Source organism: Thamnophis elegans, chromosome 6 (assembly GCF_009769535.1).
Source record: "Thamnophis elegans isolate rThaEle1 chromosome 6, rThaEle1.pri, whole genome shotgun sequence".
Lineage (NCBI taxonomy): Eukaryota > Metazoa > Chordata > Lepidosauria > Squamata > Colubridae > Thamnophis > Thamnophis elegans.
This window is the reverse complement of record NC_045546.1, coordinates 56,998,627-57,064,606: the sequence shown is the minus strand read 5'-3', so window position 1 is coordinate 57,064,606 and position 65,980 is coordinate 56,998,627. Positions and strand designations below refer to the sequence as shown.

General features: G+C 41.7%; 1 protein-coding gene across 1 annotated transcript; it reads left to right on the top strand.

Moving 5' to 3' along the window:
- The first annotated feature begins 5,541 nt into the window (after window positions 1–5,541).
- On the top strand, window positions 5,542–54,255 carry HSF2BP (heat shock transcription factor 2 binding protein). Its single transcript, XM_032220329.1, has 7 exons — window positions 5,542–5,668; window positions 7,729–7,832; window positions 14,510–14,659; window positions 33,073–33,211; window positions 34,023–34,140; window positions 49,976–50,079; window positions 54,047–54,255. The coding sequence occupies exons 1-7, from the start codon at window positions 5,587–5,589 to the stop codon at window positions 54,253–54,255; spliced, it is 906 nt and encodes a 301-aa protein (XP_032076220.1). The 5' UTR covers window positions 5,542–5,586.
- Window positions 54,256–65,980: the final 11,725 nt, after the last annotated feature.

Here is a 65,980-nt window from a genome sequence, read left to right as displayed (position 1 = left end):
AAACACCCCACTCCTGTTAATTTAATTATTGATTTACTTGTCAAATGCATTTGCCCACCCTTCTTGCGGTATAAAGCCTTGACTCAGAGCAGCTGACAAGTAATGTAAGGGAAAGAATCAGAGGCTAAACGACATGCTGGGGCATTTTTCTCAGGTAGAAACCAAGTGTAAAATCCTCAGTTCCTAGGAAAAAGAGGGGACTGAAAAAAAAGGAAAGGGGGAAAAATACTGAGCTCTCAGTCGTTGCACACTTGCTACTTTGCGCTGTACTGTTGGGAACATTTGAGAAAAAACCCAGATCTACCGACATCAGCTAAACAAATAGGTAACACAAGAATGGGGAAAGGAGGGATTGCTCAGCACCACTATAGGCATCTCTCTCTCTTTCTCTCTCTCTCTCTCCCCCCTGCCCCCCTTCTCTCCACAACTGAAGCAAGGGACACCTTGGGCTACAGAATTCAAGGAATGCACGAGGTCTCTAATTTGTGGTAGATGTGGATATTCATGGCCATCCAACTCCAAATCAGATGCCAGTGGGCTCCCTGATGATTAACTGGCAAGAAAAGGACGGGGTGGGGTGGTATGCAAAGGCGTCTCAGGACAGGCTTCGAGCAACACAGGGAATAATTAGATCATAATCCTGACAACATAAATGTCTGGTATGGAGCTAAACATAAAAACAATTGGAGGGAAGTTGGCTGAAATGTTTCGATTACTTATTTTCTTTTTAAAAGAGTTGCTGCAGGTGGTAGAAAGAGCCATGTACTATTTACTGGACCGATCTTTCAAGTCAGCCGGTAAAGTCTGTTAGCGAAACCGCTGGCGCATCTTCTCATAGAGAATGAATAACCCCAATTTAAAAACAATCGCTTCAGTCACTTTGTTGCCCTCTGCATTTATTCTCCAAAGGGTAACCTTCCTACCCACCCTGGTTTAACAAGTTACTAAGCAGGGCTGCGCACCCAACAGCAAACAAGTCGAAGAACTAAGGGAGCCCACTGTGTTCAAGTACGTCACATAGTTTAAAAAGCGTTTGCACAATGCAAATAAATGGCGCAGAATATATAGACCAAATTTTTAATCAAGAACACCCCCCCCCCCCCGTCAATGTTGTCCCGCTTTACCAATGTTAAAATCTGGCCACCTTAACCTATGCTGTATTGTATAATAGTAAAAATATGACAATTCTCCACACCTTAACATATTTTTCTCATACACATCCAAACAATTTATCAACACTTTATCTGGACTACAGAAATCTATAAAGAACACTTTATCTGGACTACAGAAATTAACTAAGAAGCTAAAGGTTAACTAATGATAGTCTAGATTTCTGTAGTCCAGATACAGTGTTGATAAATAATCTTTGGCCAAAAAAAATGCACAGAGCAGTTGATTTATACAAGCACTATATTCTTTTTGGTGACAGGTGACAACTTTTCCTGTAATTTATGATGTTGGATCAGATGGGAATTTCAACCAGGAAAACTGCCAAATATTTTACAGTGCCACACATGCAGCTGGGCAGAATAGCAGCACAACTGAGTTCCAGGCATATTGTGGGAATGCTATGATTGTGGTTAATATGATCCCCTCATCAAGGTGGTTACTTTATGCTTAAGGTGACCAGATGTCCCGATTTCAGCGTGACAATCATACTTTATAACAATTTGTCGCGTGTCCCTCCGCGTTTTAAAAAAGTCCCGATTTTTTTCTGTCTTCATGTTGAAAGCCCAGTGGATTTGCTTAAGAAATCCTAACCGGGGCAAGAAATCCTAACCGGGGCAAGACAAAAGACACCCTGTCTAACTAACCTCTCTCTCTGTCTCAGTACTTTCATTGAAGATATTAAAACTTTAAAGCAAGAAAACGGATCCCCCCCCCACCCTTACTCACTTTATAAGAAAAAATGACCCATTACCATAGAGCTGCAAGAAACACCTGGCTAGAGAGGGAAGCGACTGTTACTTCCTGGATTTTCTGGAGGGGAGGGGCATGGAATTTGGAGGTCTGCTCGTGTGGGAAAAATGGTACTCTTCTTTTTTCTTGGAAAAATATTTCCCTGGGACTATTTAACCATTTTAATTTGCTCAGTTCTTTGTATTAACATCTACATCATTCTGGATTGACTTGGAGTGTCTGCCTACTGGTAAGTGGGGTTTTTTCTTTTCTTTTTTAATGTATTTTAAAATAATATTTTATTTATTGTGCATAGGATTTATTAAAATAGTTATTCTGTGTGGATTTAAGTTAAGAACTCCTTGTTATTAAGCTTTCCTCAATTAATCTTTGGGTAGATTCCCACCAACTTCAAGATCCCACGGCACATCTTGGAAGCTATACCTTTGCTTAGTTTATAGATGATGCCTTTCCTTAAATATGAAAATAAATACATTTATTGTTCAAATGTGTACATCTCAATAGAAATGACTCTCAGGGGTGACAACAATCCACTAAAATAATAATATAAAACAGTAATTACAAAAACAGGAGCAACTGTTATGAAAATTATTATTGAAAAATAAAGACTAAAAATGGAGTTATTAAGTATATTAATTGCAGCAACCACAATACAATACCTCGGTCCTTCTTTTCATTAAACTAGTCATACCCAATTCCAAGGAATTAAAAGATGCTTGCTCCTGGGGAGGAAAGCTATGGCAAATCTAGACAGCATCCTAAAAAGCAAGGTGACCAGATTTTCAGTAAAGAGGGACAGCTTTGAGGGGGGGGGACTTGATTAACAATTTTATACGGAGCAACAAAAATTTTCATACAACGCAAAAATAGTATTGTAATATTTTTTTTTATTTCAACATAACTACAATTTACAAATATAAATTGTAACTGTTGCCAAACATCAAAATTTTGATCGTGTGACCATGAGGATGCTGCAACGGTCGCTAAGTGTGAAAATGGTCACTAAGTGTGAAAAATGGTCATCAGTCACTTTTTTCAATGCCATTGTAACTTTGGTCACTAAGCCCATTATATCACCTTTCTTGCCACAGTTCTTAAGTGAATAACTGCAGCTGATAAGTTAGTAACATCAGTGAATCTGGTTTCCCCATTTGACTTTGTCAAAAGATGATTATATGACCGCAGGACACTGAAACCATCATAAATACGAATCTGTTGCCAAACATCAAAATTTTGATCGTGTGACCATGAGGATGCTGCAACGGTCGCTAAGTGTGAAAATGGTCGCTAAGTGTGAAAAATGGTCATCAGTCACTTTTTTCAATGCCATTGTAACTTTGGTCACTAAGCCCATTATACCACCTTTCTTCCCACAGTTCTATTCCTTTCTATTCCACAGTGGAATAGATTGAAATGTTTTACTTCAATTTATTCTGTGTGGATTCTTTTTTTAAATTGTCTTAGACTATTTTAAAAAAGATTCTATCCAAAATACAAAATACCAGCTGCAGTTATTCACTTAAGAAATGTGGCAAGAAAGGTGGTATAGTGATCAAAGTTACAATGGCATTGAAAAAAGTGACTGATGACCATTTTTCACACTTAGCGACCATTTTCACACTTAGCAACCGTTGCAGCATCCTCATGGTCATGTGATCAAAATTTTGATGTTTGGCAACAGTTATAATTTATATTTGTAAATTGTAGTTATGCTGAAATAAAAAAAATATTACAATACTATTTTTGCGTTGTATGAAAATTTTTGTTGCTCCATGTAAAATTTTTAATCAAGCCCCCCCACCCCCCCTGGTCAAAGGTGTCCCTCTTTACCAATCGGAAAATCTGGTCACCTTATTTATGCTGTGTTATGCAAACTCAGTCTGTAAGCTAAGATGTAACATTGCAGAAGAGTGATGAAAGCCAATTGGTTAATTTTGGGTCAGTCATTCTCTCTCAGCCCAACCCACTTCACAGGGGTGGTGTTGTGGGAAAGTAGGAAAAGGAATATGTGTTGGATATGTTCGCCACCTTGAGTAATTTATAAAATTCATAAAAGCAGGACACTAAACAAAGTTCTTTTTTAGTAGGGGATTACTGTGTTGCCTTCAAAGCAAGCATTACTCTTTAGCTTCATTTGGGTGTGAGTGTGGGTGGAATTATGATTTATGATAAATTAAATATGCCGAATTAGAAAGGTCTATATTATCTTAAAGGATGGTAGTTTCAACAAACAAAAATCTTGTTATACAAATTTAACACGTTCTCAGAGTTATACCGAGATATCACCTCTCCAAAGTTAGAAAATCCCGGCCGAATCAAACAAGGAGACAACGAGCAAAGATTTATTAATAGGGTTGCCAATTCGAACGCAAGAGACTGACTTTTTAACCACCAAGATAACAATATAGAGCAGCAAGAGAGTTCTGAAGCCTGGAGATTTTGGAGAGTTGTCCCGCCACAAGATATGCGCACACGTGGTGCGCAGCGAGATTGAAGGGAGTGCGGGACGTCGTTCTTTTTTTATCGTGTGTTGAGATGAAGCGCGGGAGCTTAACCAGCCCGGCCTGCTCAGGAGGTGGACAACAGGTAGCGTAAGGTGCTGGCTTTACTCTCCCGCGAGATTCTCGATCCTAATTATCGTAGCTTTCTCCCCTCAGAAGGCGGCAGGTGACAAGCAATGTTTCTTAGTCTACACACACATACCACACATACCACGCCCTATCAGCCACAATTTGGTGGTGATAAAAATTGACTTCTAGCCTCCAGAAACCGATCGTGAGGCGCTCCCCCCCCTTTCAATTTCGGTGCATCTACAGGCGGCATCCTACAGGAATATGGATACAGGGTGGCTGAATTTTTACTACACTCAAGGGTGAACAAGGGTTCATAACACCGTGCGTTGTACAAACAGGTTAAGTTAATGAGCCGATGTAATCGTTGACTCCTGAGGTGCTTAAGGAGGATTTTGTATTAAGTGATGTGTATTTTAAGAATATAACTTAAGCGTGTTTGCTTAGAAATAAATTTTAAAGAGGAGCAAATATAAATATCTAGCCTGGTATGTAAAATAACTTATTGCAGCATTTTAATACTAATAGTATACAGTTTTCTGAAATATAACAGAAATGAACAAACACATTCTTGTATATCTCAATTGTTTCATAATTCTCTACATTCCTCACATGGAAGATGAGCACTTAATGTGATTCTCAATCTTCTTGAAGTAGAAGGGGGAACAAGCCTAGTATGAAAAACTGCTTTTTCAGCATTGTGTGTGGTATATGTCAATTTCTTATAAGATGAATGCTTTTTCCCAGCTAAAATAAACACTGCTATGGTTAACTTGTCTATACAGAATTTATGCAAAGATATGTTCATTTCTCAGTGTTCTTTTTCACTTAAATACTCACCTTCTACATGTTCTTTTATATAACATAATTTAATATTTCTAAAATATATAAATCCAAACAATATATGAAAACTATGGTTTAATATAGCCCAAAATGTAACAATAAAAAAGAGAAAGGTTTTTTCTTGTTAAAGACATTTGTTGAATAGCAGGTAGAAAAAAGGGGGAAATCGTTTGTTCTGTTGCAGAAAACTGAGGTAGAAGTTGAATTTGTTAAAGTCAAAAAGAGTGCTTTGGAGAGGTTGACAACTGAAGTAATGCAGTTGCATGACATTCTACCTAAGATATTGAATAGTGATATCTTAGAAAGCCTTCAGAAACTGGATGCCCTTGAAACAAGTAAGTTCTATATTAACCACAATTAATTCATAGAATAGTATGGAATCTGTGAAAACAAGACAATTGTTAATATTGTTTGGTTGTATCCTGCTTTCTGTTTTTTTAAAAATATTTTGTATGCAAGACAAGATATAGTAAAATATTTAAATATAATACAAAAGTTTGTAACTTACAAAAGGCCCTTCTTTTCTTAAAAGAAATTAAGATGCAAGAGTGAAGAATGTTAAGTAATATGAAATATTGGAACGACACTTTCCTTGCCTAATAATCTCCTACTTCATATCGAGTTGAAAAATGGAAAAAAAGGTTGATATGAAGAGTATTAAAACATTCCTCCTCCTGCTTTGTTCCCTACCAAATTATCGTTTTATGACAGAAACTAAAATTCTAACTTTACAACTTGTACTGCATTATGCTTTCCACTGGGAATTTGTGGAAGCAATATATGATACATAGTGGTAAGCAGTTAAAAGTTCAAATTAAAGAGGAACTGTACAGTTGCTTTTCCTTCCTTACTCTGGATCATAACTAGATCATGGTCTAGTTACTTCAGGCTCAGTACTACTGTTTTTCATATTCTTGCAGTTTCTGAGTGAAAGAGGAGAGACATAATTGCTTATTTGAGCCAAATATAATAGCAATAGCAATCACACTTAGACTTATAATTAAGAGTGCTTTACAGCACTCTCTAAGAGGTATATATTTATATTTATCAACCTTAGAAGGAAGAAAGACTTCCTTGAGTAAACCTTGAGCTGCTCCCGGCAATGGGCAGAATCAGCCTGCAATGCTGCATTCTAACCACTGTGCCACAATGGCTCTGAATCCATGACATTATGGATTGAGACTGATAAGAGTCTAGAACAGGATTGTCAAACTCAAGAGCCGGGGGCCAGATCTGGCCTGGGGGTTGCCCTGGAATTAGCAAAGGACTGGCTCGTAGTGCCTCTGCCAGCAAAAACGTAGCTCCATTTTTACTTGAAGAGGGTTGTAGGAGATCATCCTGGCCAAAAACAGAGCCTGGGGGAAGGGGGTTATGCATTCCTCCTCTCAAGCTCTATTTTCACTGGCAGAGGACTACCAAAACTAAAACTAAAAAGGAGAAATGTTTCCCCTTTTGGATTTGAGCATGTAAGAAGGGACAGGAAAGGAGAATGACAAAGAGGAAAGACAAAAAGAAGAAAAGATGGGAAGAGAGCAAAGAAGGAAAAATAAGGAAAGGGGAAAGAAGAAGGAAGGAGAATAAAGAGGGAAGGAAAAAGAAAAGGAAGGAGATTATAATGAGAGAGAGGGGGGGTCTGAGGGAAGTCCTGCCTTAGCACTTAGCCACCACAGGTGCTCCCGACACAAGTGATGTTGAGGTGCCTCCCCCCCCCCCCCAGCCATACCCACCTCATCCATCCACCCCAAGTCAAACACAAACCTGATGCGGTCCTCAATGAAATCAAGTTTGAAACCCTTGGTCTAGAACATGTGCTGGTCTATGATTATCCTGTTCTTGCAGGACCTGTCAACATTATTTTCCTGATGTTACTTGTTAATATTTGAGAGCATATTTTTTTTTAAAAACTTTTTGTTCTCCTCCTCCCCTTCCTCCAAATGATTTGAAGATAATGAAAGATTGTAAACCACAGAATCAGTGGTCTAACTTCTGTTTGTTTACCAAATATATATACTTAGGAGTCCTGCTAGGGCATACTGAATAGGTGACTTTATAGCCACTATTTGAACTTTTCTAAGAATGATCCATTAGAGAAAAAGATCTGTTTTTATAAGTTGAACCTATTAATTTAAGTAGTACACACAAGAAAATGAAACTGCATTGTCCTATATATGACTAATCTTCAAATATTTGAAGATGACTAATATATTATCTTTTGCCGCTAAAGGTTAAATAAACACAGTATTTCACTTGTCTTTGAAGGATTTGGTTTTCTAAGCTTTTCACCATATTTGTTACTTTCTTTATAATGTGATTTGCTGATAGTTGCAGTTTAGTGGTAGTATTTGAATGACTTGATTTGTTTTGCATTGTTTTGCTTGTTATCCTCCATTTTTAGTTGTAGAAAAGAAAGCTAATGAACTGGAACAATTGAGAATGGATTGTGAACATTATAAAGTTCGCTTGGAAGCAGCCCAGGCAGACTGTGTAAGAGAAAGAAAGGTAAAAACTCTTAAATTAGCTGGGACTTATTAAAAATCGTTATTATTTATTAAAATTACATCTTACCTCTCCTACAGAAGCTTAATGTGCTTTTCTTTTTATCCATAAAGGAAAAGGTTTGTGATTTGTTTGTTTGTTTGTTTATTGGATTTATATGCCACCCTTCTCCCAAAGGACTCAGGGCGGCGTACATTAAAAAAAACACATATTACAAAAGTTAAAAAGGAAATTAAATAAAGTATCCAAAAACAAACCCAATTAATATTAATAATACAATTTTAAAAATTAGATTAAAATTAACAATTAAATTAATCATTTATTTTATTCTGTTCAGGCCACGCTGGCTTGTTGGAAAAGCCAACGTTTTAGGGCGCGTCAGAAGGACCGGAGGTTGGGGATTATACAAAGCTCCGGGGCAGCTCATTCCAGAGGGAAGGCGCTCCCACAGAGAAGGCTCTCCCCCTGGGGGTCGCTAGCTGACACTGTCTGGCCGATGGCACCCTAAGGAGGCCATCTCTGTGGGATCACACTGGGCGGTGGGAGGCTACTGGTGACAGTAGGTGGTCTCGCAGGTACCCTGGGCCTAAGCCAAGGAGCGCTTTAAAGGTCATAATTAGTACCTTGAATCACACCCGGAAAACAACCGGCAACCAGTGCAGGCCACCTAAAAGGGGTGTAACATGGGAGCATCTAGGTACCCCCATGATAACCCGAGCGGCCGCATTCTGAACCAGCTGAAGCCTCTGGGTGCTCTTCAAGGGCAGCCCCATATAGAGAGCGTTGCAGTAGTCCAGGCGAGAAAGGATGAGGGCATGAATGACTGCACAGAGCATCCTGATCCAGAAAGGGGCGCAACTGATGTAAAAGGTGAACCTGGTAAAAGGCCCCCCCTGGTCACGGCTGTCAGATGTTTTTCTAAACTAAGCCACTTATCCAGGAGGACTCCCAGATTGCGGGCCCTCTCTGAGGGGGCTAAAATTTCTCCCCCTATCATCAATGATGGAACAAGATGCACAAATTGGGATGATGGAAACCACACCCACTCAGTCTTGGAGGGATTGAGCTTGAGCCTGTTCCTCCCCATCCAGATCCGCACAGCCTCCAGACATCGGGACATCACGTCGAGGGCATCGTTTGGGTGGCTTGGGGAAGAGATAAAAAGTTGGGTATCATCAGCATATTGATGATACCATACCCCAAAGTCACGGATGATTTCGCCCGGCGGTTTCATATATATGTTGAACAGGAGGGGTGAGAGAACCGACCCCTGAGGCACCCCACAAGTGACGCACCTTGAGGTCGATCCCTGTCCTCCAGTCAACACGAACTGTGACCGATCCGACATGTAGGAGGAGAACCACTGTAAAACGGTGCCCCCCACTCCCAACCCCCCGAGTCGTCGCAGTAGGATACCATGGTCGATGGTATCGAAAGCCGCCGATCGGTCTCATAGGACCAGGACAGAGGAGCAGCCCCTGTCCCGGGCCCACCACAGATCATCGACCAACACGACCAATGCCATCTTCGTGCTGTACCTGGGCCTGAAACCCGACTGAAATGGATCCAGGTAGGCAGCTTCATCCAGGTACTGGGGAAACTGACGTGCTACCACACTCTTGACAACCTTTGCTACAAAGCAAAGGTTGGAGACCGGACGATAGTTGGCTAAAGAAGCTGGGTCCAGGGAAGGGTTCTTAAGGAGGGGCCTCACCACCACCTTCTTCAAGGCAGTGGGAAAGAACCTCTCTCAATGAAGCATTGGTAATCGCCTGGAGCCAGCCTCGTATCACCTCCTAGGAAGCCAAAACTAACCGAGAGGGTCACGGGTCCAGCACACAAGTGGCAGCACTGAGTCTCCTCATAATCCTGTTCATGCCCTCGGGGGTCACAGGGTCAAACTGATCCCAGATAGTCTCCACAAGATTCATCCCTGTTGACTCGCCCAGATCTACCCAGTCAGAGTCCGAGCCTATCCGGATCTGAGCAATTTTATCCTGCAGATACTGAACGAATTCTTCAGCTCTACCCTGCAAGGGGTCTTTCCTTGGTTAAGTAAGGAACGGATCACCCTAAACAGGGTGGCTGGGCAGTTATCTGCGGACGCGATAAGAGCGTAAAAATGTTGCCGTTTCGCCGCTTTCATCGCCACTAAGTAGGATTTAATATGAATTCTTACTAGTGTTCGATCAGATTCGGACCGGCTGGCCCTCCAACCACTCTCTAGACGTCTTTTCCTGCGTTTCATCTCCCAGAGCTCCTCGGTGAACCAGGGAGCTACCTGGGATCAACACCGGATCAGAGGCTGCAAAGGCACAATACGATCCAAGGCCCCAGTGGCCACCCTATCCCAGGCTCCCACTAGGGCTTTGGTCAAGCTGTGAGCAAGCGATTCAGGAAAAGTCCCAAGTTCAATCGGGAACCTTTCAGGGTACATCAGGCACCTGGGGTGGAACCATCCAGTCAGCTCCACCTCCCTGCAGTGAGGGGTAGCAGTATGGAAGTCAAGCCTGATGAGGAAATGATCAGACCATGACAAGGGTTGGATAGAAATATCCCCTAAATCTAGATCATTCATCCACTGCCCAGAGACAAAAATAAGGTCGAGCGTGTGTCCCCTGTTATGGGTGGGGTCTTGAATTAACTGAGTTAGGTCCATAGCCGTCATGGAACCCATGAACTCCCAACTGACTCCAATGTCTCACCAATGGAAGGCAGATTGAAATCTCCCAGGATCATCAGCCTGGGGAAATCAACCACCAATCCGGCTAACACATTCAGCAGCTCCGGCAGGGCCGATGAAACGTAGCAGGGAGATAGGTATGTAACAAAAAGGCCCACCTGGACTCCCAAGGCCCCATTTCACAAAAAGGGACTCACACCCGCCTATCTGAGGCACAGTGACCTGAGGTCTGAGACTTTTCCTAATAACCACCGCCACTCCCCTGCCCCTGCCCCTGCCCTGGTGAAATGGCCGAAAGCCTGGTGGGCATAATTGACTAAAGGGAACACCCCCCTCATGGCCCAACCAGGTCTCCGTAATGCACGCCAGGTCCGCTGTACCCTCTTGTATGAGGTCATAAATGAGGGGAGCCTTATGTACCACGGACCTGGCGTTACGCGACACCAGCTGGAGACCAGGGTTCTGTAATCCCAAGCACCCGGGGTGCAAGAAGGGCGATGAGGGTCGGAACGCGTGATTGCTCTTAAATGGTGAACCCGTGTCCCGAACATAATTTGTTCCTCGGCCTCCACCATATCGGTCTCTCCCACAAACAGTAGAGATGGTAAACCCCCCAATGGAGTGGCTTAATGTCTCCCCCAGAATCCTAACCCTTCCCAGCATTCCAAGCCTGCGCCCATTAGTTAGCTCTGGCCTGTGGCCTGGCAGACTCCCCCCCCCAAGCCTGTCTGAGCAATCCGAATCAACTCCCCTGCCCCCTCCTTAAAATTTGATTTAAAAAACCCTATAAGAAACCCCTAAGAAGTCTCTTTTTCGCATGCCACCTCTCGGGATCCCAAGATCCATCATTAAGGAAGCATCTTGATAGGCAAGAAGGCCATCCCCGGGAAAGGGAGAGTTCCCGAAGGGAGTAAAGTTCTGTCGCAGTATAACATAGAGGAGAGTGTGGCATCAACCAAATGGGATGACATCATGGGGAGATGGAACGAGGAGATGACATGTCCACGGGGGGTCAGCTAACATTGTTCAAGGGGGTAGCAGGAAGCTTATGTCCATCATAGCAATGGTCGGTGTTAAGGAGAGTATGTAGGAATAACAGCCAGATTTCAAAATCGCAGCAGATGATAAATTGTGAGGTGGTGAAGTGGCCAGTGATGGCCGCGGTGAGGGCAGCGGCGGCTGCTCCAACAACTTCAACAACTCCAACAGCTAAGCTCCATCCACGCCAGCCGCATTGATATCTGTCACCAGCGCCGCACTCTGTTGACCCATTCCATAGAGTCACAAGAGAAGGGGCCAAATGACACAGTACGGTGGTCCAGGCAGTGGCAGTGATACCGGAGGGGGCGACAACAAAGGACGCGCCCACGCCAACTACCGAAGCCATCTTCTGCTGGCTTCAATATCCATGCCAGCTGCCTCAGCCACTCCCCGCTGATCCAGTCTATCCCGTCCATAAGTAAGTTGGAGGGGGGGAAGCAACAGGGATTACACCACGGTGTGGGGAGTGGCAACTGCAGACACCTCAGGCCAGGTGTTCCGCCGCCGCCACTGACCATACCCACCCGGCTGCATAGACCCCAGGCCAGGCGTCACGCCACCAACCACACCCTCGCCAGCAGCCGCCAACGCTCTTCATTCGCCTTTCACCGCCAACCACCCCGTTTCACTCATGACGTTCCGGCTACAAGGCAGGAAATCGCAGCTCAAGGGTATCCATGAGGTCCCAGGAAGTTCTCATAGCTGGACCTGGAACCGACGATGGGATAGGGTACCCCCTGCAAGCTCCTAGAAGGACAGTCATCTCCCCAAAGCTCTCCTGAAACGTGACGGGACACCATCTTGGACATGCGCAATGAGAGCCTCTCAGTCTTGAAAATGACTGGCCCAAACTCAGCCAGTGAATTTTCATGGCTGATGATGAACTGGATCTTAGATCTGCTTTGTCATAGACAATTGCTATACACTGGCTTTGGCAAATAAGGTTAAAAATTCAGTCTTAACTAGACTTTTACTTTGCAATTCTGTATTTGTTTTCCTGAGAATACTACCTTTTCGAAATCAGTGGAATATATATCTTAATATATATAAACAGGCTAAAGTTATGTGAGACAATATATGCTAATACTTTGTTCATAGGATTGTTCTTTTAATAAGGTGAAACATGGTTATTGTCAGATTATCATGACAATCAAATATTTTTTGTATGTAGGGACACTAGTATACAAAAGTAACTGTACTAAATAAGTTCTCGAACTAGATATTTTTTCTAGCATGATTGTTTTATTTTCTCCTAGAGAGTTTGTAGATTTAAGATCCAAATCCTATGTATATGTACTGTATATCTAACTAAGTGCAGCTGGACTCAAAGAGATGACATCTTCAGAATTTCACTGTTATGTTATTTCCACTTGCATTATCTCCATAAGATATTGCTGCCTATAGTTAAACAGTTTTCACCAATTGAATGTTTTTGCACATGTTGGTATACAACTTTCCTTAGTTCCAGGTTGCATGGCAATAAGAAAACTGTTTAAAATGTCAGATGTTCTCAGATGTTCTTTCATACTTACCCTTTGCATGTGAATCAAATAGAAAGTTTTTAACAATTCTTTAATGAATCAGCCAAAAATCCATTGTGATTATCAGATACAAGACTGCCCATTTCTCTAGGAAGATATGCACTGATGAGCAGAAAACATATCTTTGGTTTAAGTCACTTATGGAAGACTGCAAAAACTTGTTCTTTTTTCTGTTAACTCTTTGAAATAGAAATGTATAAAACTGTGGAAAGAATTGCTGATGGTCATATTGAAGTCTTCTCCATAAGTTAAGCAACATCAGACACAGTATAGGCATATACATTTGAAGTAATCACAAACAATATAATGAATTTCAGGTTTACATTGCTTTTCTCTAAAGTTCATAAAAGATCTGAATTATAAGTCTTATTTCAGTCTATTGCCTTTGTTTTATTATTTTGTATTCAAACTGAATATAATGGTTGATTTAGCCAAATGCCTCCTCTGTTTATACAGTATATGGAGGTGGAAATCTATTTTTATTATTTAAAAGTACAGGTAACCCTCAATTTACAACATTCATTTAACAACTATTCAAAGCTATGATAGTGTTATAAAAAGTTAGTTACAATTGGCCCTCATGTACAACTGTCACAGCCCCTCTGCACTCACATGATCAAAATCTGGGTGTTTGGCAATCAGCATGTATTTATAACAATTGCAGTGTCCTTGGGTCATGCGATTGCTGTTTGCAACCTTCTCAGGAGGCTTCCAACAAGCAGAGTCAATGAGGGTGGGTGGGTTTTGCCTTGATTTGCTTACCAAGTATGGCCAAAAAGATTGTAAAATCGGGCACAATTCACTTAATGACCATACCACTCAGGGATGGACGTTGTGGTCCTGAATGTGGTCATAAGTTGATGACTACCTGTACTTATAGATAAAGAGAATTTAACTGTTTTTTTCTCTTTTGTCATCCAAGATTTTTGTTTTCTTGCCTAGCTTCCTTTTCAGAGAGACTTAGATTGGATAAATTACAGTTTCTAAATTTGGGCTGCAAAAGTCTAAATGACTATGAGATAGTAGTGAAGATAACAATTTGCTGCTGTTTAGTAGGTGTCTGAAGTTTTACAATCCAGATATGATAATCTGAAGAAAACAAAATGTTGGGTAACACAAAAAAATAGAAAAGAGCATTTAGTTCCTTCACCCATGCCCCATTTTTAGTTGAGAAAATTATATTTTCTGTTTTAAATATAATAAAATAAATGGTTACTATGGTCAGCAGCTTGCTTCTTATACTCTCTTTCTAACATGCAGTATGGAAGCATTTAAGTTTCTCAGTGACCATGCTTAAATAATTGTTATTTAATATTTGCTAAGAGATTTTTGGCAATTTCTTGGGAAACATTAGAACTATCTGAATACTATAATATATATTACTGATTACCTCTTCATATTTTGATTATTTTCAGGAAAAATTAAATATTCAACAACAGCTAAGTGATGCAAAGCAACAATTATTACAACAAGCTGAATATTGTACAGAAATGGGTGCTGCAGTATGCACATTACTGTGGAGTGTTTCTAATAATGAAGAAGCAGTTAAAAATATTCTAGGAAGTGTAAGTTTGGGGATATTAAATCATTTAGTCACTTTTTGAAGATTCCACCATTATAAGCCTTATTAAAATCCGTTTTAAACGAGCTTACTCTTTTTCTCAATCTAGTTGGAATTAACACTAGTCAAACGTGAGATATTTGCCAAAGACATTTGGAGCCCACATTATGGTAAATTTATTCCATTTGAAGCCAAATATTGGTCTAAACTAAGTCAATGAGATTGGTAGAATTTAAGCTGTCCCTTTATAATGTTAAAGTAAATGGAGACATTTATAAGACATATTTAGGAATTAAATTTGTATTTTTGTATATAAGTTATCAGTTGAATACTCAGATGCAAAAAACATAAGCAGAAATTGGATATGTTGTTAAGCAGATACAGATGGAACCTGTATTAAATAATAAATAACTAATAATACGTTAACTACTTCTAAATGATATTTAGAAAAAGTCTGTCTTTACTATCTTCAGGAGTGCTTCTTTGAATGGGGCATATTAGCTTCTAAGGGAAGGCTAATCCATAAGCTTGATGCTATAACAAAAATTTGGCCTGAAACTGCCACTCTCATTTTTATGAAAATGAGAAACAATAAACTTCTGAGACAGATCAGTTCTGTTTGGAGAAGATGATCATGCAGGTGGCTAGTTCCCACACTATATAAAGCTTATAAGTAAAACAGAATTTTGAACTGCACCCAGAAAATCATGGACAACCAATGCAAGGCCTACAGCATAGGTGTAATGTGTTCCTGGTAACATCTGGTTGGTAGACTCATAATTTGTATCAATTGCAGTTTCTGAGTACTCAAAAAGAGCTCTATGTAGGATAGGAGGAGCCAACGTCGCGACAATACAATGTGCAGTCTTGACAGTCTGAGACCGCCGTTGACACTTTCGCCACTGGACGGTCCAGTTGGACCTAAACCGTCCCGTAGAGATGGTGAACAGGAAAACAAAGCCTTGCTGGTCTAAGGGACATCGCAAAGTCCCTGATTGACCCAAGGGAAGTGCTTCAAGCTGGCGGCAAACAGGCAGCCCTAGGCTGATGAAGTCGGAGATGGCTCCGGAAGGAAGGAAGTGAAAGTGAGTCCATCTGGTGAGGTTTTTTTTTCTATTCTGAGAAAGATTGCCCAAAGCAACATTTTTTTAAAGATAAATTAGTCCTTTAAATAAAAGAATGAAGCGGCGAATTTAATTTAATTTTTAATTGGACTGCCTTGGAAAGTTTTTTTTTTTTGTAATGTTATTTTGTGGATTGAAGTGACCGTAATGTTTCCTGTTTCTCCTCTTAAAAGTGAATGGATTGATTTTTCTTTCTCCTCTATTCTTTGTCACCTTATTTTTTGGCTTGAATTGAAACCTTTTTTATTTTAACAATTCTTCCTACCATTTGTTATTAAATTCCATTGAAGACAATTAAAGACCTTTGTTTTCCATAAGCTTGAGACAAGTATGAAAAAGTAGAATCTACCACTCGGAAGTCAGAGTCTGGAGGTTTTTTTGAAACAATGTATCTTTTGTTCTTTCTTCTTTGATGTCACTGACTTTGTAACTGAAGGGTTTGCAACTTGCTTACAAAATCTGATAAAGAGCCAAGGCACGAATTGTTTTCGCAGGTGCTTTTGGAAAATATTTTGGCAAGGGAAGGAAAAGGAAAGAAAAAGATAGACCACTTCTTCTTTGAAGAGTACAAAAGAACTTGTGCTTATGTCAACTTTATACACACACACACACACACACACACACACACACGGCTTGGAAGGCTAGAGTGGCAGTGGCTATCAGATTCCTTTTTTCTTTTTCTCTCCTTTTTTTTGGAAAAATGGATCAATATGCAGATGAGGAAACCTGAAAATTTCAAAATAACCTGGCTGGAATTCAAAATATATTGGAAGGATTTGGGAGATTTGAGAAGAAGTTCGATAGACTATTGTTTCTCACAGCAAAAGATGATGGGGTTGGAGCTCCAAAAATTAAAGAAGAGAATGAAAATATAGAAGATAAAGACAAGACAATAGATCAACTTATTAATGGAGCAAACATGGGTGAAAGCTGAAAGAAGGGAAGATGGAAAAGTGAATTTGACAATTTGGAGTTTTATCCCAGATTTCAAGATATAGGAGGAAAAAAAGTGATAATGATGGAGTTAAGAAGAGAAACCTTTTCAGAAATAATGACAAGCAAAGACAAGTTAATTTTAATAACAATTCAAGGGCAACAAGATTATCTGAGAGATCGTTTAAGCAATAAAGTGCGGAGAGAAATTTATAAAAACTTTATAAAGGAGTTAAAAAGAGAATTGACACAACAACTGGCAAGAGAGATAAGACTGTTTTGCCACTGGAAAGATACAGGTTGATAATGAAAGTTGATGATAAAAAGTTAGTTAATTTTTGGTGATTAATAAGTAGGAATTTTAGTATTTTGTAGATTGTTTTAGATTGTTATTAAATGTTTATTCGTTAACATATAATTAACTATGATAACAATAATGAAATGATAACCTTAACTAGTAAAAGTAACTTGGATATAAATTGTAAATTGGGACTTGGGGAAAAGACTTATACATTTTATTAATAAATTTTTATTTAGATCTTGTTATAAAGGTGTAATTTCTTTTGGATCTGATGAGAGGAGATGTTATATAAATAGTAAATAATTTTTATCTAACTAACAATAACAAGGAAATGTTAATGGATAATGTTTAATGAGATATACATGTGTTGTATTGGTAAAAACAAATTGGATACAAGCTTTAAATAGTGAGTTGGGGGGGAAAGGGGAAGAATGCTTAGATATCTTATTAATTGATTTTTATTCAGAATGTTATAAAGGTGTAATGTTATTGGAGGTTTATTGAAATTGCGAATGAATGCCAGTAGGTGGTTGTGTCTTTAAATACAAATGATCTTAGATAAAAGCACGTTTAAATAATTGTAATTAAATGAGAATTGTGGTACAGTGATAGTAAAATACATAAATTAAAACAATAAAAAAACTTTTCAAAAAAAAGAGAGCTCTATGTAGAATTCATTATAGTCCAGACATTTGGTGAGGTTATGAGTTACTGTTGCAAGAGCCTCTAATTTCTGTTGAACAGATGTACCAAGACTAGATAAAGATCTTATCAGTGGCAGAGTCACTTTGGCCTTTACAGTCCATATCTTTTCTTGTTTCTCTTTTAGACCCTGGTATTTCTCCAGCTTCTCATACTCCTTCCTGATGTTGCTGCTGCTTAGCAGCACTACATCTATCACCACTGCTGTTGTCTGGTAGTTGTCTGGTATCATACTGTTTGGTTAATTTGCCTGTTTGTCTTGAGCTGGAAGTCCCATTGGATCTTAACCCTATTATTTTCTATGACCTCTTGTGGGATCTCCCATCTAGATTTGGGAGGGTCTGTTCCATACACCATGCAGATATTCCTGTACACAATGTCAGCTAGTCGATTGTACCATTAAGTATGTCCTCCTGCTTGCATCTTATTCTCTGCCACTATGTATTGGACTATTTCTGAGGTTTGCACTTTGGGTCATGTTTAGTGTGGTAGACCCTGCTTCTATGGATCTGTTGCTTAGGGCCTATACTTGTGCAGCTGTGCTCAGGGCTTTGATGCTATCTTTTATTGCAGCCCTTTCCAACCACTGATAGGGTTTCTCACTGTCAGCCAATTCAGCTATCTGATGATAGTTCATCTCATGAGGATCTTCTGCGATGACACTTCCTCTGCTTGAACTTCCATTGCTGCTGTCTCTCAAGCAAGCAGTTGATGATTGGCGGGGCAAAAGTGTTGATAGCGTGGATCTTTTTTTAAAAATATTTTTTTTATTTTTAATTTAAAACAATTACAACATCCTTCTTTACATGCTATAGAAAGTGTATCAGTTGGTTACAAAAAGACTTTCATGCATCTCTTCCACAGTCAACAAACATAATTGATATTAACTTAAGTATTTTAACTCAAATATTTATACATGTCACCATCATTTTATCTCCATTTTCATTTGACTTAATTGTTTAAGCATCCTTCATACAATGTACCAAAATTTAATACATAACCACATACTGGCCTTTCAATTACTATTTCTAAAATCCTCCACTAACACTAAATCCTTATGTCCTATTCTAGCTAAACATCCATAATATTTAATAACAAAGTTTTCTAATCCTCCTTTCCAAATCACTGTTTAAAGTTTGCATCCAGTTTCCATATGTTATACCCATATCTATATATACGTTGTTATTCTTTTTTTTATAAAGATTTTTATTAACAAACGTAAAATACACACACACAAAAGTTAGACGTACACCACATTTATACAATACAGTACAAACAGGAAGTTCCTGTTTTTTATAATAGCAATCATCAATCAATACCGCTCACCTTATATTATTTCCCCTTCTATTGTATTTCATTTGGATTTCACCATTCTTAACCTTCTTATTTTACTCATAACTATTATTTTTGAGTTTTGTTATATTCTTTCATTGATTTTTGTTTCTTTCCTCCATCCACCTATGCCACTTATCCCATATCTGGTAGAATTCTGATTCTTCCTTTCCCTGGATTTCTTTAGTTAATTTATCCATTTCGGCACAATCCATAATCTTTCTTATTATTTCATCTTTGCTTGCGATTAATTTGTTTTTCCATTTCTGTGCAAAGGCAATCCTTGCCACTGTAATTTTATGTAGTATTAAATACTGGATTTCTTTTTTGTATTTCACAGACATAATTCCTAATAAAAAAACTTCAGGTTTCCATTCTATTTTAAACACTGTTATTGCCTCCAGCCAATTTTTGATCCTTTTCCAAAAAAATTTTGCCTCCTCACAGGTCCACCATAAATGGTAATATGTTCCGTGTATTGATTCGCATTTCCAGCATTTTGGGGAGGTATTTGTTAAAATTTTAGCTAACCTTGTTGGTGCCAGGTGCCATCTGTAAAACATTTTGTACTGGTTTTCCTTGTATGCAACTGATAGTGTCATTTTTAAATTTATTCCCCAAATTTTTTCCCAATTGTCTAATTCAATATTATAGCCAAAGTTCTGTTCCCATTTTATCATTTGTTCTTTCACAATTTCCTCTTCCATTTTATACTTCAGGAGGAATTTATATATTCTCCCTATCATCTTTCTATCTGGGCTTTGAATAATTTTATCCAATTCATGTGTTTCGATGTCATGTAATTTAGTATCTTTATTGTATTTAGTTTTGATTTGGAGGTAAGTTAGCCAGTCAACTTTCATGTTCCCATCTGCCAATTCTTCAATTGTTTTTAAATTTCCCTGTCTATCAATTAAGTCTCCTTATTTTAGGATTTTGTTCCAATCTGTAAAATTTGGGTGAGTCATTCTTTCTGTCGGTGATAGCCAATTTGGGATTTTCACATAGTGGATTTTTAAAATTTTGAGCCATTTTTGCAATAACGCTCTTCTGATTAAATGATTTTGAAAGTATTTGTGCGTTTTATTTTTATCATCCTATAGGAATGTATGCCAGCCTGCCTGCAGGTCATGGCCTTCTAAGGTCAACATTCTTTTATTCTTTAGCTCTATCCAGTCCTTCACCAATGTTATTGTTACTGCTGATGCATATAAATCCCAATTTGGTAATGCTAAGCCTCCCCTCTCCTTGCTGTCTTGCATTGACTTTAGTTTAATCTTCGTTTTTTGTCCCTGCCAGATGAACCTAGCGGTTATTTTATTTAATTCTTGAAAGAATTTTTTACCTGGATTAATAGGTGCAGCTTGCAACAGGAATAGGATTCTTGGTAAGATATTCATTTTAATTGTTGCTATATGTCCCATGAGTGATAACTGAATATTTTTCCAATTTTCTAAATCTTTATTTGTATCACTAATTTATTATGATTATCGTCTTTAATTATGGAACATTTTGCCGACACCCAGATCCCCAAGTATTTCACTTTCTTAGTTATTTGCAATCTGGTTGCTACTTCCAATTCCTCTTCTTGCTTTTTTTGTCATGTTCTTGGTTATCATTTTTGTTTTGTCTTTATTGATCTTTAGTCCTGCCACTTCACCATATTCTTCTAATTTTTGAATTAATTTCAAGCTGGATTCTAATGGGTTCTCTAGAACAAATACTAAGTCATCGGCATAGGCTTGGGTCTTATATTCTTCATTTTTGAGTCTTAAACCTTTAATTCCCTGGTCTTTCCGAATTTCATTTAGTAAAATTTCCAAAGTCAATATAAACAGCAAAGGAGAGAGGAGGCATCCCTGTCTGACTCCTTTTTTATTTCAATCTTTTCTGTTAGATCTCCATTCATCAGAACTTTGGCTGTCTGAGTGTTATAAAATCCTTCTATCATTTTTATAAATTTTTCTCCGAATTTCATCTCATCCAATAGTGTTGTTATAAATTTCCAGATTACGTTGTCAAATGCTTTTTGTGCATCAAGGAAAACCAGTACCAGTACCATTTGCTTTTCTGGATGCACCTCGTAATACTCTATTATGTCTAGGATGACTCTCGTATTATTTTTAATGTGTCTGTGGGGTAAAAATCCGTTTTGGTCTGAATGTATTCGTTCCTTTAAAACCTGTTTAATTCTTCCTGCCATAATTGCTGCAAATATTTTATAATCGGAGTTTAATAATGAAATTGGCCTGTAATTTTGAATTTCTTGTAGATTGGTTTCTTCTTTTGGGATTAGTGATATTATTGCTTCTGTCCATGATTCAGGTGTCTGGGCTTTTCCTAAAACTTCATTAAACATTTCCACTCCTAGCTCTTCCAATATTATTTTGTTATATTTGTATAGCTCCACCGGTATTCCATCTGATCCTGGGGTTTTATTATTTTTCTGATTTTTCAGGACTAATTCCACTTCGGCTAATGTTATTAGCCTGTTTATCGCCTCCCTTTGTTCTTTTGAGATTGGTGTTATCATTTCTGTGTTTAAATATTGTTTTATTTTGATATCCTCCATACTATCTTTTGCGTATAGTTTTGTGAAGCATTTATGAATGATACGCTTCTTTTCTTCTGCTTTGTAGTGAATTCTTCCCTCATCATCTTTTAATTGATATATCATCATTTTTTTCTCTTTCATTCTTCAGTCTGTATGCCAGCCATCGTCCTGGTTTGTTGGCTTGTTCAAAGTAATTCTGTCTGACTGCTTTAATTTTCTATGCTAATTCCTTTTGAGTTATTAAGTTGATCCTACGTTTTATCATCTCTATTTTTTCCTTTTTAGTTTTATTCTTTGGATCTTTCTGTAGTTCTTCGGCTTCCCTAAGTTCTTTTTGCATGCCTTCTTGTTGCTCTTTTTGTTTTCTAGTTTTTCTTGCCATGTAGGCAATCGTAAGGCCTCTTGTATATGCTTTCATAGTATCCCAGAGATTTTGAATTGAGGTATCTTCTTTTTTATTTATTCTAAAAAATAATTTTAATTATTTCTCCAGCATTTGAGTGTATTCTATTTCATTTACAATATTTGAATTCATCATCCATCTTTTTCTTCTTCTTTGACCTTTCCATCTTAATTTTATTGTATTATGATCTGCCCACTCATTTGCTTCTATTTCAATTTCGTCTAATTGATTACATAGCCCAGATGAGATCCAAGCCATGTCAATTCTTGATAGAGACTGATGGGGGTTCGAATAAAAGGTATATTGCTTTCTTGTTTTGTGCTTTTCTCTCCAAATATCATGTAGTTTATATTCCATTGCCATCTCAAAAAAGGATTTGAGTAATGTATTTTTTTGTTTTATTTTTCTTTTTGCTTTCATAGTCCATTTTTTTATCCACTATTGCATTATAATCCCCAATTAAGCAAATGTTTTCATATTCTAATTCATTTATTTTGTTGTGTAATTTCCTATAAAATTCCTCTTGTTTCTGATTTGGTGCATATATGACTATTAATAATATTGGTTTTTCTGTTGTCACTAATTCAATCATTAGCATTCCGCCTTCTTCATCTGAGTAGACTTCTTTGGAGTTTATTTTTTCCTTTATATAGATTGCTATCCCTCTTTTTTTTAATCTGCCAATGCTGTATATAATTTTCCTAGTTTTTTGTTTTCCAGTAAGTTCCTATGTTCCTTTTAATATGCACTTCCTGTGTACAGGTTATATCTACCTTCAATTTCTTAAGTTTATTAAACATCTGCACTCTTTTTTTTTTGTGCATTCAGTCCATTCAAGTTTATCGAAATAATTGTTATTTCCTGGTCCATCTTTAGATGGGGTGTTTTTTGTTACTTCTAATTTGTATCTGACTTTTCCCTCTTGTGCCTTCTTTTTCTGCTCTCTCTCTTTCTTGCCTCTGTTCTTGTCTCCTGTTTCTTTCTTTGTTTCCTAATGTTTCTTCCTCTTGACTTTTACTTTCTAGTTCCTCTTTACTTCCTTGTTCTTCTTCCCCTTTGCAGTATTCTTCATAGAATTTCTGCGCTTCTTCTATATTCTCTATCATATCTTTTTCCTTGCCAAGATACCAGTACCCCTTCTGTACCAACCATCTGTACATTATTCTATTTTTATTTAACTGATTTGTTAAAAATTGGAATTGCCTACGTTGTTCCCGAATTCTCAGTGGAATCTGTTTAAGTGTGATCAACTCTTTTCCTGTAATGTAATTGTCCCTTCTCTGGTTTTTTTTGTACACTTCACCTCTTGTTGTTTTTTTAGCAAATCTTGCGTGCACTTCTCTCGGGAGTCTGTGTCTTCTGGCATAATTAGAATGCACACGGTAAGCTTCATCAATGTCTCCTCTCAACTCTTGTTCTTTTCTTTGTAAAATTTTAGTGAAGATTTCAATCATTTTTCCTTTCAGGTCTTCCTGCTTCTCTTCCGGTATGTTTTGGAATCTTAGATTGCAGCTCTTTCATTTTCAATTGCATACTCTGCATTGTTGGTACTGGTCCCGTTGTTCCTGCCATCGTTCCACCTTTCTCCAGCCCCAATGCACTCTCAATTGATCTTTGATTTGAGGAGGGGGGTGTTGCTGAAATCACATTGGGTGTAGTTTTTTTCACTAATTTTACTCAAGTTGCCATTTTTATCCCCCTATTTATCCTTGTCCACAATTGCATATAAATTCTACTTTACTTCTACTTTATCAGTAATATCAATGGTATAAATAATTGTATATTTCAATATTTAACAATAATTAACCTTCCTTAATATCACGTTTCAATATCTAAACATTCCTATGTAGTATTCTATTCTGTTTTTGATCCTTAATTAAAATATATCATAGATTTATATATCATACTGTTATCTTATACAAATAGATGTCTTTCAATTTTATCAGTTATACAGGTATTCAATTCTAGTAATTAGTTTCTATGTATGTATGTATGTATGTATGTATATATATATATGTATATATATATGTGTATATATATTATATATATGTGTTGTATTTGTGCTGATAAATAATATATATATATACATATACATATACATATTGTCAGCACCTCTCCATTAATTAATTAGGAAAGAAAGACCACAAGACTCCATGTGTGGAAATCAAGTGTACTTTTACTAATTAAGAATGATTAAAGGCATAACGAAGCGAAGTCTGATTATTTAGGCGCGAAAGCAATTGATATATAGAATAGCCCATTCCCCACCCCTTGGCATCACAGTTCCAGTCCAATCATAATTCTTCCAAATGTCAGGTGTGAGATAACTTCAAAAGGCATCACAAAGATGGAATGTCGGTGCCGTTAGTCCTGGCGGGAAACACCCACGCATGCGTAGTCTGATCAGCCGGTGAACTCCAGAACCTTCCTCCAGCACAATGAGTAACCCCTCCCAAATACCATGCCCTCCCTCCCCGTTTCATGGCAGCCGAAGCGATAGCAAAGCAGAGGCTGACACATATACATATACATATACATATACAATACATATACACATATACACATATACACATATACACATACATACATACATACATACATACATCAGCTTATGTCACCGTTGGTTTTCTTGCATCAGACTTCACGGTTCAAATTTATAATCCACTAGGTGTCACCCTCTCCTCAGTATCTCTGTTAGTATCAACAATTCCAGCAAAAAAGGGAAGTAAAGGGCTCGTTCCAAAACAGTCCTCTCTCTACTGTCTCTGGCACCGTTCCAAGTTCCGAGGCAAATAAATATCAAATACTTATAAGTTCAATTATTCTTTGGGAAAAACAAAACAGTAGAAGGAAGAGCAAGAAGAAAAAAGTCAACTACCAACCCGACTGTTAAACAATCCTTTCTGCGCCTTCCAAATCTTCTTGGCAGTTACTATGTTCTACTCCTGTTGTCCATGCCGGGTTTTCGTTCTCACTGTGGCAAATTCCTTCAAATTATTCAGGTTGTCAATTCCAACTCAGTGTCTCTGCTTCACTTATTTTCGGAAATATTGAACTGCAAAAACAGTCTCCTTCCCGGCGCCTCCTTCTTTCCAGCTCACCCTCTCTGCCAATTTTGCGTTGTCCTCCTCTTCTTTAGGTTGTCAGTAATAGTAACAGATATCTCGATTTCAACTGCTTTCTCTCTCTGCTTCCTTCTTATGTGGTCGCCATCACTCCGGTCCTAACCAAATGGCAAGATAGATCCTCGTCCGTTTAGAGGGTTTCTCCTATCCTCTGGGAGATTTGCCTTATCACTCCATTGTCTACAGAGTATCCCCCTTAATCTGCTGGCCCCTTCAGGATCCACAGCACTCAAAAATGAGCTCAAATGAAGAAGTTAGAGTTAGAGGTTAGGAGAGCTCCCTTTCCACCGCTCCAAGCACGATGACGTCACCACAGGAAGTCTACGTTGTTATTCTTATCCCTCCTTTATTTGACAATATCCTGTATCATAACATTTTCCCCCTAATAATCAGTCCTCTGCGCATGGGCGAGAAAGATGGCTGCCGGGTTCGCCGCTCGGCTTCTGTACTGAAAGAAAATCCCGTAGAGAGGAGGAAATTGGCGTTTCTGGAGCTGACCCAAGAGAGGTGAGGCCATCCGAATGTCTAGCGGTCCCGGAGCTGGTAGTGAATCGGAAAAATTTGATCCCTCCGAGCTGCCAGCCCCGAAAGACGCCGGCATTGTTGGTCGCGGACGCCGCCTAACACCGCGGTTTGAACAAAAGAGATTGGAAAAAACCCATGGAGACGGAAAAAACAAAAGAAAAGCTGTTGAGAGGAGGAATTGGCCCCTGGGACTGAGCCGAGGGAGTTAGGGGGTGATGCGAATGTCCTGTGACTTAGAGCTGGCAGCGGACCGGTAAAATTTCAACTCTCCGAGCTGCCAGCCCTGAAGGACGCCGACATTGCTGGCTATTACACCGCCCAAATATTACAGCCCGACCTCCCCTTTGTGTTTATCGCCGCCCGCTGCCGCTGGGCTGTTGGCTGCTACCGTTGGCCGAAAAAACGCCGCAACTTGTGGACGCCACAGCTTTATTCGGCTCTTAGGACTTGTGGCCAAACTATCAGGGGATTTTCGATCTCCCCCTATTTCCTGCTGCTGCGGCCCGTCGTTTGCTGGCTTGTTGGCTCATTGTCTGTGGAACGTTGTGGGCACGCCGCGCCGGGCGAGCTTGGCGAGTCGGAAGACTACACGATTTGGTGGCCTTGAGGGGAGTTTACTTCTGGGCCCACGTCTAACTCCTTGGCTCGTTGGGGCCCTCTGAGACCATTAGGCCCCCCCTTCTTTTCCCATCTGAGACGAGTTTTTTTTTCTTTTTCTTTTCGATCTTGGAAAAGATACTAAGGGGGGTTGTTGGGAATGAACCCACGCATCAGGCCTTGTTCATCATGGTTGACCTCCCAGCCCCTGCTGTTGCAACTGACATTTGGACCTACCTCATTCCTCAGCCATCCCCCCCCTTGGATTGTACTGAATTTTTTAGAAGGGGTGATCGGTATGACAGGTCGCCCGATGAGATCTGGAAGTTGGCTCACCACTGCTGCGACCTGCCTAGATTCCCCCCTTCTTTTGCTCCATTCAATTCAGCCTTTCTCAAGGTGTGGCCCTCCCTTAGGAGAGGGCGGAAGACACCTCTGGACTTATATTTTCCATCTTTGCTATATCGGACTCTCTACCGGCTTTGGTAGCTAACATAAGCCAAGTACGGACTTTGTGTGCCCGCACAATTTTAATCAATTTTTTAATCTGGTATGTTGAGTGTATGAGATTGCATGTGAGAGTGTGAATGACCCCACTTTTATTATTACTATTATTGTTGTATTTTTTGTGTTTTTTAACTACTGCGTGGGGACTGTTTGTGTGAGTGCCTGAGTATGTTTGATTCGGAGGACCTGCCGGGGAATGCGGGGGTCACCGGGGCGGTTGGGGGGACTACGGCCACGGGAGAGGGTCGGAGCATTGCGATCATAACAGGGAGGGGAAGATACGGCGGGGACTTTAGGGCTGGCCAGTACCGGGGAAGGAGGGCTCGCTACATCACAGAGATCCCTCCTTCCGGCCCTATGAGTCCCACTCCGAGGTCAGATGGTGCGAGTAATAGCAATAGCAATAGCAGTAGACTTATATACCGCTTCATAGGCCTTTCAGGCCTCTCTAAGCGGTTTACAGAGAGTCAGCATATTGCCCCCAACAATCTGGGTCCTCATTTTACCCACCTCGGAAGGATGGAAGGCTGAGTCAACCCTGAGCCGGTGAGATTTGAACCGCTGACCTGCTGATCTAGCAGTAGCCTGCAGTGCTGCATTTAACCACTGCGCCACCTTGGCTCTTACAGGACCCTGGTCTCAGGCTGTTGTCGCTAAATGCCAGGTCTGTTGTTCACAAGGCTCCCCTCGTCCGGGACTTAATTTTAGACGAGAGGGCAGACCTGGCATGTATTACTGAGACATGGCTGGGCATGGAGGGAGGAGTCCCCCTCGTAGAGATGTGCCCAGATGGATTTCAGGTGCTTCATCAGCCGAGAGCCCAGGGAAGGGGTGGCGGTGTGGCTGTTGTTATCCGGGAGTCTTTAGCACCTCGTAGGATCCCCGCTCCGGAGCTTGTCGGGTGTGAGTCCCTACTGGTGAAGTTGGACCTCAAGGGTCAAGTGGGTCTGCTGCTAACGTACCTGCCTCCCAACAGCGTTGCAGCAGCCCTCCCCTCGCTCCTCGAGTCAGTAGCCGAGCTAGCAATTGAGTTCCCCAGGCTTATGGTTCTGGGGGACTTCAATCTGCCTTCGCTCGGTGAACACTCTGATGGAGCGCAGGAGTTCATGGCTTCCATGACAGCCATGGGCTTGACCCAGGTAATTCGGGGCCCAACTCATTCAGCGGGTCACATGCTCGACCTCGTATTCCTCTCAGAGCAGTGGACTTGTGATCTTGGTCTGAGGGGTAATGAGATCATACCCCTGTCGTGGTCAGACCACTGCCTACTGAGGCTGGACTTCCGGAGGCCAAACCCCCACTGTAGGGAGGAGGAACCGACCAGGTGGTTCCGCCCCAGGTGTCTTATGGACCCTTTAAGGTTCCAGACAGAGCTTGGGGTAATTCCTGATACTCTCACCCACAGTTCGGCGGAGACTCTGGCTGCTGCCTGGCACTCGGCGGCGTCGGAGTCCCTTGACCGGATTGCGCCACTACGGCCCCTCCGGGTCGGCGGATCCCGGAGACCTCCTTAGTTCACCGAGGAGCTCCGGGAGAGGAAGCGCCGGAGGAGACGCCTAGAGCACCTATGGAGGTCCGATAAGTCCGAATCGAACCGAGCACTTCTGACAACATGCACCAAGGAATATATCAGGGCATTGAGGACAGCTAAAAGAACATATATTGCCACCTTGGTTGCGTCCGCTGAGTCCCGCCCAGCCGCCCTGTTTAGGATAACCCGCTCCCTCCTAAATAGGAGGGATGCGGGGGAACCCCTACAGGGTAAGGCTGAAGAGTATGTCCAGTTCTTGGCGGACAAAGTTGCTCGGTTTCGGTCGGACTTGGACTCCATCTCTGCAGATCCAGCCGAGACACAAGGGGATAGCTTGGCAGACCATCTCTGGGTTGAGTTTCAGGATGTTGCCTCTGGGGATGTGGACAAGGCCATACGAGCTGTGAGTGCCTCCACCTGTATACTGGACCCGTGTCCCTCCTGGCTGGTTGCCAACAGCAGTGAGGTGACACGAGGCTGGATCCAGGCGGTCGTAACCGCCTCCCTTCGAGAGTGGCACTTCCCCGCCGCACTTAAAGCGGCGGTGGTGAGACCCCTCCTGAAGAAACCATCCTTGGATCCAGCCGTTTTTAACAACTACCGTCCAGTCTCCAATCTTCCCTTTGTTGGGAAGGTTGTTGAGAAGGTGGTGGCCTTCCAGCTTCAACGGTCCTTGGAGGAAGCTAGTTATCTTGACCCCTTCCAGTCCGGCTTCAGACCTGGTTACAGCACACAAACCGCTTTGGTCGCATTGACCGATGATCTCTGGAGAGCCAGGGATGGAGGCCATGCGTCCATCCTGGTTCTCCTTGACCTCTCAGCGGCTTTCGATACCATCGACCATGGTATCCTTCTGCGACGACTGCGGGAGGTGGGAGTGGGAGGCACCGTATTACGGTGGTTCTCCTCCTACCTCTCGGACAGGTCGCAGTCGGTGTTGGTTGGGGGGCAGAGATCGTCCCCGAGGCCCCTAACTTATGGGGTGCCGCAGGGCTCGGTCTTATCCCCCCTACTGTTTAACATATACATGAAACCGCTGGGCGAGATCATTCGGAGGCACGGGATAAAATACCATCAATACGCGGATGACACGCAGTTGTATCTGTCCGCCCCGTGCCAACTCAATGAAGCGGTGGACGTGATGAGCCAGGGTCTTGAGGCCGTTAAGAACTGGATGAGAGCTAACAAACTGGTACTCAACCCGGACAAGACCGAGTGGCTGTTGTGTTTCCCTCCCAATAATTTGGCCAGTGTTCCACCACTCAGGCTGGGGGGTCAAATTCTATACCCCTCAGATAGGGTTCGCAACTTGGGAGTCCTCCTGGACCTACAGCTGACTTTTGACCATCATCTGTCGGCTGTGACCAGGGGGGCATTTGCCCAGGTTCGCCTGGTGCGCCAGTTGCGACCCTACCTGAATCGGGAGGCCCTCACAACAGTCACTCGAGCCCTTGTGATCTCTAGGCTGGAATACTGCAATGTGCTCTACATGGGGCTGCCCTTGAAGAGCATCCGGCGACTTCAGCTAGTCCAGAATGCGGCCGCGCGAGTGATAGTGGGCGCACCTCGGTTCGCCCACATAACACCTATCCTCCGCGAGCTGCGCTGGCTACCTGTTGATCTCCGGGTGCGCTTCAAGGTGCTACTTACCATCCATAAAGCCCTCCATGGTAGTGGGTCTGATTACTTGAGAGACCGCCTTCTGCCGATTACCTCCCTTCGACCCATCAGATCGCACAGATTGGGCCTCCTCCGAGTTCCATCCGCCAGTCAGTGCCGACTGGCGACTACGCGGAGGAGAGCCTTCTCAGTAGCAGCTCCGACCCTTTGGAACGATCTCCCCGTAGAGATTCGTACCCTCACCACCGTCCAGACCTTCCGCGCAGCCCTTAAGATCTGGCTATCCCGTCAGGCCTGGGGATAAGATTTTCATCCGCCCCACCCGAATGCTGAATGAATGTTGTGTTTTATTGTTTTATTTTATTCACATATTATTTCATGTTTTGTCTTGCACTCCTTCCCCACGAATTGTAAGCCGTCCTGAGTCCCCTCAGGGAAAAGGGCGGCCTATAAATGACAATAAAATCTACAAAATCTAATAATCAAAACTTTAATTGTATCTAACTTAGTTCTTTTTTAATTATTATTATTATTAACCTTTATGTATAATCCAAAGGGATTGCTAATCTTCCTTGCATGGGTGCCATTCAATATTCATATCCAATTATACTCATCATAACACTACACATTGTATACATTAGTAACATTATCAGTTATTTATTTAAGCTATATCTATTATCAATAAATTTCACTAAGTTTAACTAGTTTTAAATTATATTCTTCCATCTATCAACCTGTATCTTTCCAATAGCAAAACAGTCTCATATCTTCTGCCATGTGTGGTGCCAATCCTTTAATCATCTTCTTGGTCAGCTCTGTATTGACTCCTGTTAGCAACTCTTTGCTTATAAGATCTCTCATATAATCTTGATGCCCTCTTTCTGTTTCCTTATTCGTCTTATCTTTGATTGTCAGCAGTGTTTTAAATGCTTTTGCTAATAGAATTTATCTCTTTAAATCCATAGATTCTTTTCTTCTTCTGTATCTTGCCCTCTGGAATATATTTCCTCTTCATTTAATTCCTCTTTCAGTATTCCATTCTTCCCATTTTCAGAGACAAACCAATCACCATAAATATCAGCAGGTTTAATCTCTTTATATTCATTTTCCACTTTGATTTTTTGAGTTTCAATCACCCTATTTTGCATTTGATAGACATCCTCAATTTTTTCATCATATTTTATTGTTATGTGCTCTAAGTATTCCAGTTTTTTCTCTATTCTTTCATATGTATTTGATAATTTCTGTATTTCTGAAAGTATCTTTTGCAAATTTGAGACTTCTATTTTCTTTTGAAATTGTGCAATTCTAACAAACACAGCTGCTCTAGCTTGGAAGGTTAATAAAATTAAAGCATAGATTCACAAAGAACGTTGTTTTCACTTTTCTCTGATTAGAAATATACTTCAAAGGGACATCTATGTGCTTCCCTTTTTATCACTCTCTGTAGCCAAGCAGTAAAACCTTGTAGTGCCAAATCAAAACAATCTGTGGAGAAAAAAGTGTTCCATTTTCAATACACAAAAACTCCAATCAACAAATCCTCCCAGCCTCCAAGCAATGGTAACACACTTGAAAATCTAATTTCCTTTTGTATCTTTTTTGTATTTCAAGTTAGAAAAAAGACTCCAATCTTTAAATGAATTAGAAAAATACCCACAGCAATGAAAGAGGAAAACTTTAGTCCATAGGTTACAGAGAACAATAAAAGAAAAAGTAGTAGAAGAAAACTTCATCCATCCATTTCAAAAGGCTTGCAAATTCCATCCATAGCAACAGCAATAGCAGTTAGACTTATATACCACTTCATAGGGCTTTCAGCCCTCTCTAAGCAGTTTACAGAGTCAGCATATCGCCCCCACAGTCTGGGTCCTCATTTCACCCACCTCGGAAGGATGGAAGGCTGAGTCAACCTTGAGCCGGTGAGATTAGAACCGCTAAACTGCAGATAACAGTCAGCTGAAGTAGCCTGCAGTAGTGCACCCTAACCACTGCGCCACCTCGGCTCTTATCTTATATCCATGAAGATAGCATTTAAAAAGTAAGATAACCACTGTCCAAAACCATTCCAAATTTAATTCCGCCGCTTGATTCTTCTATTCTCCAATTTAAATTAATTTTAAGTTTTTATAGCCAGTCTCTTTTTAAAACAGTAAAAGTTCCTCACCAGCTGGAAACATTTTCTCTTTCTTCACCCTTCTGTTTTGGAGCCGCCCCGACTTTGTCAGCCTTGGCTGGATTTTTGTCGCCGGTTTGAAGAACTTCCCTTGCTTCTTTCAGGGATTTTGCGATATCCCTGAGGTCAGCAAGATGTATTCTTCATATTCACCGTCTCTTTGGGATGGTTTAGGTCCATTTGGACTACCCAGCAGCAAAAATATTGGCTGTGGTCTCAGAGCATCAATACCGCATGTCCATCTCGTCGCGACATTGGCTCCTCCCCCCTGATAGCGTGGATCTTGTTCTTCCCATGGAACAAGCTCTTCAGGACCTGTCTTATCCTTTATTGCTACTTCAATTTTGTCTTCTTTGTGTGGTCATTGTCTGTCTGTCTGTCTGTCTGTCTGTCTGTCTGTCTCTCTCTCTCTCTCTCTCTCTCTCTCTGTCTCTCTGTCTCTCTGTCTCTGTCTCTCTCTCTCTGTCTCTCTCTCTGTCTCTCTGTATCTCTCTGTCTCTCTGTCTCTGTCTCTCTCTCTCTCTCCTTGATTCATTTCCATCCATTGTTTCTTGACTTGCTTTCTGCTACTTTGGGAAATAGGTTGACCCTCTTCTCTTTGTGGCAGCCTCTCAAATATTGGAATACTGCTATTGTGTCCCCCCTCTAGACTAGCTAAACCCAAATCCTGTAACCATTCATGCAGTATGTGTTGAATATAAATTATTTATGATATATGAACTGAAGAATTACGTTGGCTATTGCTGTAGACTTGGTTATTAGTTTAAAAATATTTATAAACACCAATTGTCTTGTTATGGAAAAATTATTTATCCTACTAGATTTGCTATGTTATATAATGAGAAAAACCTTTGTCCTAGAGTAGGAAGTACCTTATAAAATGGATAATATGTAACTATGTTTCCTTTTACATTTCATTGTTTGAAATGCTCATTTTTATAAACTTGTTGGCTTATTAAATAGTTAATTTACCCTGTGAAATTTCAGGCTTCATCTGTAAAGTTTTTTAATATTGCTGGACAAACAATGGAAAGTTTTGTCCACTCTTTAAATGAAGATAGCAAACAACAGGATATGGATTCTGATGAAAGTCAGTTTGTCTTAGGTTTGGCTGGAATTGTTACAAGTAAGTAACTTCTAATATTTTATAGAATAATAAGAAATCACTTAAGTTGACATTTCACTTTAAGTTTGTTTTTTAATTTAGCATATTTTAGTATACCTATGTTATTTATTAAAACTGATCATTCCATATAATGCCTTTCTTCTTGAGAATATATTTAGTACTAACGCAGCTATTGTGCTTAATGCTTAGCTTTTTTTTTCATTGTGGAAAAGTTGCTATCAGACATCTTCCCACTTTGGGCTAGACTATATCTCTCAAATCAACCTACACCTCAGGACTTTGTGGTAATAAAATAAAAGGCAATCTCTGTCAGTTACCTTGAGCTCTTGGACAAGGGGCATGATATAAATTTAACAAATAAAACAATAATCTGCAAGGCGTTTGTGTGAAAAAATAGAGGGGATGCAACAGTGTCCACAGCATTAAACCACAAAGTTCCATCTCTTTGGAATGTACAATATTTTTGATGTTGCTTGACACATATAAAAAGAGGTGGAGCTTGTGCTGTGGCACTACTTTTATCAGTCTCATTCTTTCCTTTCCATGTAGATATTAGTAAGAAATTTGTCTTATAGGTGAAATGAGTGGCATATACATTTAATTAATTATTTAATAATTATCTAGTGGAGGAAAGGTAGGATATAAATCTTAAGTAAATCTAAGTAATAAAAATATTATAAATGAATGATTTTTGTGTGCTTGTGTTCAACAACTAATTAGCAGCTTTTCTGAAAATTACTTTTTCAATAGTGCTCTTAAATAAGAACACAACTTATTTAAAGTTTTTTTGTTTTATTTTGTCATTTCTTAGATGTTGCTGCTTTAGCAATTGGTCGTGAATTCCTTGTTGGTTCAAATCAGGTACTGCTGGACACAATGATTCAGCTGCTGAGAGATATGAAGCCAGGATGTTGCACCAAACTGAAAGTGTATGATAATTGGTTATTTTTGAATTAAAGTGTTATCCTTAATATATTAATATTACATTAAATAAAAATATTAATTTTATATTAAACAAATTTATCTTAATATGCCACTGCTAAAATGTTCTGGCAGAACAGTTAAAATTCATGCTCTAAATAGCAAATTCTCCAAAGGAAAAAAAGTACCAGTCAATCCAAAACTCTCAATCTAATAAACCCAATTAGAATAGCAATTTCTTTTTTATCCAACTGGGTAGAATTGCAGAAATAAAAATGGAATAATGCTAAACCTATCCACACACATTGGAATTTCTAAGTTGTTTCTTTTTGAAAAGACAACTCTGTGAAAACTTGTCAGTCATATACAAAACTCTAGGAAGTTCCAGAAATACTGTTCTTTGTGTAAAGACTATCAGATATAAGGGATGGACTGATAAAGCAACAAGTACCAGCTCAGGAATATTGTTACTTATGCATATATTAACAAAAGGTTTCTACAATAAATTGTTTGACATAACTTAGTCTGGAAAAAAATTCCTTTGTTTTTAATTACAAGTAATTTATTTAATTTTCATTTTCTAGTTAACAAAATTACACTATGCAGATTTTAGTGTCATATATTATTATAAAGGATGGACAGCAGAGGGTGTTATAGGCTTAATTCAAAATTAACATTTTCAGAGATTGTGGATCATAGAACTATATTTTTGTGGCTAAGAGACTATATTTTAAAAAGTGATACCTAATGAAAATGCTTAAACAAGTATAAATATAACTTTGTAATATAAAAGTTGCTAGAGTAGTGATGATAGGATGAAGTTCTAAAGAATTAAGCATTTCCTAGGCTAATGTTCTAAATCAGGGGTATCAAACAAGGCTTGTGAGCCAGATCCGATGTGATCAGATCCAGCCTATGGGACCATTCTGGTCTACCCAATGCAAAGAGGAAAGATTGGGCCAGTGTGACATCGCCCTGGTCTACTCAATGCAAAGAGGAAACATGCCACTCCCACCCAGTTGGCCACATTCCGCCCCACCCAGGTCAACCACAGTTCTGATGTGGCCCTCAATGAAATTGAGTTTGACACCCCTATTCTAAATAGTGAGCTTTGCCCTTTGTACAATTTAATTGTATCTATGTATCTATGTATCTATGTATGAATATATATATATATATATATACACATACATAACACACACATATATATACATATACATACATATACATACATATGCATACATATACATACATATGCATACATATGCATACATATACATACATATACATACATATACATACATATACATACATACATACATACATACATACATACATATATATATATGCTATATTTATGCTGATAAATAAATAAAGGGAGACTAGTATAGATCTATTTCAAGCTATTTAGCTCTCATCAGCTAGCCATACCCAAGTTTTTTGGGAATCGAACCTGTGCTCTATTGCCTCCCAGGCAGGGAGTTAACCATTTGAGCTACAGAGAACGACTCCTTATCAGCCAGCCAGGGTGGGAGGTATATACTTAGAGTCACAACCCCTGGTATGCCCAAGTATGGGAGGAAGGTCACACTTCCACTCTCTGTCATTAGGCTCGTCACAAGAGACCATCCAGACAGAAACCCAATATTTTTTACTGTTGCCTTTTTGTTACATTTGCTATATATATATATACACATACATATACATACATACACACATATACATACATATACTTATACATATACATATTGTTGTGACTCAGCAGTCTTCTGTGAGTCTTTTCGGGATGCAAGATTAACTATGCAGCTGGGGCTCGTTAGGGGCATCTTCTGGGGATAAAAGGACAGTGCCACGCCCTGGTTGCAGGAGTCAACGTTCATTCGTGCGTTCAACATTCATTGATCATCGGTCGTGGTTTATTTGAGATACACTTGGAGAAGTGATTTGCTTTCTGTAACCCTGATTCAAGGAGACACTTGGAGAAGTGCATTGCTTTGTAAGAGTTTTTGTTTGGTATTCTGTTATCTCGTCAGAGACTTTATTTATGTTTATTTTTGGGCTCGCAGCCAGTCTGAGCCGAGAACTGATAAAGTGAGTTCCTTTTACATTTGTCTGCCTGTCGTCTGTTAACGAGCGAAGAAGGGGGGACAGAACAGTTTGACTCCTGCCTGACAAGCCTCCATTTCATTAATTATGGAACAATTAATGGCTGAAAATAGGCAAATGGCACAACAAATCGCGATGTTGTCGGACCAAATTACGCATTTGCAGAGAGCTGCAAACCACCTCCAGCCAAGGAGGAAGTGCCCAGTAGCCATGCCAGATAAATATGATGGGAGTCTGGCCATGTTTGCCACGTTTCTGGGACAATGCCAGCTGTTCCTAAGTTTGAGAGTGGAGGACTTTCTCACTGACCGGACGAAGGTGGAATTCATTATCAGTTTGCTCTCAGCCACAGCTGCCCGTTGGGCTACCCCCTTGTTAATTCAGCAGAGCCCTTTGTTGGACGACTTCCAGGGCTTTTGTCAGTACTTCAAATGGATGTTTGAAGATCCTATCAAGGGGGAAACATCAGCTAGAAGTCTGAAGTCACTGCAGCAGGGGAGTGGTTCATTGCAGGACTATGTGACGGAATTCAGGCTGCGTAGCCAGGATTCCACGTGGAATGAACCAGCTCTAATGGACACGTTCCAGGATGGATTGTCTGAGGCTTTGCAGGATGAACTGGTGAGGGTGGACAGGCCACTGACGTTCAACGCGTTGGTCCACCTGTGCCTCCGGATAGACGCCCGGCTGCAGAGGTGAAGGCCTCGCCGTGTATTCCAGGAGACTACCAGCATGCCGGTTCAGCAAGGGACTGCAGTGGACTGGGAGGAGCCCATGGAGTTGGGTGCTGTCAGACCTCGAGTGTCACGGACAGAGATGGACAGACGACGTGCGGAGGGATTGTGCTTCTACTGTGGGGATCTTAGACACCTGGCTGGGAGTTGCCCCAAGAAGAACAGAAGGGTTGCGCGGACTGCAGCCGTCCCTCAGCAATGCACTATCATGTCGGACAACCAGCACATTTGTGTGGTCGTGATACTTTGTTCGCACAAGGTAGCGTGCCTTCGGGGTGTGTGGAGTCCCAGGGCGAATGACCTGCTGAGTAAAGTAGAGAACTCTGACCCTGCGAACTCGCTTCCACCTCGGACTGTTCTACCCGTTGCATCCTGCGCTGCCGTTTGTCATCCCGTGAGCAAGCAGTCTCTGATGCGGGATGCACAGCGGGGTGATGACTGGGTGGAGCGACGAAAGGTGGAAGTTGGGCTGGCGTCCCCATGGACTTTGGAAGGGATCGTTTGAAGTGTCGGGGCTGGCTCTATGTTCCCCCAGGGCACATCCGTCGACAGGTGCTCTTGCAGGTTCATTGTGCGTCTACATCAAGACATTGGTTTTTTTTTCCGGACGTTGCGCCTGGCCTCCCGTCAATTTTGGTGGCCCCATCAGAAAAATGGCGTGCGAAGATGCGTGAAGTCATGTGCCAAGTGCCAATAGGCCAGGTCTGCAAGGAGAACTCCGCCAAGATTTCAGCCTTTGTCGACTCCAGTCCCTGCAGCACTGGACTTTGTTTCTAGGTTCCCGGCGGAGTACCAGTGTCTTGGACCGTGTTCCGTGGAGGCCGTCGCCAACCCTTCTGGGCTGCACACCGATCATCGAAACCGGGGGAAGGGCTCTGTGGGAGGGGATTACGTGGTGGCTCGGCAGGAATCGGTGGAGCTGCCGCCGGACTCCGACGGTGAGGGGTCATGTGGGTTAGTCTTGGAGGAGGTGGAGGACCCTGGACAGGGTATTAAGGCTCGGCCGAAGCTGGTAGAGCTGCCGCCAGTCGCTGACAGTACGGGGGCTGGTGGGTCGGCCATGGAGAGGGTGGAGGACTCTGGACAGGGTGTTAAGGCTCGGCCGAAGCTGGTAGAGTGGCCGTCAACCTCCGACAGTACGAGGGCTGGTGGGTCGGCCTTGCAGAGGGTGGAGGACCCTGGACAGGGTGTTAAGGCTCAGCCGAAGCTGGTAGAGCTGCTGTCAACCTCCGACGGTAGGAGGGCTGGTGGGTCGACCTTGCAGAGGGTGAAGGACCCTGAACGGGGTGTCGACGCCATGAAGGACAACAGGAAACATGGTGGCCACCGGATACCTAAGGAGCCAAGGTGGCGCAGTGGTTAGAGTGCAGTACTGCAGCCACTTCAGCTGACTGCTATCTGTAGTTCAGCGGTTCAAATCTCACCGGCTCAAAAGTTGACTCAGCCTTCCATCCTTCCGAGGTGGGTAAAATGAGGACCCAGATTGTTGTTGGGGGCAATATGCTGACTCTGTAAACTGCTTAGAGAGGGCTGAAAGCCCTATGAAGCGGTATATAAGTCTAACTGCTATTGCTATTGCTATAGTTCTGATTCAAGGGGGCTATTCCTGCAGAGGTTTGGGACTCATGAAAAAAGGCACCACAGGAAATGGGTGCGGGCCATCTTGTGGACAAGTCATTCTGACCAGATCCAGATCATCGGAACTCGGGGAAAGGGCCCTGCGGTGGGGGATAGTGTTCTGACTCAGCAGCAGTCTTCTGTGAGTCTTTTCGGGATGCAAGATTAACTATGCAACTGGGGCTCGTTAGGGGCATCTTCTGGGGATAAAAGGATGGATGGTGCCATGCCCTGGTTGCAGGAGTCAACGTTCATTCGTGCGTTCAACATTCATTGATCATTGGTCGTAGTTTATTTGAGATACACTTGGAGAAGTGATTTGCTTTCTGTAACCCTGATTCAAGGAGACACTTGGAGAAGTGCATTGCTTTGTAAGAGTTTTTGTTTGGTATTCTGTTATCTCATCAGAGACTTTATTTATGTTTATTTTTGGGCTCGCAGCCAGTCTGAGCCGAGAACTGATAAAATGAGTTCCTTTTACGTTTGTCTGCCTGCCGTCTGTTAATGAGCGAAGAAGTGGGGACAGAACATATAATACATACATACATACATACATACATACATACATACACTTTATAACTTCTGTAGTTTAACATTTCCTCATTGCACAGCTTTCTCAATTGCCTAGAAAAATAACAGCTGAAAAACACAAGCACAGACATGCTTTTCTATAACTTTTTAATCTGGTTTGCTGTGTCTGCTGATAAACAGATGGTAAAAATGTATTGCAAAGTGTTAATCCTTTCTGTTATATGAAATTTAATATGATTTTTCTTTGTTTAATGATTTAGTAGAGCAGCTGTTCATATTTTCCCTGGGAAAGCAAGAAGATCTTTGAATTAGTATATGGCCTTCTCTGGAAGTTGATAAATAGGAACAAACTGGAACATTTTTCTTATTGTTCCCTTCATTTCTGTTCTTCATTGGAAAATTTTTTTATTCTTTTCTATATTTTTCTCCAAGCTGTTTTAGAATGTGTTCTATCCTTGATGGTCATGAATAAGAGCTTATTTGATCTTAACCTCAAGAAGGAAGAAGGGCATATACCATCATTATCTGAGCTATCTAGGCAAAATATAACAGAAACATATATAGAACAGATACTGTTCTATCAAATACTGAAAGACTATCAAGAAGGGGAGTAAGATGGCTGTCACATCAATGTTTGAGATTTTACTTGAAGTTCAACCTCCTAATTACACCAAGCTTGCTTTTAGTTTAAAAGCTGAATTACAAATATGATTTAGCATTGAGGAGAGTATGAATGGCGAAACAAAGTAGCAGATACTGATAGGGCAAAAAAAGCTTTTTGTCCCCAGTGTTGCTATTTGTCTTCAGCAGACAGACAGGCTTGGCTTCTCTTTTCAATAAGAACTCTAGCTCTGTGATAATTATTGTAGTTTTTTTCCCTAAGAAGTTTCTGTAAACCAAATTCTTAATTTTCTGCTTTATTTTGTTGATATATTGAAAAAATGGTTGAGGATACAATGCAATTGTAATTTCTGATGTGTTTCTTATTCAAAGTGGTCTAGCATTTTTACTCCCTCATAAAATCTCTAATCTACTTGATGGCTGACACTCATAGGGCAATAATTTTTCAATCTAGATATCTCAAATGAGAATGTGTCGAAAATCCAGAATCCATGACTTGGCAAATTTTATAAAACATTTTGTGGCATAATACAAAATGTTGTTAAACATTTCCTGTGATCCACTCCAGATATTTGACTGTATACAGTTCATTTGCATATTTTCAAGGCAGCTACATGTCTGAATATCTCCCTGAATTTTTAAGAACTTTTCAAGCATATTAGAAGTCCTGTCATTGTTGAAGGCATTGAGAAATCTGGTAAGGAAATATCTCTGAAGTAATGACCCAAGGACTCATAGGTTGTCTAGTTTGATCAAAATTCTGAATTCAGAAGAGATCCTGAATTCCGCTCTCACATTTTTTTTAAACAATTTTTTTGAAAAGATTGAGATGTAAGAGAAAATATAAAGCAGATTAAGACCCATAAGTGATATATTATTAAGTAACAAGAAATTATTACAATCTTTATGTTGGCATTCAATCTATATTTTCCTAGGAAAAAATATTGCAATAGAAATAACTTTCAATTGATCAAATAAAAGTTTAAAAAATATGTTTGTGGGTTACCAAGTCTACAAGTTTGTGTAAGAATTCATTGTGAAATAGACTTCTGTTAGGCTTTTGAAACTAAACAGCAACAAGTGGTTTGACAAGAGTTATGTCACTGCAAAAGTAATGGCAGATTACTTCTCGTAATTTACGATAAATAAATATACAATGGCCTCCCTTAAAAGTAAATAATGCAAGATATAATGCACAGTCATATATTCTAGATCTGCATTCTGCTAATATGCATTTTTCATTGTATTTATGAAAAATCAAGTGTGTTAACAAAACAAAACATACCCAGAAAAATACCTAACCCATAAATTTTCCAGTCTATGTGCAAAGTTCTATTATAATTGGAAGAATAGTCACCAAGATCTGGAGAAAGACTTTTTTTGTGAATAAGTATATTAGAGTTTACAGTAACCGTAAACCCTGGATGTCAGCAGAGGTACAATCACTTCTGAGACGCCACCTTCAAGGCAAGAAACAAAGATGAATACAACGAGGTCAGGGCAAACTTTAGCAGAGGCATTAAGGCAGCTAAACAGAAATACAAACAAAACGTAGAGAAGCATCTGGCAGATAATAACCCAAGACAGGTGGAGCAGAGGGTACAACATCTAACCAATTATAAGGGAAATATTATGAAAATAGCCAATGCTGATGCCCTGCTGGTAGAGGAGCTAAATAGCTTCTTCGCCCGCTTTGAACTTAAAAGACCTGTCTTTGTGGCTCTAGCTCAAAGGCCCTCGAATCTCCAGACACTCACCTTGCCTGAACATCAAGTGAGAGTTGTGCTGAAGGCCGTAAATCCCAACAAAGCTGCAGGTCAGATGGGATGCTGGGGAAAGTGGTAAAAACCTTTGCCGTCCAATTAGCGGGTCCTGACAAGGATTTTTAACATCTCCCTGAAATTGGCTAGAGTCCCAACATGCTTGAAAGCAGTCATAATCATCCCAGTTCTAAAGAAAGCAGCCATAAACAGCCTGAATGACTATAAACCCATTGTACTGATGTCTATAGTGATGAAGTGCTTTGAGAGACTGATCCTACAACCTCTCAGGTCCTGTCTTCCGCCAAATTTCTATCAATATCAGTTTGTTTATAGAAGCAATAAATCGACAGAAGATGCCATCGCCACTGTTCTACATACTGCACTGAGACACCTTGAGAAATCTGGGAATTATGGCTGTGCCTTTAATACCATCTTACCAGGCATTCTCACTGAAAAGCTGTCTGGCTTGAATTTCCCTCCCCTCACTTGTGACTGGGTCAAATACTTCCTGACAGACAGTACACAAACAGTAAAGGTTGGGTCCTTGACATCTTCCACCCTGAAGCTCAGCACAGAGCTGCATGCTCAGTCCCAGCTGTGCTTGCTGTATACACAACTTCATATCCTTGAATCCATCCAACATCATGATAAAGTTTGCAGATGACACAACGGTGCTGGGTCTTATAAATGGAGGTGATGAATCAACATACAGGGAAGAAGTTCAGAAGGTATCTACATGGTGTTCAGAAAACAAGCTACATCTAAATACTAGCAAGACAAAGGAGATGATGTTGGATTTCTGGAAGCACAGAGAAGAACATGCCTCATTGTATATCAAGGGGGGCCATGTGGAGAGGGTTTCATTTAAATTCTTGGGAGTGCTCATTAGTCAAGATCTCACCTGGTTAGTAAAGCTCAACAGAGACTTCATTTCCTTAGAGTCCTGCTGAAAAATCAGTTGGAAAAACGGCTGAAGACTTCTTTCTATCAGTCCACGATAGAAAGTGTCCTCACATACTGTATAACAGTATGGTACACTGGTTTAACAGCTGTGGACAAGAAGGCACTACAGAGAGTGATCAATTCGGAAACCATGGGTTGCCCTCTAACACCACTGGATGATATTGCCAAGTCTCGCTGTTTCAGCAGAGTAAGGAAGATACTTAGGAATGATTCACACCCTGGCCAGTGTCTCTTCATTCTTACCATCAGGCAGAAGACATTGAAGTATAGCCAGCCGGACAAACACATTTAAAAACAGCTTCTACTCATGGGTTGTCAGACACCTAAAGACAATCACAATCACTCCATGTACATATGGAAATGTATGACAAGTTTTTTTTCTTTTCCCAATTACTGTATTTTTCAGAGTATAAGACGCACCTTTCCCTCCCCCCAAAGAGCGTGGAAATATTGGTGTGTCTTATACATCTAATATAGCCATTTTTGGCCTTCTGAAGCCCCGCCCCCGCATCCCATTTTTGTGAAAGATGGGCCATTTTTCACAAAAATAGAGGGGGTTTTTTTGCCTTCCCTCAGCCCCCAGCAGCATTCTGCAGGCTTCAGCAGGGCTGGGGCAAGGCAAAAATATCCCAGTTTTTGCAAAAAAACCAGCCCATTTTTTGCAAAAATTGAAGCTTTTTTGCCTTACCCCAGCCCTGCTGAAGCCTGCAGAGTGCTGCTGGGGGCTGAGGGAAGGCAAAACTTTTTTTTTCTTACTTACCTCTTTGAAATCTTGGTGCGTCTTACACACTGGTGTGTCTTATAGTTCGAAAAATACGGTACTTGTATAAATTGGGAATTGTATTGTCATGTATTTTCTGTTATGGATTGCTAACCTTTTTCCCATTGTATGCCAAAAGCAGGGAGAGTGCAGGGGGGTCGTGCGTGGGGGTGCCCACGCTCATAATTCTATCTTCACAACCCCAACCCTCTCCCCTCTTGGCGCATGATGGACCTGTTTTCTCTGTCCTCAGGCTCCAGAGGCTTTCTAGGCCTTCACCCCCCCTCCCCTGGAGGCCCTCTGGGGGCTTCAGTAGGCTTCCCGAACTTCCGGGTTGCCCGTACGGCTGCTTTTCTCCCTCCAGAGGCTCCAGGGAAGCCTCTTGAAGGCTCCTGAAGGCAAAAAATGGTCCTATGGGCAACCCAATGGTCCGTTCGGGAATGGACTTCTGGTTTGCCCGTGGGGCTGTTTTTTGCCCTCAGGTGGCTTCCCTGAAACCTCCGGAAGGAGAAAAACGGCCCAACGCTCAAACTGGAAAGCTGTTCCCGAACTTCTGGTTTGCCCAGTGGGTTGTTTTTTGCCTTCAGGGAAGCCTCTGAAAGGCAAAAAAGGCCGAAAATGAAAGCTGAAGTCAGTTGGCCAGTGTGTGCATGCGCATTGGAGCTGACATGGCAATGCTTTGCATGCACTAACAAATGGCTCCACGTGCCATAGGTTCGCCATCACTGGGCTAAACCAATTTTGTTGTATACATGATGTACAATGACAATAAAGGCTTTTATTTATTTATTTATTTATTTCCAATTGACTGCTGAGATAGGGAACTAGACTTCCATTTTGTGGCCATCAAAGAATACTTTCTTAAACCCACAGGAAAGCAAATTCAGATAAATCTTGCAACTTGGAGTAGTATCTTTCTAACTTCATATCAGAGAATTCAGATGATAGGTAATTATAGTAAGAAAACAGCATATAAGGGAGTTTTTTGCACAATGTTATTCCACAAGGTGACTTTATGAGTACTTCTATATGTAGACATGACATGTCTACAAAATGAAATCTGGCATGGAGCAGAGCCTCCAGGCACTGTGGTTTTTGTTATAACCCATGAAGGGAGAAGGAAAAAAACACTTAAAACCATTACTATCTCCTTTCTGTATTGAGAAGAAGGCATGAGAATTACAAAGCTCTCAAAAGAACCCATTCCTTTTTTCCCCTCTCTTTTTACAAGTACCTGCTGTACCTCCAGGTTTAGATAATGTGCTTCACCTCTTTACTGTTGTTCTCTATTTTTATTCATAAACCATACCATGCAGGTCATGAGAAATTCTCCCAGGGTCCTTTAGCAGAATTGCCCAGAGTGATTTGTCTATTTCTCTACGAGTTTGCTGATTTTCAAACAGATTACTGCATTCTTGCATGGCATATAGTTATACTTCAGATGAAGATATATTAACATTGATGCTCTACCACATCAAACTGTCAAGTTAACATTGAAACATAAAAACTATTGGATGCGATTGGTTGACAACAACACTTGACATCTATGACTTTGCCACATATGCCATTTCTTTAATGAAAGGCAATCACTTGTAGTTCCACCTTAGGCACAAAGCTAGCTGGGTGGCTTTGGGCTGAGCCCTGGGAAGAAGGCAGTAGCAAATCACTTCCAAAAATCTTGCCAAGAAAACTGCAGAAACTTGTCCTTTAGGCAAGAACTTGAAGGGGCACCTACTCATTATTTTGTATCTTTAGCTGTTATGGTAAAGGAGTACTTACGGGAAAGAGGCAAACAATTGTTAGATTCAGGGCTATTGGCTCTTCCAGTACCTATTTGGTTAGTACACGGCACATTAAAGTAGTAGTCCTCTTAAACTATACAAGTATGAGATGTACTACTTCTATGGCGAAGTAAAGGGAAGTGATATGAAAAGGATGAGAAATATGGGCAGTGAAATGTGATGGGATTTCACTTCAGAGATTGAATTATTACAATAATTAGAAGAACAGATGATAATTAACCAGATGTTCTGTAAGGAAATAAAGAGGTTTCAAATAATCCAGGTACTGTATTTCTGTGTAAGGAAGCCTTTTCTTAACTGTTCCTGATGCAGATCTGAATGTTTTGAAACTACTCTTCATATAAGCATGCTGATCTACAAGTTAGAGAGGCTAGACTGCCAATGTGTATCTGTTATTGTTGTATGTAAAGCCCACTTTTTACTTTTGGAGCAGTTTAAAAATAATTTCTCACTACATGTTCGTAATGTTTTCTCAGAGTAACTTCATACTCATTGAAGCACTCTTTTAAAATGAGTGACTCCCTTGTCATGTGATTGCACTTTGGGTGCTTAGAGAGTTGCCCACATTTATGGCAGTTTGTGGCATCCTGTGATCATACGATCACAATTTGCAATATTTTTTAGTGGGAACTAATGTTTACTTCTGGATTCTGGCAAAAAACACCCATTGCAGATAATGGATCCATTTAATAACCATGGCACTAACTTAATAATTGCCGCATTTGCTTTAAGTCTGGCAGTCATATAACAACCACTGCATAAAATGTTATAAAATCATGTTGGTCATGTGGGTATCTCAACTTATGATCCTCATGACATACGAAAATTCTGGGCTCCATTATTATTAGTGAAGAACTACTGTATTTGATCCTTTAAACTAATCTTAAGTTTTAAAAAAATCAAAAGACTGGAGCTTCCAAAATGAGCCATGTGATGACATGTCTTATTTTTCTTTAAAATGTGGTCAGAAACACCTCTCCCATGTGAGTCTGCTCTTCTATAAAAGTTGAATCACATGGAAGACTATGATGCAACTGTGTTATCTAGGATGAAATAAGGTAGGAGTAAAACTGATGATTTATTCTGAAGAAAGAAGCTTCTTTGGGATACTATTCTGTTTCCTGCCTTTAAGGGAGGAATAAGATTTTAGCTAGCTCCTGATCAAACAGGTACTAATACAAAGTACATTGTATTAGTAATGAACAATAGCTCTGTCTTTCATTCTTCCTTAGATACACATTCTCCTGATGAAATTATTCAGGTAAAGAGCCAGCTTGGACAGCAATTCCATGAGAAGCAAGTTACTTAGGCATAAAAAAACTAATAATTTTTCTCCTCCCTCCCCTCTGGCTCCAGATATTTTGAGCAATAATACCTTCATTCCTGATTATGGCGGTTAGTATCAGAATTTTAAATGAGAGGAAGATTTATATTTCTCCCTATCTGTGTTCAACTGTTAGATAGGAAAACAATTCCCATTTCATGAATATTATGGCTGTTACTTACCCCTCTCCTTGTACAGGGCGGGGCATAACCTTTTCCTAGGGGGTCACAGCAAGATCGACAGCAGTTTACAACTTCCGCGACACCTCATTTTAAAGCCCATAAAAAACTGAATTGAATGAGCTATTAAATGTTAAATTTGCTTTAAGAATGGCTGGAAAATTCAATTCGGAAGAACAAAGGATCATTGACAGAATAAAATGCATTGCCTTTCGAGAGGCTCGCGATGCTGGAGCGACGTTTATCAATCGAAAATGGATTGCAAACAAATTGAAACGTCATCCGGATTGGGTTACTGATAATTGGAACAAAACAGCCCAAGAATGTTTCACAAAATTTGGAGAAGGGCGTCCTCTGCAACTGTCCCAAGAAAGCAAAGCCATCATTGCAACTGGCAGTCGCAAACAACGAAAAGGAAACCGAAAAGTGGCCCAAGAAATCCTTCAAATTCGTGGAAAACGAGTTGATCAAAGGACAATCGGCCGATATCGAGAACGAGAAGGTTTGAAGCCATTCCACGTCATTTGCAAACCATTGAAAACTCAAACACACGTTCAAGATCGGCTTTGGTTGTGCGATTGGTTGTCTGAATGGACCGAGGAAGATTTTCTTCATTTGGCGCCATCTGACGAATTCTTCGTTTATGCCATTCGAAAACCGAATTTCCAGAACGATCGAATTTGCGCTAAAGATGTCGACGACATCGCCAAACATGAACGATATCGACAAATCGTTCGCAATCCGACTTGCATCGGGATTTTCGTCATTTTCACAGCCAAGAAACTTCATTGGGTTTTGAAGGATAAAGGGGAATCCTGGGATGGCAGTTATTTCCGTGAGAAAATTTTATTGGAGAATGTCATTCCATTTCTCAGTGATCCAGACAATGTCTTGGTGGTTGGTGAGGCTGTCTTTCTTCATGACAAAGCTCCTTGCATGCGTGCAAATGCGACTCAGCAATTGTTAAAGGAAAACAATGTCGAATTTTGGGGCAATGACGTCTGGCCGGGAAATTCGCCAGATCTCAATCCGGCAGAGAACATTGGGGCCATAATTAAGGATGAAGTGGAAGCTCTGATGATTCAGGAGCAAGGTCAAAATCGATATTCGGTTGAAACTTTGAGAATGAATTTGGAAACTGTGTTGAAAAATCTGGAAAATCGAACGGAACTGTTTGAAGATTTGTTGTGTTCTTATCCACCTCGTTTGAATGCTGTTCGAAGGGCTAATGGTGGTCATACTGACTATTAAATCGTGTCAATAAACTCAGTTTTTGATGGGCTTTCGAATGGTGTATGAATTATTTGTGTTGTTATTACAAGTGTTGCTGTGACCCCCTAGGAAAAGGTTATGCCCCGCCCTGTAGTATGACAGCTTGGTATCTGGTATTTATTTCTTTTTAAATGGCATATATTCTAGATTCATCCCACCATGGTATGTTTCTGACGTAAAATGTACAGTATTTGCTTGCACAGCATTTCTTAGATTTCTTATGATTAACTTTTGGGAGAATAGAAATAATCAGTTCATCAGTTTCTTTTTTTTTTTTAAGTTTTATTGCTTTAATTAAACAAAAACACAGAAAAAGAATAATCCTTCGTTACATCTTGTAGAATTGGTTACAAATACATTTCGTGCGTTTTTTCCACAATCATTACATATACTTCATTCAAATTGAATTGTACATTTTAAATCAAAAATTTTTATGTATTTTACTATCACTGTACCACAATTCTCATTTAATTACAATTATATAAACGTGCTTTTATCTAAGATCATTTGTATTTAAAGACACAACCACCTACTGGCATTCATTTGCAATTTCAATAAACCTCCAATAACATTACACCTTTATAACATATTCTGAATAAAAATCAGTTAATATCTAAGCATTCCCCCCCTCTTTCCCCCCAACTCACGCTTATATCCAATTTGCTTTTACAAATACAACACACACACACACACACATCATTAAACATTATCCATTAACATTTCCTTGTTATTGTAGTTAACTAAAAATTATCACCTCTCCTCTCATCAGGACCAAAAGAAATTATACCTTTATAGCAAGATCTAAGCAAGAATTTATTAATAAAATTTATAGGTCTTTTCCCTTTGTCCCAATTTACAATTTATATCCAAGTTATTTTTACTAATTAAGGTTATCATTTCATTACTTTATCCTAGTTAATTATATGTTAATGAATGAACATTTAATAACAATCTAAAACAATCTACAAAATACTAACATTCCTACTTATTAATCACAAAAAATATCCATTAACATTTCATTATTATTGTGATTAACGAGAAATTATTTACAATTTATATCACATCTCCTCTCTTCAAACCCAAAGGAATTATACCTTTATAACAAGATCTAAACAAAAAATTATTAATAAAATTTATAGGTCTTTTCGCCAAGTCCCAATTTACAATTTATAACCAAGTTACTTACACTAATTGAGGTTATCATTTCATTATTGTTGTCATAGTTAATTATATGTTAACGAATAAAAATTCAATGATAATCTAAAACAATCTACAAAATACTGAAATTTAGTTCATCAGTTTCTAAATAGGTAGTTTGTCCAGAAGAGAAAGGAGCAATAGTTATATGTAACTGATTTCATTGACATCTTAAAATAATTGGTAGAGCTATTTCAATATAAAGTATCCAGAAATAACAAGACATTATTTTCTTCCAAACTGAGAAAATTCTATAGTTATTTTGAAAGGTATCCTAAAAGGATCTGACAGTTAAAAAGTTCTTCTCCTGCAGCAATTGATTTATTTGTTAATAAATTTTGCATACAACAAAGGTTTAAGTTGTACAATTACATCCAGTTTGTGGTTGTACAATTTTTATGAAACTCTTAGGGTTGCTGACAGTAACAGACAAGATGCACAGAGACTTGTATTCTGGCCATGACATATTTATCCTGTGTTAGCCTTACAGCAGCTCTTCTTTGAAAAGATTTCTCCAGTTCTAATTTATAGAGGCATTGGCTTTTCAAATCAAGACCATTGTTCATTCTCAATTCCTGAATGAATTTTAAAGAAATCATCTGTTAATTATACTAACTGATTGAAACAATAATACAACTGGAAACTTCCTTTAAAAACACATTTATTTTTATGGATGTCACTTTTTCTTTCTAATAATACTTTCTATAATATGACTCATGTTTATTTCAAAGCTATAGTTTTACTCATATGCAAATGTCGTCCACATGATCACGGAGACGTCTTCGGACAGCGCTGGCTCTTCGACTTTGAAACGAAGCGTTAGGAACGACTAGCACAAACAAGGGGAACCTTTATCTTTATGTGTATACATGCTACTACAGTATCTTGAAGATCATCAAATGAAAAGGTGCAATGTAAACTTTGCCAGAAAATACATTTATGCATTTCAGTCACTTTTAAAACTTTTATTGCAGGCTGATGCTGATGTCCTTATATAATATTAGTATCAACATGAAAGGTGTGAAGTACATCAGTGAAAATACAGGATTCTTCCCATTAATCTGGTGGCTCCTGAATGGTAAGTGTACTATTTATTCTAAAAGTGCACTATTTATTCTACAATAAATAGAAGTTTAAAATACTCAATGACATTACTCTCTTAAAATTGCTGCTCTAGATTTATTAGAACAATATTTTATATACCTAAAATATTGTCAAGAAATTGTGTATTTTAGGATCAGTGTAAAAGATAGGAGGTTTATATAAGGAAAGAAAGAGAAACAGGATGAGCTCTGAGGAAAAACACATCAGAGTTATAATTAGCATGTGATACAGAGCACAGCCAAGGTTTAGATTCTGATATGTAATGATGAATGATGTTAATAATAATATAATGTATTAGTATTTTATTATATTTATGGTTACTGCCCTTTAAAATATTCACAGATACATTATCTTGTAATCCTTGTAATAGGTTTCTATTTTCACTGATAGTTTTCAGTGTTGCCATTTTTAATATTGCACATGGAATGAATGAAGCTAAGAAAGCACATAGTTGTATCAGTGAGTTGAAGCAGAAGCAGCATTGAAATCAGAGGGCTTCCTGATTTGCAACTGAATGTCTTTACTATTATGCTCATTGGCTCTCCATGCATTATTTCTGATTTAAAATCACAATATTATTCATGCTTATATAGATATGTGATTATTTTCATTGGAATATATTGTCAAATAAATGTACTGTACATAAAAAGGGACCCAGTGGCTAAGATGCTGAACTTGTCAATCAGAAAGATCGGCAGTTTGTCGGTTCAAATCCCTAGCACCACATAACGGAGTGAGCTCCCATTACTTGTCCCAGCTTTTGCTAACCGAGCAGTTCGAAAGCACGTAAAAATGCAAGTAGGAAAATAGAGACCACTTTGATGGGAGGATAACAGAATTCTATGCACATTTGGCATTTAATCATGCCGCCCACATGACCACGGAGGTGTCTTCAGACAGCGCTGGCTCTTCGGCTTTGAAACGGAGATGAGCACTGTCCCCTAAAGTCGGGAACAACTAGCACATATGTGTGAGAGGAACCTTTATCTTTAAATGTACATAGGAATGGAGGTTGCAATCTTAAGCAGAGAAGATCACTGAACACAGTACTATATGATTTATTTGTAACTAACAATTCATAGGACTGCACTATATATATATATAATACTGTTCTAGAGCCCTGACATTGAAAGTTTACTTTGTTATTTGATTTCTATTGCTGCCAGTGATGACTTAGATACTTTCAATATTGGTTTATCACTTTTGCTTTCTCTGCTGGTCAAAGAATAAATACTTTTCTTAAAAAACTTTTTTAGATCATCTGGTAGCTCCTGGCTGATCTAAAAAACAATGTCCAAATGGCACAGATTTTCAAAAAGAAGTAGCAGTCTGTGACCAAAACGAGCCTTTTTTAGTTTAGTAAAGATAATAATCAAATAAAGTGTTTAAAAAGTGAAAGGTACAACTTATTTTCTATTTGAAAAATAAATCCCCAAATGGCTGCTTTTTCAACAATGAAGTGATTGCAGCCCCACCTCTCAGCTGGACAACTCACCTGAGAACTTCAAAGTGCCACTCCAGAGACTTCTCACAAGCTGCCACTTGAGGGTGATTCTGGGACTCTCCCTAACCCAGGTAGGGGTAAAGAAGTCCATGCGGATTTTATTCCGCTAATCGTTGCCAACTATTGGGGGGGGGGTTTGTTCATCTCCATTTCAAGGGCCATTGAGCGAGCGCTGTTCGAAGACCTTTCTGTGGTCGTGTGGATAGCGTGACATCACAGAGTAGATACCTTTCCCACCAAAGGGGTACCTATTTATCTACTTGCATTTGTCTGCTTTCAAACTGCTAACTATATAACTCCCCGGCACAGGATAGTTATATAAACTTAGGGAACTCAGTTCCCTGGTCAGTTGGCCAAATTCACTGGAAGTCCTCTCTACTCTCGTTGTGGCTCTCTCCAGGTTTTAAGTGCATAGCTATCTGACCTAAACACCAGTGGTGGGTTTCAATTTATTTTACTACCGGTTTGTTCATGTGCGCACTTGAGCATGCACAGAAGTGTCTGGGCAGGTGGGTGGAGCCTCCACTGCTGCTACTACTGGTTTGCCCAATCTGGGGTGAACCAGCAGAAACCCACCTCTGCTAAACACTCATAAGAGATACTGGGAATTAAAAGAGGAAATAATTTACAAATATCTCAAAATATGTATCTCCAGTTTAATTCTTGTTTTACTTTACCTTTTCCATTGTTTTTACAGATAATACCTGGTAAAATTATTACCTCTATCCATACAATTCTTGAGGTTTAGTAGGTATAGGTAATCCTCGGCCAACAGTTCATTTAGTGACCATTTGAAGTTACAATGGCACTCCAAAAAGTGTCTTATGACCATTTTTCACACTTATGACTGTGGCAGCATCTCCATGGTCATATAATTTATATTTGGATGCTTGACCACTGACTCACATTTATGACGGTTGCAGTGTCCTAGAGTCATCCCTTTGTGCGACCTTTTGACAAGTAAAGTTAATGGGGAAACCAGATTCACTTAACAGCTGTGTTGCTAATTTAAAAACTGCAGTGATTCACTTAACAAAGGTGGTGAGAAAAGTTGTAAAATGGGGCAAAACTCACTTAACAAATTTCTCACTTAGCAACATAAATTGTGGTTGTAAGTTGAGGACTACCTGTAGTTAGGTAAACTTGTCCCATATTCAAGCTCTTAAACTATCTACAAAAATATTTTTCTTTTGACTTTATTCTCTCTGTCCATGATCTCTTATTTCATATTTATATGTTTTCTTACATTCATTAGTTCTACTGAATTTAGTGAGCCATCTTAGCTATGTTTGCATTATTCAGGTCTAGGAATCTATTGTTAGATTGTCTATAGCGGACTTTTGTCATTTTTATTTTTTGTACCTTTAAATCAGTGTGACTCCTGGCAACTGCCTGGAAAATATCTTGGCAAGATTTTAGAAGTAACTTGCCATTGTTTTTTTCCTAGGGCTGTCAGAAAATGACTGGTCCAAAGACATCCAACTAGCAGGAGAACTCGTGATCTTCTAGTTTCTGAGAAAAAATAGAAAACATAGTGATGCTTGATTCTGGCAGTCATTACTTGGTAACATGCTAGGCTCTGCCTCTATTAAGGAATGTTAGTCATATGTTAACTGAATTCATATACTTCCAGGATCTACTGATGATTAACAGTTTGGCATTGATGTAGTGCAATTACATAAGTGTCATTTCAGAGAGTAGTTCATCTGGGAATATAATGCCAATGACACACGTGATTACAATCTCATTTTGCCGTATCAGTTGCACCTGTTAATATTTAAAAGCTAGTTACAGCTAGTTTATAATTCTGATAAATACCTTAAATAACCAGGAAATTTTGAAGTAGGAGTATATAAACATTTCCTTTAAATTATTTAACATTAATTCAGAGTAGAATATGATACCTGAAAATGTGATCCCAGAGTTACAATTACTAGATATAAAAAAAAAATCCAGTTTTTTTTTCTTTTGTTTTCCCCGCTTTTGTCTGATGTACGGAATCCTAACCAGCCTGTTTAAAAATGTCTCTCCATGCATTACAGAATAAGAGAAAAAGGAACCTAAACATGCTGATTGGCCTTACCGTTATTGTAATTGCATCTATTGACACAATCAGAATTCCAGTTGTCTGGAATAGTGTTCCAATTTAGGGTTTTTACCAAACATATTGAGCCAGAGAGCATTTTAACATTGGGTTCAGGGTCAGTGGATATTAAAGGTAGCACTGCTATCTCTGTGCTTTGTGGATTTAATGTAGAGAACATTATAAATGAGCAGCTGAAAAAATAGTTTTAGAAGGACTTCACTGGAATAATTCAGAACTTTGCTTCTTTAAATTATAACAATGGTAATTATTTATTATTTCCATTTATTGTATTTATATGGTGACCATTCTTTAAAGCCATATAGCTATACTATTTTCTTTTTTTTCTTTTAGATCCAGATCCAGAAGTATGTTTTCATGTATTACGACTTCTCCAGTCCATGATTATGGAGCCAGAGATATTAACTAAATCACATCTTGAAATACGTGACTCCCTACCACTTCCACGTATCCTTTTGCTGTCAAAGAGCTGTAATAAAGATCTAAAAATTCTGGCCCAAGAACTGCTTGAGGACCTCAGAGTATTAGATGGGGAAATGTAAGACTCTTACTGAGGATATCATTAATTTTTTTCAAGCATACTTTTAGGCTGTGTAATAATTTATAAAATATTTATACCTGCTTTCTAATATATTTAGTCATTGTAATTAAATGGTTTACATGCTTGGCACTCCTGCACATGAATCCCAACCATAAATAGCATCTCATAATTTCTATGCTTGTGATATATCAAGTATCTTAGAAATACTGAGTTTAATATCTGGAATATTTGTAAGGAGTGGGTGGATTTACTAATAACTCTCCCTTAATTAGAATCTTACCTAATAGCTAAGGAATATAGTTCAGAATTTATATTTTCCATATCATAACTTGTTAAGGCAAAATCAAGTGCCTTGGTCTATTTTATTCTTCATTTGACAACCTCTTATTTTAGTGACAGTGAGAATAGTCTTTAAAATTTTATTTTTAACATCAGAAATGACCTTAGTTTAAAAATCTAGTAAAGGGTGGAGTGACTTCATTTTTTGTAAATATTTATATCAAAACAATAGAAGTTATATTAACAGTAGAATTGTCTGGGTGAAAGGTTGCTGGGCAGAAGGCTCTGTCTGTTTCCCCACACTATATGAGCTTACTGCATTGGAAAGGGACAAAAAGAACATTACCACTGCCTTCTCCTTTCCTGGTACTTTCCTGTGTCCTAAGATTTTTAAAAGGATTAGCTATGGAGTAACATAAGTTGTAAACCTTTTTTTCATTGCTGACTGTAGACTTTCATTTCATTTTGTGCTTTCCAAATTTGAACCTACCAGCATAGTGGGTGACTCCTGCAAATTGCCTCTTACATTATTCTAGGGACAGGGAGATAATATAAGTGGAGACAGCCAACAATAGATCACAGCTCATTTTCCCTAGCCTAGAACCTCACCCATAGTGGTCTAGGCACAAGCATTCTCTTTGATTATTAGCCTAGCTGATTCAATTTGGCACTGTCATATTTCTTGCTCTTCATTGCTTCTGTACCACATTCTTTCTATTTCCAGGGTCAGTCAGGGAAACTGAAAAGATAGTTACTGTTTATCCTGTATTTATGATTTTGTATAGTGCTAGCTAATTTAAAAAGAGACACTAGAATCTTCCTTTGGGCTTTAAGCCACTAGGACAATGGTCATTTTGGTAGGCCTGGTTGTTAGTATGATAATAAATAATTCATGGACATACAAATATATTGGTAACAATGTTTCAATTGTCACTTATTAAGAAATAATAGCTTTTAACTGTACCATACTAAATTGAACAAGGATCACTTATTTTGTCTCCTTAAGATAGACTTTCATGTTGTTTCTAAATTGTCTAAAATGTTGCAGTGTAACTTTCTATAAAAAAATCTTCAATTTGAAGTGGGGGCATTTTTATTCATAAGTTTCCATGTCTTGTATTCCCCTCATAATTGTCTTTGCACTGAGAATACCATCTTCTGAAGTTGTAAGCTATTTATATTATAATGATGTAAAAGTATTGCCCTCTTTTATTTTTATAATTTAGATATTGAAAACATGCCAATATTGTATAATGGCTGAACATTAAAAAACTGAAAACTGGAAATTTTGCTGGAAACAAAATTAATAACTTGGGTAAACACTTCTGCACTTCTCTGGGTTCTCTTTTAAGCAAAGGCCCACTTGTATTGTGGATAGGAGACATCCAGAATGAGTAAGAGCAAAACATGGATTTTGATATTTCTGCTCCATGTTATTATTTTTTAAAGCTCTTGACTTGTTGAGTTGAATTGAGTTTATTATATTTCTATGCCCCCCTATTCCCCGGAGGGGACTCAGGGCGGCTCACAACCAAGTCAGGGGGGAGGGGTACAAATAAGAAAAAAAGAACACGAACAAAACAATACCACAATTTAAAACACTCAACAACCATACCATTCGAGAGGGGACAAAAACTCATTAGCCCCAGGCCTGTCGGAACAGCCAGGTTTTAAGGGCTTTGCGGAAGGCCTGGAGGGTGGTAAGGGTCCGAATCTCCACGGGGAGCTCGTTCCAAAGGGCCGGAGCAGCCACAGAGAAGGCCCTCCTCCGGGTGGTCGCCAGTCGGCATTGGCCAGTGGATGGAATTCGGAGGAGGCCTAATCTGTGGGATCTAATCGGTCTATTGGAGGTAATTGGCAGTAGGCGGTCTCTCAAGTATCCAGGTCCAATACCATGAAGGGCTTTGTAAGTGACGACTAGCGCCTTGAAGCGTATCCGAAGACCAATAGGCAGCCAGTGCAGCTCGCGGAGGATAGGTGTAATGTGGGTGTACCGAGGTACACCCACAATCGCTCGCGCGGCTGCATTCTGGACAAGCTGAAGTCTCCAAATGCTCTTCAAGGGCTGCCCCATGTAGAGCACGTTGCAGTAGTCCAGCCTTGAGGTCAGAAGGGCACGAGTGACTGTTGTGAGGGCCTCCCGGTTCAGGTAGGGACGCAATTGGTGCACCAGGCGAACCTGGGCAAATGCCCCCCTGGTCACAGCCGACAAATGATGTTCAAAAGTCAGCTGTGGGTCCAGGAGGACTCCCAAATTGTGAACCCTGTCTGAGTGGCGTATTGTTTGACCCCCCAGCCTGAGAGATGGAATACTTGGCCAATTAGTGGGAGGGAAACACACCAGCCACTCGGTCTTATCCGGATTGAGTGCAAGCTTGTTAACCCCCATCCAGACCCGAGGCACTGACACATCACGTCAACCGCTTCGCTGAGTTGGCACGGGGTGGACAGATACAATTGCGTATCGTCCGCATACTGATGATATTTTATCCCATGCCGTCGAATGATCTCACCCAGCGGCTTCATGTAGATATTAAACAGGAGGGCGGACAGGACCAAACCCTGCGGCACCCCATAATTCAGGGGCCTAGGGGTCGATCTCTGCTCCTCGACCAACACCGACTGCGACCTGTCCAAGAGGTAAGAGGAGAACCACCGTAGGACGGTGCCTCCCACCCCCACCTCCCGCAGTCGTCGCAGAAGGATACCATGGTTGATGGTATCGAAGGCCGCTGAGAGGTCAAGGAGCACTAGGACGGAGGCATGACCCCCGTCCCTGGCTCTCCAGAGATCATCGGTCAAAGCGGTTTCAGTGCTGTAGCCAGGTCTAAATCCCGACTGAAAGGGATCTAGATAATCGGTTTCCTCCAAGGACCGCTGGAGCTGAGAGGCCACCACTTTCTCAACAACCTTCCTCACAAAGGGGAGGTTGGAGACTGGACGGTAGTTATTTAAAACGGCTGAATCCAAGGATGACTTCTTCAGGAGGGGTCTCACCACTGCCGCCTTTAAAGCGGGGGGAAAGAACCCCTCCCGAAGGGAGGCAATAACTATCGCCTGGATCCAGCCCCGTGTCACCTCCCTGCTGTTAGCCACCAGCCAGGAGGGGCACGGGTCCAGCACACATGTGGAGGCACTCAGCTCCCATGGCCTTGTCCACTTCCTCAGGGGTAACAAGTTGGAAATCAATCCAGAGATGTCGCTCCAGATTCTCCCCTGGTGCCTCAGCTGGCTCTGCGCAATTGGAGTCCAGGTCCGCCCGAAGCTGAGCAACTTTATTCGCGAGAAATTGGACATATTCCTCAGCTCTGCCTTGCAAAGGATCGCTCGTATCCCTCCTATTCAGGAGGGAACGGGTTATCCTGAACAAGGCGGCTGGGCGCGACTCAGCGGAAGCTATCAGAGTGGCAATATGTGTTCTTTTTGTCATCCTAATTGCCCAAAGGTAGACTCTTATGCAGGATCTTAATAGTGCTCGGTCTGACTCGGACTTACTGGATCTCCATCGTTGCTCTAGGCATCTCTTTTGGCGCTTCATCTCCCGGAGTTCCTCAGTAAACCAAGGAGCCCTCCTGGATTCACTGCCTCGGATCGGCCGTAAAGGCGCAATCCGGTTGAGAGCCTCTGACGCTGCTGAATTCCATGCAGCAACCAGAGTCTCCGCCGGACTGCGGGCGAGAGAATCAGGAACAACGCCAAGCGCCGACTGAAAGCCCAAAGGGTCCATAAGGCGCCTGGGGTGGAACCACCTAATCGGTTCCTCCTCCCTACAGTGGGGGTTTGGTCTCCGAAAGTCAAGCCTCAGTAGGTAGTGGTCCGACCATGACAGGGGTAAGATCTCACTACCCCTCAAACCAAGATCACAACTCCACTGCTCCGAGAGGAATATGAGGTCGAGCGTGTGACCCGCCGAGTGAGTCAGGCCCCGGATTACTTGGGCCAAGCCCAGGCTGTCATGGAAGCCATGAACTCCTGCGCTCCATCAGAGTGCTCGACGAGCGAAGGCAGATTGAAGTCCCCCAGAACCATAAACCTGGGGAACTCAATTGCCAGCTCTGCTACTGACTCGAGCGAGGGGAGGGCTGTTGCAACGCTGTTGGGAGGCAGGTACGTTAACAGCAAGCCCAATTGACCCTTGAGGTCCAACTTCACCAGCAAGGACTCACACCCGACAAGCTCCGGAGCAGGGATCCTACGAGGAGCTAGAGACTCTCGGATAACAATAGCCACACCCCCACCCCTTTCCTGGGGTCGCGGCTGATGAAGCACCTGAAAACCCTCTGGGCACATCTCAGTGAGGGGGACTCCTCCCTCCGGGCCCAGCCAGGTTTCAGTAATACATGCCAGGTCTGCCCCCTCGTCTAAAATTAGGTCCCGGACGAGGGGAGCCTTATGAACTACAGACCTGGCATTTAGCGACAGCAGCCTGAGACCAGGGTCCTGATTACTCACACCATCTGGCCTTGGAGTGGGACTAATAGGGCCAGAAGGAGGGATCTCTGTGACGTAGCGAACCCTCCTTCCCCGGTAATGGCCAGCCCTAAAGTCCCCGCCATATCTGCCCCTCCCTGTTAAGACCGTAATATTCCGGCCCACTCCCGTGTCCGTGGTCCCTCCACCCACCCCCATAGCCCCCGCGTTCCCTGACAGGCCCTTCGAATCAATCATCCTGAGATTGGAAATAGGCCCAGATCCCCCCCAACACTTCTGCAAAGCACTCAGTGTGAGGGAACCTGGTTCCAATCCCAATCCTCACTTACACGCCCAAGCGCTCACTCACACCCCCACAAAAATTTAAAAGTTACAACAATATAATATAAAAAAGGGATTACATAAGTTAAAAGGTGAGATCATTCACAATCGTACACATCCACACTGCATACAAGAGAAATTGCGCAGGTATTAAAAGGATGTTAGAGTTGGGCGAGTAGTCCGTACGTAGAAATATAGAGTTCATGGAATGACAGCACAGTAGACCGGTCAGGGCCGGCACGGTATGAGGGAGCTAGAATGACCTCTTTCTCTGATAGTCTAATGTAAGAGAAGTAATAGTCGAGATGGCTAGGATAGAGTTCCTGAGGTAGTAATGGACGATGATAGTCACGATAATGGTCGTAGTCCGGGGGCAGAGATGTAAAACTAAAAGTCCAACAGGCCAAGTCCATAAAGATGAAGCATAATTGGGGGAGCCAGCTAGGGTAGATAATAAGGATAGTAAACAGAGAAGCCCCCCCCCCCGGCCACAAAAAAGGGCAAACCGGGGGGGCCTTACCACAGCGGAAAGTCCAGTCAGATGGGGGAGGGGGTGTCCAAGCGGGGAGCAGAGATAACAAATGATAACAATTGCCCACCTCTGTCCAGCACCAGACCCCCCCCATAACCCCCCTCCTTAAAAACGAAGGGCCAGCTGATCTAGTTCCGCAGGTCCCAAAGGCTCGCACACACCCAATAGGATGGAAAAACGGCCGTTGCAGATTGAAAAGCGCTGAAGGGGGGGAAGGTTCAGGAGGGCCGTAATGGCGACTACAAGCTAGCCGCTCGATCACCCTAGGCACTAACCCGCCCATCCAAGCCAACCACCCCTTCACCCGGTCCACGCTGACAAGACAGACCAGAAGGCTGAGCTGAGGCGTTCTCAGAGCGGCCTCGTTGAGCCAGCGGGACATCAAGCCAGCAACAGCCAGCATCAACACGCCAGTGATTGCGGTAGTCAGGGTGGCAGTCATAGCAGTCATAGCAGGGTCGGAGCTCCCCAAAAAACAGCTAGGGGGCGGTGTCCTCCGAGCAGCTTAGCCACAGCGTTCTTTCAGTGGCATCAACGAGCCAACGGGCTAACGAGCCGGCAAGCAGCCCAGCGATGGTCGCGGTAGCCAAGCCAGAATGGTAGTCGCGGTAGTCACTTGTTACATATAAGAAATATAACTGAAGAAACATGTCCTAAGAATTTGACTTATTTACAAAAGTTTTACTTTGGTTTTAATTGTTTGTTTTTATGAATTCCAATTTTCTTCTGAGATGGATTTTGGCTTTTAAAGTTCATAAATTATGAAAGATTCAAATGTAGCGAAGATGCAGTTACATTGTGAAAATAATATTGAATTATTGTGTCTTTTTTGAAAGAAGTAATATGCATACTTCTTACTATAAAAATAATTTTGAGTGCTTGAATATTCTTAGTCCTGATATGTTAACATTTCCACTTCCCCCCATTACAGTGTGTTGCCATTTTGGCTTAAAATTGTTAGAAAGCAAAGATTTAATATAATAAATAAAATTGCATTTGATTACCGTATTTTCACCCATATAACCCGCCCACGCAAATAACCTGCCCACGCGAATAACCTGCAGATTTTCAAGATCGTGTAAAATGTTTCCCGTATACCCCGCCCACTTATATAGCCCGCAATGAGTAAGCCATCGGCAAACATTACATTAGCGCTATTCCATCGGACCTACCCATTAAAACCAATCGGAGGAGAAAGCCTGGGCGAGCTGGGGAGGGGTTGGAGGAACTCAACTCAAGGGAGAGATCTTGAAATTCAATAGGAAAAAAAATGCTTGGGTTTCGGGACGCCTTCGTGAAAACCCCACCCCTGGCTATGGGCGAAGTGACCAGGAAGAAGCAGGAGGTGAGAGGAAGCCTTCTCTGGGCTTGGAAGTCCGGCAGGAAGGGAAGGGGAGGAGGCGGCGGCGCGGCTGTGGCTCCGTTTTCACACACACATACACCCCTCCCTTCTTCTGCTTTGCTCTGTGAAAGGGCTTCACTGCCGAAGCATTTTGGTTTAAAAAAAAAAACACCGTCCCTTTCTCTCTCCAGTTAACAGGGCCAACCCAAGTGGTGCATTTTATCTGGGAGACGCCACGCAACGAGGGAATCTCCTTTTGGGGGGGGGGGTGTGAGACGCTGACAGAAAAAGGGCAAGCAGTGGCCGTGTGAGGCGGCCTTGAGAGCTCCGTACTGGCTGGCGAGGTTAGTTCTCTAAAGGCCGTTGAAAGCTCCGGGGAAACCCCTTTTTCCACCCTCGGAGCCCCCGGTGCTTCCTCAACCCCCCCCCACACTTTTTCCTCTTTGGTTCACCCCACCCCCGCCCTCAAGGGCCCGGGACTCTGGGAAAGTGTGCAGCTGGGGGGCTGGGGAGGAGAGAGCGTCTACCGTTCCTCACGGGAGGCACTTCGAGCCCCGCCGTATCTGAGAGGCTCTTAGTCGTCGGTGTGGGAGAGGAGAGAAAGGTTAAAATGTTTTTGAAACATAAAAAAAATCCTTTGTGGGCAAACTTAAAGCTGCTGGGCTGCACGGGCTTGCTGTAAATTGAGGGCATGTTTTGCCTTTATTTATTTTGCCGCCTCCCCTTCCCTTCCTCGGAGGGGAACGCTCGGAGCAAAAGGGACCCCTGCCTCGTTAAAGCCGCATCCGACGCTTCACCTACAAACGATCCCGATTCTCCCGCGTCCTTCCTTCCTTCCCTCCCTTCAATGTACCGTACTCTTCCTATAAAGAGAAGGGAAGCGTGACAAACTCCGGGCAGGAGATGGGCTCGTGTAGAGGTACCAGAAGTTTAACCGTTTCACCTAAGCCACAGCTCGTCCTCTCTTGGGACAGCCTTCCGCCGACATTAAAACGATGCGTGAACTTGCGAAAAACTGTGGCAGGCACGGAGGGGAGGGAGGGAGTGAAAAAAGAAGCGAGAAACGGATATTTTCTCCCTCTCGTGAAGGGGGGAGGATCTGGTGCTTTCCGGCTCGGGCTCCTTTTCTCCCTTTTCCTGCTTGGGTTTCGGGACGCCTTCGTGAAAACCCCACCCCTGGCTATGGGCGAAGCGACCAGGAAGAAGCAGGAGGTGAGAGGAAGCCCGGATTCTGCAGCCCCTCGCCTTCTCTGGGCTTGGAAGTCCGGCAGGAAGGGAAGGGGAGGAGGCGGCGGCGCGGCTGTGGCTCCGTTTTCACACACACACACACACACACACCTCCCTTCTTCTGCTTTGCTCTGTGAAAGGGCTTCACTGTCGAAGCATTTTGGTTTTAAAAAAAAAAAAAACACCGTCCCTTTCTCTCTCCAGTTAACAGGGCCAACCCAAGTGGTGCATTTTATCTGGGAGACGACACACACACACACACACACACACACACACACACACACGACACGTGCAGCAGGAGGAGCGGCGTCCTCCGCGCTCTCGGCTGCCACAAACGCCACGCAACAAGGGAATCTCCTTTGGGGGGGGGTGAGGCGCTGACAGAAAAAGGGCAAGCAGTGGCCGTTTGAGGCGGCCTTGAGAGCTCCAAACAACCTACCATACTCCGTTTTCACACACACACACACCCCTCCCTTCTTCTGCTTTGCTCTGTGAAAGGGCTTCACTGCCGAAGCATTTTGGTTTAAAAAAAAAAAAACACCGTCCCTTTCTCTCCAGTTAACAGGGCCAACCCAAGTGGTGCATTTTATCTGGGAGACGACACACACACACACACACACGACACGTGCGGCAGGAGGAGCGGCGTCCTCCGCGCTCTCGGCTGCCACAAACGCCACGCAACGAGGGAATCTCCTTTTGGGGGGGGGGGTGAGGCGCTGACAGAAAAAGGGCAAGCAGTGGCCGTTTGAGGTGGCCTTGAGAGCTCCAAACGACCTACCATACTCCGTTTTCACACACACACACACCCCTCCCTTCTTCTGCTTTGCTCTGTGAAAGGGCTTCACTGCCGAAGCATTTTGGTTTAAAAAAAAAAACACCGTCCCTTTCTCTCTCCAGTTAACAGGGCCAACCCAAGTGGTGCATTTTTTCTGGGAGACCACACACACACACACACACACACACACACACGACACGTGCGGCAGGAGGAGCGGCGTCCTCCGCGCTCTCGGCTGCCACAAACGCCAAGCAACGAGGGAATCTCCTTTTGGGGGGGGGTGAGGCGCTGACAGAAAAAGGCCAAGCAGTGGCCGTGTGAGGCGGCCTTGAGAGCTCCAAACGACCTACCATACTCCGTTTTCACACACACACACACCCCTCTCTTCTTCTGCTTTGCTCTGTGAAAGGGCTTCACTGCCGAAGCATTTTGGTTTAAAAAAAAAAAAACACCGTCCCTTTCTCTCTCCAGTTAACAGGGCCAACCCAAGTGGTGCATTTTATCTGGGAGACGCCACGCAACGAGGGAATCTCCTTTTGGGGGGGGTGTGAGACGCTGACAGAAAAAGGGCAAGCAGTGGCCGTGTGAGGCGGCCTTGAGAGCTCCGTACTGGCTGGCGAGGTTAGTTCTCTAAAGGCCGTTGAAAGCTCCGGGGAAACCCCTTTTTCCGCCCTCGGAGCCCCCGGTGCTTCCTCAACCCCCCCCCACACTTTTTCCTCTTTGGTTCACCCCACCCCCGCCCTCAAGGGCCCGGGACTCTGGGAAAGTGTGCAGCTGGGGGGCTGGGGAGGAGAGAGTGTCTACCGTTCCTCACGGGAGGCACTTCGAGCCCCGCCGAATCTGAGACGCTCTTAGTCGTCGGTGTGGGAGAGGAGAGAAAGGTTAAAATGTTTTTGAAACATAAAAAAAATCCTTTGTGGGCAAACTTAAAGCTGCTGGGCTGCACGGGCTTGCTGTAAATTGAGGGCATGTTTTGCCTTTATTTATTTTGCCGCCTCCCCTTCCCTTCCTCGGAGGGGAACGCTCGGAGCAAAAGGGACCCCGGCCTCGTTAAAGCCGCATCCGACGCTTCACCTACAAACGATCCCGATTCTCCCGCGTCCTTCCTTCCTTCCCTCCCTTCAATGTACCGTACTCTTCCTATAAAGAGAAGGGAAGCGTGACAAACTCCGGGCAGGAGATGGGCTCGTGTAGAGGTACCAGAAGTTTAACCATTTCACCTAAGCCACAGCTCGTCCTCTCTTGGGACAGCCTTCCGCCGACATTAAAACGATGCGTGAACTTGCGAAAAACTGTGGCAGGCACGGAGGGGAGGGAGGGAGTGAAAAAAGAAGCGAGAAACGGATATTTTCTCCCTCTCGTGAAGGGGGGAGGATCTGGTGCTTTCCGGCTCGGGCTCCTTTTCTCCCTTTTCCTGCTTGGGTTTCGGGACGCCTTCGTGAAAACCCCACCCCTGGCTATGGGCGAAGCGACCAGGAAGAAGCAGGAGGTGAGAGGAAGCCCGGATTCTGCAGCCCCTCGCCTTCTCTGGGCTTGGAAGTCCGGCAGGAAGGGAAGGGGAGGAGGCGGCGGCGCGGCTGTGGCTCCGTTTTCACACACACACACACACACCTCCCTTCTTCTGCTTTGCTCTGTGAAAGGGCTTCACTGCCGAAGCATTTTGGTTTTAAAAAAAAAAAAACACCGTCCCTTTCTCTCTCCAGTTAACAGGGCCAACCCAAGTGGTGCATTTTATCTGGGAGACGACACACACACACACACACACACACGACACGTGCGGCAGGAGGAGCGGCGTCCTCCGCGCTCTCGGCTGCCACAAACGCCACGCAACAAGGGAATCTCCTTTGGGGGGGGGGTGAGGCGCTGACAGAAAAAGGGCAAGCAGTGGCCGTTTGAGGCGGCCTTGAGAGCTCCAAACGACCTACCATACTCCGTTTTCACACACACACACACCCCTCCCTTCTTCTGCTTTGCTCTGTGAAAGGGCTTCACTGCCGAAGCATTTTGGTTTAAAAAAAAAAAAAACACCATCCCTTTCTCTCCAGTTAACAGGGCCAACCCAAGTGGTGCATTTTTTCTGGGAGACCACACACACACACACACACACACACGACACGTGCGGCAGGAGGAGCGGCGTCCTCCGCGCTCTCGGCTGCCACAAATGCCACGCAACGAGGGAATCTCCTTTTGGGGGGGGGGTGAGGCGCTGACAGAAAAAGGCCAAGCAGTGGCCGTGTGAGGCGGCCTTGAGAGCTCCAAACGACCTACCATACTCCGTTTTCACACACACACACACCCCTCTCTTCTTCTGCTTTGCTCTGTGAAAGGGCTTCACTGCCGAAGCATTTTGGTTTTAAAAAAAAAAACACCGTCCCTTTCTCTCTCCAGTTAACAGGGCCAACCCAAGTGGTGCATTTTATCTGGGAGACGCCACGCAACGAGGGAATCTCCTTTTGGGGGGGGTGTGAGACGCTGACAGAAAAAGGGCAAGCAGTGGCCGTGTGAGGCGGCCTTGAGAGCTCCAAATGACCTACCGTACTGGCTGGCGAGGTTAGTTCTCTAAAGGCCGTTGAAAGCTCCGGGGAAACCCCTTTTTCCGCCCTCGGAGCCCCCGGTGCTTCCTCAACCCCCCCCCCACACTTTTTCCGTTGGTGTGGGAGAGGAGAGAAAGGTTAAAATGTTTTTGAAACATAAAAAGAATCCTTTGTGGGCAAACTTAAAGCTGCTGGGCTGCACGTGCTTGCTGTAAATTGAGGGCATGTTTTGCCTTTATTTATTTTGCCGCCTCCCCTTCCCTTCCTCGGAGGGGAACTCTCAGA

Excerpts from the sequence above, each read along its gene's own strand:
- HSF2BP (XM_032220329.1), top strand. The coding sequence starts at position 5,587 with ATGCAGTTGCATGACATTCTACCTAAGATATTGAATAGTGATATCTTA. Across the intron at positions 5,669-7,728 it reads ACTGGATGCCCTTGAAACAA|TTGTAGAAAAGAAAGCTAAT; the intron begins GTAAGTTCTATA and ends CTCCATTTTTAG. Across the intron at positions 50,080-54,046 it reads AATCTGGTGGCTCCTGAATG|ATCCAGATCCAGAAGTATGT; the intron begins GTAAGTGTACTA and ends TTTTTCTTTTAG.